A 72,089-nucleotide genomic window follows, 5' to 3' on the forward strand; every position below is an offset into this window, starting at 1 on the left:
GGTTAAGCATCTGCCTTTGGCTCGGGTCATGACCTCAGGGTCCTGGGATCAAGTCCCACATTGGGCTCCTTGCTCAGCAGGGAATCTGCTTCTCCCTCTCCCTCTGCCCCTTCCCCAGGTCGTTCTCTATAACTAACTAACTAACTAACTAACTAACTAACTAACTAACTAACTAACTAACTAAATAAAATCTAAAAAAACAAAGGAATGTATACATAGTTCTTCCATTTAATTCTTCATGGGCTTACCTCAGCACCAATAACTAGTTACATTATTACCCCTTTGGGAAAACACATTCCATTTTGTAAACATTTGACCTGTAAGTAAACTCTTGGGACGTGATTCATGTGCAGCCAATAGATAACTGACAGAATCAGGTGAACGGTAGAAATAAGTCTGATGGCAAGGGGCTAAAGAGGGCTCATTCAAGGAACTAGGCAATGAAAAAAAGAAAGAGCAGCAAACCAGCCTATTAGACTGGCAACTTTTAAGTGAGTGAACATATTTTCCGGGTTATGTTGTAAAATCTCTAATTCTTTAATTTCCATATAAAATGATTTGATTTTTGGCACCCTCTAGTGGCCATATCAGGAATCGTTTGGGTAAAACAAAAGGCTTTTAATTTTCAATTTCGCTTAAAATATAATTATGTATGTTACAAACACTTTTAGAAGTGCGCTTTTCTGACTCCTAATTTAAGACAGTAAAATAAGCACATGCATTTGGCTCTCTTCTGTCTCAGGATCTCAGAGAAATGCCAGGAAAGTAGTGGCGCAAGCAATATATCTATGTAACTCTGGAACGAAGGCAGTGGTGTAGAAACTGTAAAAACTCTAGAAAACAAAGTAGATGGAATCATACTCAGTGGCTCACCTATCATCTCCACAACATACCAAGAAAAAGGTGTAGTAAAGCTAGGAGCTGGTCAAGCCCCAGAGAGTTTCCATTAAGAAGCCCTCACCGTAAACAGGTGCCCACGACTGCCCCATCGTTTCTGTGCCTGACACCTAGCCTCACTGACTCTACAGTTGTCCGTGAGTTGTCCCTGTAGAGTGGTAACCCTGCTGGGCCTGTGGCTGAGCCCTCATGTGACAGAGGGGTTACAGACAGTGTCGGCAGGACAGTGTCCGCAGGACTTCGGCTGCAGGGGATTGTGTCTTTACGTAAACAGTGAAGGAGCCCAGATTAAAATGCTTACCTTACGATTTACTTTTGGAAAACTCAACATCTTACTCTTTTCACAGACTTTCTGATACGAAAATTCTTTTGGAATTTATGCATATTAACTTTTACTTGCCGAAGGGTATACATTCTGGAAGTATTTAGTTTAAAGAAGTAATATAACAGTTTATCTGAAGCAGGTTGGTGGCTCGTGAACTCCTTTTTGAACAATAAGGGCTTAAATGGTTCAATCCTCATCAAAATCAATCTGGTCCGTTGCCTTACTTGTTAAAAAAGAAAAAAAAAAGTTTAGGTGTTAAGATGCCAATTTGCAGTCACTCAGGAGATTCACTCAAGTAACTCGATCATACTTCCATTAAGTAAAGGCAGTGGTCTCAGAGTGATCGCAGTACCCAATATCAAAACAGAATGAATAAAAACCCAAACAGGTGAGGTTCGTGAAGGAAAAAAACAATAAAGGGAACATTTAAATTTTTAAAAAAGATTTTATTTGAGAGAGAGCGAGAGTGAGGCGGAGAGAGAGAGAGAGAGACAGAGAGCAGGGAGCCTGACACCAGGCTTAATCCCAGGACCCTGAGACCATTACCCGAGCTGTAAGCAGATGCTTAACCAACTGAGCCACCCAGGCACTCCAGGAACATTTAAATTTTAAAATATGATGTGACCCAGCAATTCCGCTTCTGGGCATTTATATAGTGGAGAATATAGGAAGCAAAATAACTATATACTGTATTCTGATTTTTTCCATGTTATTTTGTATTTTAGTAAAGTAGAAGTTAGGAAACTTTTTATTATATATATATATATATTTTTTAGCAAACTTTTCCTGTAAAGGGCCAGAGAAAAAATGTTCTAGATTTTGCAAGCCACATAGTCTCTTGCAACTACCCAACTGCAGTTGTAGCATGAAGCAGGTATGGCTGTATTCCAATAAAACTTTAAAGACACAGAAAGCTTAATTTCATAGAATTTTCATGTGTCACCAAATAATCTTTTGATTTCTCAAACATTTAAAAATGCCAAAACTAGGCCCCCCTGGGTGGCTTAGTCAATTAAGTGTCTGCTTCAGCTCAGGTCATGATCCCAGGGTCCTGGGATTGAGCCCTGCATCAGGGCCCTTCTTCGGCGGGGAGCCTGCTTCTCCCTCCACCTGCCACTCCCCCTACTTGTGCTCTTTCTCTCTCTGACAATTACATAAATAAAATCTTTTTTAAAAATGCAAAAGCTATGCTATGCTGCACAGGATTTAGCTCAAGGACTGTCGCTGCTCAGCCCTTGTGTACAGCATCATTTTTTTAAAGGCTGCATGGTATTCCATCCTATTATTAAAAATTTTCACTGTTATAAACATCACACATTTTTGCAGACATTTACTTCCCTCTCTTGCTACCTCAGATATCAGGAGATATATTCCCAAGAGTAAATGAATTCCACCCAATCTTTTTAACCCCGAGTCCTTATCTTAGAAATGAAAGATATATGGTAGTCATACATTGAACTGCAAGAAGACAATTTCTTATTCTGAAGTCTAGTCTCAGTTGATTATGATTTTTAAACACTACAAAACTATAACCCTTATATAAAAAAATTAAACATAACAATAAGGCTAATGTTCCTTTTGACCACCGTCCACCCTAGTCAATGTCATCCAGTTAGCATACACCCTCGCCAAACTTTTTCTGTTAAGTTTACATACTTAAATACTTAAATGTACCCAGAAACAATGGTGTTAGTTTGAAAATATTCAGCATTTTATTTTTTGGCAACATACATAGCATTTTTTGACACAAATGATCTCTTTATTTCTTTTCTAAGAAAAGAATTCCTTTTTTTCAAATGATAGAGTTGCATTTTGGTTTTTTCTCTTCCCTCACTGGGAAGCTTGCTTAACTCATGAAAGATAAAGAGAGACTTTGTGTCGACTAAAGCATCTCTCCTCAAGATGACGCCCTTCAGAGATGCTTATGGTAAATGCAAAACCATTTTTGAGATAATCGAGCAAGGGAGATTTTTAGGAAAATCCAGGATTTATAGATTTTCCTTTATAATGAATACAGCAATGTATTTAAAATTTCATCTTCAAGCAGACTTTCATCACCTTACCCTCTTTTTTCTATCACCTTACTGTTACTCCCAGAGGATATGTTTAAAATAAAAATCAAAATATGTAGTCAAAGAACACATCAGTGATTTTTATATTGACATGTGCTCAGAAATGAATTTTTTTTTGGTGAAGAGTTGAATGGATTAAATGATTACAGAAATACAGACAATTCTAAAAATAGGAGCCTAAGAATTTTGGTAGGAACAGTTAGCTTGGAACAATTTAAATGCATCTGACTAAAACAAAAGTCAATGATACTATCTTTGAGGTAAACATTTTAAAGATAATTAATGTTTACTGTAAACTCTGGTATAAATGAGTAATTAATTTTTTAAAAAATTGTTAGGCTACCAGGCTAAAAAACATAACACTATCTTAGAATGCATTATTTAATGTTTTTAAAAAAACAATTTAAAAAAAGATTTTATTTATTTATTTGAGAGAGAGAGAGTGAGTGAGAGAGCACAAGTCAGGGGGAGAGGCAGAGGGAGAAGCAGACTCCCCGCTGAGCAGGGAGCCTGATGCCGGGCTCAATCCCAGGACCCTGGGATCATGACCTGAGCTGAAGGCAGACGCCTAACCAACTGAGCCACCCAGGCGCCCCAGAAAAACAATTTTTAAGGTAATACATTGTAAAAGTAATCTATCTGCTTAAGTTTCTATTATCAGAAATGAATTAATGTTGAAAGCGATTATGTGTGCAAGTGCACACACACACCCTCCCACCCACCCACATGCACACACACTCTACACACAAAACTTTTAAAATATCACAATTTTTTTTTTTGACATTTTGTTTTTGTAATTTTTTAAATTTAAATTAATTAACATATAATGTATTATTAGCTTCAGAGGTAGAGGTCAGTGACTCATCATTCCTATATTATACCCAGTGCTCCTTACATCACATGTCCTCCTTAATGTCTATCACCCACTTACCCTATCCCCCCACCTACTTCCCCTCCAGCAACCCCCAGGATGTTTCCTATGATTAAGATTCTCTTATGGTTTGTCTTCCTCTCTGATTTTGCCTTGTTTTCTTTTTTTCTCTCTTCTCCTATGATTCTCTGTTTTGTTTCTTAAATTCCACATGAGATCATGTGATAATTGTCTTTCTCTGATTGACTTATTTTGCTTAACATAATACCCTATAGTTCCATCCACATAGTTACAAGTGGCAAGATTTCATTTTTTTTGACATCTCAGTAGTATTCCATTGTGTGTGTGTGTGTGTGTATATATATATATCATATCTTCTTTATCCATTCATCTGTAGGTGGACATCTGGGCTCTTTCCATAGTTTGGCTATTGTGGTTATGGATGCTACAAACAGTGGGGTGTAGGTTCCCCTTTGGATCACTACATTTGTATCTTTGGGGTAAATCCCGAGTAGTGCAATTGCTGGGTCGTAGGGCAGCTCTATTTTCAACTTTTTGAGGAACCTCCATACTGTTTTTTAGAGTGGATGCACCAGCTTGCATTCCTACCAACAGTGTAGGAGGGTTCCCTTCTCTCTGCATCCTCACCAACATCTGTCGTGTCCTGACTTGTTCATTTTAGCCGTTCTGACTGGTGCGAGGTGGTATCTCATTGTGGTTTTCATTTGCATTTCCCTGATGCTGAGTGATGTGGAGCATTTTTTCATGTGTCTGTTGGCCATTTGCATGTCTTCTTTGGAGAAATGTCTGTTCATGTCTTCTGCCCATTTCTTGATTGTATTATTTGTTCTTTGGGTGTTGGGTTTGATATGTTCTTTATAGATTTTGGATACTAACCCTTTATCTGCATATATCTTTTCCCATTCTGTTGATTATCTTCTGGTTTTGTCAACTGTTTCCTTTACTGTGCAAAAGCTTTTTATCTTGATGAAGTTCCAATAGTTCATTTTTGCTGTTGTTTCCCTTACCTTTGGAGACGTGTCTAGCAAGAAGTTGCTGCAGCCGAGGTCACAGAGGTTGCTGCCTGTATTCTCTAGGATTTAATGGATTCCTGTCTCACATTTAGGTCTTTCATTCGAGTTTATTTTTTGTGTACTGTGTAAGGAAATGGTCCAGTTTCATTCTTCTGCATGTGGCTGTCCAATTTTCCCAACAGCATTTGTTGAAGAGACTGTCTTTTTTCCATTGGATATTCTTTTCTGCTTTGTTGAAGATTAGTTGACCACAGGGTTGAGGGTCCATTTCTGGGCTCTCTATTCTGTCCCATTGATCTATGTGTCTGCTTTTGTGCCAGTACAATACTGTCTTGATGATTACAGCTTTGTAATAGGGTTTGAAGTCTCGGATTATGATGCCACCTGCTTTGGTTTTCTTTTTCAACATTCCTTTGGTTATTCAATGGGATCTTTTCGGATTCCATACACATTTTAGGATTATTTGTTCCAGCTCTGTGAAAAAAGTTGATAGTACTTTGATAGGGTCTGTACTGAATGTATTGATTTCTCTAGGTAGCATAGACGTTTTAACAATATTTATTCTTCCAATTCATGAGCATGGAATATTTTTCCATTTCTTTGAGTCTTCCTCAATTTCTTTCATGAGTGTTCTATAGTTTTCTGAGTACAGATCCTTTGCTTCTTTGGTTAGGTTTATTCCTAGGTATCTTACAGTTTTTTGTACTATTGTAAATGGGATCAGCTCCTTAATTTCTCTTTCTTCTGTTTCAGTGTATAGAAATGCAACTGATTTCTGTGCTTTGATTTTTTTTTTTTTAAAGATTTTTATTTATTTATTTGACAGAGATAGAGACAGCCAGCGAGAGAGGGAACACAAGCAAGGGGGAGTGGGAGAGGAAGAAGCAGGCTCATAGCAGAGGAGCCTGATGTGGGGCTCGAACCCATAACGCTGGGATCACGCCCTGAGCCAAAGGCAGACGCTTAACCGCTGTGCCACCCAGGCGCCCCTGTGCTTTGATTTTTATATCCTGACACTTTGCTGAATTCCTGTATGAGTTCTAGCAATTCTGGGGTAGAGTCTTTTGGGTTTTCCACATAGAGTACCACATCATCTATGAAGAGTGAGAGTTTGACTTCCTTGCCAATTTGGATACCTTTTATCTCTTTTTGTTGTCTGATTGCTGAGGCTAGGACTTCTAGTACCATGTTGAACAGCAGTGGTGATAGTGGACATTCCTGCCATGTTCCTGACCTTAGGGGAAAAGCTCTCAGTTCTTCCCCATTGAGAATGATATTTGCTGTGGGCTTTTCATAGATGGCTTTTATGATCTTGAGGTATGTTCCCTCTATCTCTACACTGTGAAGAGTTTTAATCAAGAGAGGATGTTGTACTTTGTCAAATGCTTTTTCTGCATCTATTGAGAGGATCATATGGTTCTTGTCCTTTATTAATGTAGTGTACCGCATTGATTGATTTATGGATGTTGAACCACCCTTGCAGCCCAGGAATAAATCCCACTTGGTCATGGTGAATAATCCTTTTAATGTACTGTTGGATCCTATTTGCTAGTATCTTGGTGAGAATTTTTGTATCCATGTTCACCAGGGATGTTGGTCTGTAATTCTCCTTTTTGGTCGGGTCTTTGTCTGGTTTGGGGATCAAGGTAATGCTGGCCTCATAGAAAGAGTTTGGAAATTTTCCTTCCAATTGTATTTTTTGAAACAGTTTCACAAGAATAGGTATTAACTCTTCTTCAAATGTTTAGTAGAATTCTTCTGGGAAGCCATCCAGATCCAGCCCTGGACTCTTGTTTTTTTCGGAGATTTCTGATTACTGCTTTGATTTCCTTGCGGTTATGGGTCTGTTCAGGTTTTCTATTTCTTCCTGGTTCAGTTTTGGTAGTTTATATGTCTCTAGGAATGCATCCATTTCTTCCGGATTGCCTAATTTGTTGGCATATAGTTGCTCAGAATATGTTCTTATATTTCTTTGGTGTTGGTTGTGATCTCTCCTCTTTCATTCATGATTTTATTTATTTGGTCCTTTTTCTTTTCTTTTTGATAAGTCTGGCAAGGGGTTCATCAGTCTTATTAATTCTTTCAAAGAACAAGCTCCTAGTTTCATTGATCTGTTCTACTGTTCTTTTGGTTTCTATTTCATTGATTTCTGTTCTAATCTTTATTCTCTTCTCCTGCTGGGTTTTGGCTTTATTTGCTGTTCTTTCTCCAGCTCCTTTAGGTGTAAGGTTGTGTATTTGAGATTTTCTTGTTTCTTGAGGAGTGCTCATATAATCCTATATACTTCTCATTTAGGGCCGCCTTTGCTGCATTCCAAAGGTTTTTAGTTGTTGCTTTCATTTTCATTTGTTCCATGAATTTAAAAAGTTTTTAATTTCCTGGTTGACCCATTCATTCTTTAGTTGTATGTTCTTTAACCTCCATGTATTTGTGGTCCTTCCAGATTTTTTCTTGTGGTTGACTTCAAGCTTCATAGGATTGTGGTCTGAAAATATGCAGGGTATGACCTCTATCTTTTTGTACCAGTTGAGACCTGATTTGTGACCCAGTATGTGATCTATTCTGGAGAATGTTCCATGTGCACTTGAGAATGTGTATTCTGTTGCTTTAGGTTAGAATGCACTGAATATATCTTGACGTCCACCTGGTCTAATGTGTCATTCAAAGCCTTTGTTTCCTTGTTGATCTGCATAGATGATCCGTCCATTGCAGTGAGTGGGGTGTTAAAGTCTCCTACTATTATTGTATTACATCAATGTTTCTTTAATTTTGTTATTAATTGGTTTCTATAATGGGCTGCTCCCATTATAGGGGCTTATTTACAATTGTTAGATCTTGTTGGATAGGCCCTTTAATTATGATATACTGTCCTTTCTTACCTTTTATTACAGTCTTTGGTTTAAAATCTAATTTGTCTAATATAAGGATGGTTACTCCAGCTTTCTTTTGATGTCCATTAGCATGATAAATCGTTTTCCACCACCTCACTTTCAATCTGGAAGAGTCTTTGGGTCTAAAATGTGTCTCCTGCAGACAGCATATCGATGGGTCTTGCTTTTTTATCCAATCTGATACCCTGTGTCTTTTGATTGGGGCATTTAGCCCATTTACATGCAGAGTAACTTGAAAGATGTGAATTAGTGCCATTGTATCACCTATAAAGTCACTATTTCTGTATATTGTCTCTGTTCCTTTCTGGTCTATGTTACTTTTGGGTTCTCTCTTTGCTTAAAGGATTCCTCTTAATATTTCTTGTAGGGCTGGTTTGGTGATCAAATTCCTTTAGTTTCTGTTTGTGCTAGAAGCTTTTTATCTCTCCTTCTATTTGAATGACATCCTAGCTGGATAAAGTATTCTTGGCTGCATATTTTTCTCATTCAGCACCCTGAATATATCATACAGTCCTTTCTGTCCTACCAGGTCTCTGGGGATAAGTCTGCTGTCAGTCTAATGTTTCTATCCTTGTAGGTTATGGGACTTCTGTCCTGAGCTGCTTTCAGGATTTTCTCTTTGTCTCTGAGATCTCTGAGTTTCACTATCATAAGTTGGGTTGTGACCTATTTTTATTGATTTTGAGAAGAGTTCTCTGGATGTGGATGCCTGTTTCCTTCCCCAGATTAGGGATGTTCTTCTCTATAATTTGCTCCAGTATACTTTCTGCCCATCCCTTTCCTTTTCTTCTGGCATCCCAATTATTCTAATATTGCTTCACTTTATGGATCACTTATCTCTCAAATTCTCTTATGATCCAGTAGCTATCTTTTTCTCAGCTTTATTCTTCATCATTTTGTCTTCTATATCACTAATTCTCTCTTCTGCCTCATTTATCCTAGCAGTTAGAGCCTCCATTTTGTATTGCATCTCATTAATAGTCTTTATTTTGACTTAATTAGATTTTAGTTCATTTCTCCATAAAGGGATTCTTGTGTCTTCTATGTTTTCAAGCCCAGCTAGTATCTTTAAAATCATTATTTTGAACTCTATTTCTGACATTTTACTTATATCCATACTGTTTAGGTCCCTGGCAGTCAGTACTGCCTCTTGTTCTCTTTTTTGAGGTGAGTTTTTCAATCTTGTCATTCTGTCCAGAGAAGAATAGATGAACAACAGAACAAAATACTAAGATGTCAACAATGACCCCAGAGAAATATATACTAAACATATCAGAAGGGACCCGAAACAGTGGTGGGGGATATAATCAGGTCAATGGAAACAAAGCAATACACTGGATCCTGTGTGTATTTTGGTCTGTTAGAAAACTAGATCCCAAAATTGTAAAGAAAGAAAACTTATATATGTACAAAAATAAAATTAAATATATGGAAAGGACAGAATGTAAGTGTAAAGATGAAAATTTTAAAAAAACTTCAAAGAAAGGAGAGAATGTTCTCAGGTGATGAAAACAGAGCAATACACTAGATTCTGGGTGTATTTTGGTCTGTTTGTTAGAGGAAACTGCCTCCCAAAATTCTAAAGAAAGAAAAACTTGTACACACACAAAAATAAACTTAAATACATGGAAAGGATAGAATGTAAGTACAAAAATGAAAATTGCAGTCAATCACTCCTGTCTCCCTGGTCTCCATCCACACTGTGTGCTCACCCAGCCTGTGACCAAGAGTTTCTATCTCAGGCACGTGACCCTGTTTCTAGTCTCCAAACCCTGTGGACTCCTATGGTGTGCACCCACACAGCTCCTCCCAAGGGAGGAAGGGGGGCGGTTTCGCTGCAGTTCTGCCACTTGCTGGGCCCCTGCTTGGAGAGTGGTTACCCAACCGTTCCACAGTTCCTGGTTTATGGCCACCCTGAGCTGAGAACGCACTCCTGGGCTTGCTGATTACAGCTGGCTTCCATGCTCCGATGCCTGGGAACTCTGCCACATGCAGGCACACCCGCCCCCCCTTCCTGTGACCCCAAGGATCCTGAGACCACACTGTCCCACCTAGGATTCCACCCTGCTCCCCCACCTCCGTGCCTTTCAGGCAGGGACGTTCCTCACTGGAGCAGACTTTTTATTTATTTGACAGAGAGAGAGCATGAGCTGGGGGGGGGGGTGGATGCTGACGTGGGGGGGCAGATGACGATGGGCAGAGGGAGAAGTAGGCTCCCTGCTGAGCAGAGAGCCCAACATGGGGCTTGATCCCAGGACCCCAGGATCATGACCTGAGCTGAAGGCAGACGCTTAACTGATTGAGCCACCCAGGCGCCCCCGGAGGAGACTTTTAAAAGTTCTGATTTTGTGCTCCGCTGCTATATCACTTTCCTGGGCTGCTGACAGAGGCTCCCTCCTCCCGCGGTTTACCTTCCCATTTATTGCCTCAGATTCACTTTTCTGCACCTTCTACCTTGCAGAAAGTTGTCCCTTCTCTATTTGTAGAGTTGCAGCTTTTTCTTAGATCTTTGGTCGTGTTCGCAGGTATTCAGAATGATTTGTTAGCTAGATATCTAGCTGAATTCCTGGGACCAGATGAAACTAAGGTCTCCTATTCCTCCACCATCTTGGACTATTGCTTCGTGTCAAAATACCACTCAACTGTAATAAATTACCAAATCTTAGTAGAAGCTCTGGGGTGTCAGTAAACTCAGTTATCTATTTTTGTCTCTCAAGCTGTTTCTGTATTTCTTTACCTACCAGTTTAGAGATTACCTCTGGAAAATGAAAACCTGTATTAATGCAAATGAAATAAAAGCAGTTTCAAATGTTGGGGTGCCCGGTTGGCTTAGTCAGGAGAGCGTGTGACTCTTGATCTCAGGGTCATGAGTTCAAGCCCCAAGATGGGTGTAGACAATACTTAATCAAACTTTTAAAAAAAGTGATTTCAAATGTGAACCTGATCAAAAAAAATTAATTGTAATAAACTCTAATACTATATATAAATTAGTTTTCATAGGTGAGTATCTTGCATTATCATTACATCTTTTTTTCATCATATGAATAAACAATCAAAATAATTGAATCGACTATAGCAAAATAATCATAGTTCATGTTTTGAAAATATTTACTTAATCCTTAAATGACTAGATTATTTGAAATATCAAAATAAAATGTTTTACTATCTTCTATTTTTAAAGTCTATATTTACTTCAGAACTTATCAGAAAAACTATTTCAAACACTACAAATAATATAATCAATTTAATATATTTAGTACAATTAGATTTTAAGGCTTTTCTTTAAAATTTGAACAATATAATAATTCTTTAGGATTAAAAAAAGCCATATTATATATTCAAAGGAAAAATTCCTAAACTTGCCTTATTAAATAATAAAGGACTTGTTAACTTAGGAACTTATAATAAAGCCAACGATGATTAAATTTAAATGTTTTTATTCACATGTATGGTAAATACTGTCCCCTAATAAAAAACCAATGACATTGTCTTTCAGTCTGTCAAACTTACTAAAAAATTCATGTGTTTCTTTTCTATATCATGTGTTGACATGGTATAGGATGCAGGATGTAAAAATCAATTTAATAGACATTATTAAATAATTTCATATATATGCAGAATCTTGGATAAATGGTTAAAATTATAGATGAACATTAAATGTAGGCACATGGATATTTCATGTCCTCCAATGGGTTTAACAGAAAATGTGTTTGCACTGATTTCTGGTAACAACTTGCTTTCTGTGAATCTTTAAATACCCAATTCCAAATCTTCCAGCTCCTGGAGAAGGGCTTTCTCTTTTTGAATTTTCTCCAACTAGAAAAGTTTAAAACAACAAAATTATTGAATAGGAAATGAAATGAAATAATTATCAGATCTACAGTCAAAGCAGCAAAGGAGAAACAATTTATAAAAAGAATATTTCTGACACTTTAACAGATCTACTGGAAAATACAGATTTAAAAATACAGAGAAACAAGTTCTAATTCGTTTCTTGGTATGAATCAAGGGGGCAAAGGACAGGTGCTGTCTTATTGCAACACTGAGGGTCCAAGAAATTTTCCATTCTACACTTGGGCTTCCCTCAGAAGGAAAGGAAAGGAGCAAACAGAGCATTGTAACCTGAGATAAACGAAGGAGGAGAATCTTATGTTTATTTATTTTAATAAATTGCCTTTCTTTTTAATAGCAATGGCCTCAGTATGCCTCTCAGGAATAATGATTCTCTCATTCATCATGACCTACGTCATATCTTCCCCTATGCTTTCCTGTTTCAGTGTAAAAATATTTTACCAAATATATGGCATATGTTTTCAAAATTACTTTTGAATTTATACGCTCTCCCACTTGATTAAACAACTGTTTATAATAAAAAGGGGAAGAGCGGTAGTGACTACATGCATACATGAAACATATAAAAATGACCTGATTTTTTTCTAGCTGTTTTCCAGCTGCTGCTTGTTCTTTCAGTTGTTCGATTGCTTTCAGTTTCTGCAAACATCAAATATATTATGAGTCAAGAGGAAGGAAGAATAAGTAATTTCAGAATGCAAATTTTCTCTATTATAACTCAGTCACATGAATGGGAAAAATAAGTAAGGAGAATCAATTATCTTACCTTTGGATCAGGACAGTCTGTTAAAATGCTAAGGTAGCACTTTTTGGTTTTTAACTTAGATGTAAAATTAAATGTTAAGAATACGGGATTTGGCAAAAAATTTTTCAAGCATTCAAGTAATGGAATTATATATGTACAAGTATGTAAATATATCACCAACTTTACCATTTATTCCAGCACTTCACTGTACCTGGACAATGTCTTTGGCTTTAAGAGATAATTTGTAATGCATCCTGGGAAGGCTCTAGAAACCTCGTTTTACCCCAGGGCCATCACCACAAACTGGCTGCAATATGACAAATTAATAAACTTCTTTTTGTCTCTGTTTCTTCATCTTTAAAACTGGGATAAATATCTGTTCCTACCTATCTCACAAATGTCTGATGAAATACTGAGTATAAAAGTGTTTAGCGTATTTCTGTACAAATGTACATTTCTTACTACTCCAAAAATCAATAATAAAGTCTAATAATAGTCTTTAGACATTTGTGAATAGAACTAAAATCAGTGCCATTCCCAAATTATAGTATTTCATAGTGAGAAAGTGATAATCAGAGCTGCTACAAACTTCTTAGATGCCTATCTTTATACATTTCTCACGGATTTCTTTCAATAAACACATCTGGTTTTTACTTAAGTGTCTCACCTTTTTTAGGTTCTTGATTTTTTTGTCTATTTCAGGGTCTCCAGAGGTTGACTGCGATACAGTATTTCGTGGTGTGCTCTGTGGGGCAGGAGTAGGTGCCAAATCTGGACTCTTCTCATTTCTTGCTTCCTGCAGGAAATATTTTCAAAAATGAAAACATTAAGGTGCTTCAACCAACATAGCCTTGGTATATAAAACGTGATTTTATCTTTTATACTACACTTTATATAAATGATCTGAATTGAAGGTCTCATGAAGTAGCCACATTGTCCCATAACAGAAAGATACAATACAGCTTAAAGAAAGAAAAGAAAAGAAAATCACAGTATAAGGAGAAGCCCAAAAGGTTTTTACTATGTAATCGTCATACGGAACACTTTGCTAGATCTAAAATTTAGAGTTAAAGTAGTAATACAATAAAAGGACAAATGAAAAGAAATGAAATGCTTTGGCGGAAAAAAACAGGAGGTTTCTATATCAGCCAATTAGCATTCCAAATTTTTGGATATGTTGGGATGTGCCACTATGAATGGTTTAGAAATATGAGGGGGCTTTTCTAATTTAAGGTGTTTGAAAATTCACTTTTGTGATGTCCTTCAAAAATCTAATGAGTATGTATGATCAAGTACATGTAATGGATAATGTTACCGGATAAGTCATACAGAGATTTATTTATAATCAGACCAGTTGAGCTCTGCAACAAAGTGCCAAGGAAAACTCAAACGGATATTGATCTCAGTGTGATCAGACCTCTGATTCTGAACCACTTCAATTGCCCCTCACGTGCTGTATACTTGCTTCGTGGCCTTTGTGTATGCTAGAACAACTTCAGGCTACCTGGCTGCCCTACTTATCCTTTAGGCCTTCTGGAAAATTCTCTCCCAATCCAAAAGACTGGATTAGTTGCACAACACATGGTATGTATCCCTACTTTAACAGTGTATTGTATTATCCCCCATTAGATTGCACCAGAGTGTGTTCACTGTTCTGTTTGTGCCCCCAGCATAAGACCTACTTTATTGCACATGCTAAATAAATGAAGTGGTCGAGGAACTACTCTCCTTTTGTAATTATGACAAGACATACATTTTGACAAGAGGGTTTGGAAAAAGAAGCTATTTAAGGCTTTACTGGCCCCGAGACAGGACTTCTACCTCTTCCGTATAGAGCTTCCAGTGGAATACATAAAGCCCCAAGGCTAAAACTCTTACTCAGAGTTCTGGGTAAAATGCTCCGAATGCCAAAGCATCCCAGGTGGACATGAAACAGGGTATCACTCCTGTATCTTCATATCTAGAAATGTCTGCCTGATAGTTTTTGAAGAGTATAGAACTGGAGTCACTTTTTCTTTTTAAAGTTATGTTAGTTGTACTTTTTGTACATTCCAATTCAACAAATATTAATTTCTAACCTTCTTTGTAAAAACGCAGTACGGAGCAAGCACCTAAAGTAGTCAGAAAGAAATTGTTTAGATTCTACTCTTAAGAAGCCTATAAGTTCTAATAATATTCAGTTTGGTTTTTTCATAATAGTAAACTAAAGGAGAAGAGTGGGTAAAAGGAGAAGAGAAATATTTTACCTGTCAAATTCACTTTTGATATCAAGAAACAATTTTTAAAATTTAGTTTGCAAAGAGCTGAGAAAAATTTTCTTCTAGGAAAGAAGTTTAATGTCAATACATGTGAAAAACTATTAAAGTTAAGTGAAATATGAAATTTAACTTTCCCCCATATTTTAAATAACCAACAGTAAGTTAAAATGTGTGATTATACTTAAATTCTGGTCATTCTCTGAAAATGATGCATATATGGTTAAGATTAAATTCTTAGTTTCAATTCCTTTTGGTAAAGTTCATAAGCTTATAAAGTCATTGCCAGTTTATAAAAGTACTTGGTTAGATTATACACATCTGACTCTTTTATCTTTGATTACTTAACTCAGAGTCAGGGTTGAGAAAGTGGATCTTGTCATGGACCATTTACCTTTGTTCTATCACACGACCATAACTAACTCCAACCAGTCATCTCAATAGACATTTTTCCCAAGACGACATAGAGATGATCAACAAACACATGAAGAGATGCTCAGCATCACTCATCACCAGGGAAAAACAAATCAAAACCACAATGAGATATCACCTCATACCTGGCAGAATGGCTAAAATCAACAAGAGAAACAATGGGTGTTGGCAAGGATGTGGAGAAAGGGGACCACTCCTGCACTGTTGGTGGGAATGCAAACTAGTGCAGCCACTCTGGAACAGTATGGAGGTTCCTCAAAAAGTTGAAAATAGAACTACCCTATGACCAGCAATCACACTACTGGGTATTTACACAAAGAATACAAAAATACTAATTCAAAGGGATACATACACTCTGATGCTTACAGCAGCATTTATCTACAAGAGCCAAATTATGAAAACAACTCGTGTCTATCGACAGATGAATGGATAAAGATGTTGTATATACATACAATGAAATTATTACCTAGCCATAAAAAATAATGAATTTTGCCATTTGCAAAGGCATGGATGGAGCTAGAGTGTATTATGCTAAGTGAGATTAGTCAGAGAGAGACAAATACCATATGATTTCGTTCATATGTGGAATATAAGAAACAAAACAAACAAAGGGGAAAAAGAGGCAAACCAAGAAACAGACCCTTAACTATAGAGAATAAACTGATGGTTACCAAAACAGGTGATGCGGGTTAAAGGGAGCACTTAAGTGTGATGAGCACTGAGTGTTGTACGGAAGTGCTGAATCACTGCATTCTACACCTGAAACTGACATTACACTGTATGTTAACTAACTAGAGTTTAAATAAAAACTTTAAAAAATCTTCTTAAATAAATAAATAAATTTCTGATAAAAGGAAGACACATCATTTATAAAAATAAGATTAAGTTGAGTGGGTTTCAGAAGGCCCTTAAATCTCAATGAGAAGGAATCTTATACTGCCACTATGGAAAACAGTATGGAGGTTCCTCAGAAAACTAAAAATAGAGCTACCACATGATCCAGTAATCCCACTTCTGGAGATAAAACAAAGGAAACGAAATCATTATCTCAAAGAGATACCCATATTCTCATGTTCATTGCAGTGTTATTCACAACAGCCACAGTGGAAATAACCTAAGTGTCCATCAATGGATGAATAGATAAAGAAAATGTGGAATATATATATAAAATGGACTATTATTCAGGGGAGCCTGGGTGACTCAGTTGGTTAGGTGTCTGCCTTTGGCTCAGGTCATGATCCTGGCGTCTGGGGATTGAGCCCCACATTGGGCTCCTTGCTCAGTGGGAAGCCTGCTTCTCCCTCTCCCTCTGCCACTCCCCCTGCTTGTGTTCTCTCGAGTGTGCATGCTCTCTCTCTCTCAAATAAATAAATAAATGAAATATTTGGGGAAAAAAAGAGAGGGGAAATCCTACCATTTGCAACAACATGAATGAACCTGGAGGGATTATGCTAAGTGAAATAAGCCAGACTGAAAGAAAATACTGCATAGGATCACTTATATGTGGAATCTATTAAAAATAAAGTCAAACTTTTAGAAACAAAGAGTAGAATGCTGGTTGCCAGGGGCTATGGAGTAGGGGGAATGGGGACAGATTGGTAAAAGGGTACAAACTTACAGTTATAAGATGAATAAAGTCTGAGGATCTAATATATAACATGGTGACCACAGCTTAAAATACTGTACTTACAACTGAAATTTGCTAAAGAGTAGAACTTCAGTGTCCTTACCTCTCCAAAAGTAAATATGTAAAGTGATGGATGTGTTAGTTAACTCAATTGTGGGCATCTTTTCACAATGTTTACCTATAACAACTTACCACTTTGTTCACTTAAAAATTTTTGTCAATTATGCCTGAAAATATTAGCTAGGAAAAAAATAAAAAAAGAAGAAATCTTATCTGCCAGTACTTAAAAGGATACTAACTTGTACTATTCAGGGCCAGTAAAAGATCTCTACTCACGCAGGTGAAAGGACAATTTCTGCTTTTTTTTTTTTTAATTTTATTTATTTATTCAACAGAGATAGAGACAGCCAGCGAGAGAGAGGGAACACAAGCAGGGGGAGTGGGAGAGGAAGAAGCAGGCTCACAGCAGAAGAGCCTGATGTGGGGGTCGATCCCGTAACGCCGGGATCACGCCCTGAGCCGAAGGCAGACGCTTAACCGCTGTGCCACCTAGGCGCCCCAATTTCTGCTTTTATACAAGTCAAATACATGGAATAGAACATTATGCTTAGAATGATCTAAACCTGACCTATTTAAAGATATTTCTGGAGATGAAATATATTAACTACAAAAGAGCACACTTTTTTTAAAGTTCAGATTTCAGCAGACTATGGTTGCATAATGCAATTCTATGCCTTAAAATAGTAATTGCCTACCAAAACACATAAGCAACCTAAAATTGTCAAAATTCAAGCATTACCAGCAAGACTGCGTTATCTGAATCTTAAAAATGTGATTATGGGGGCGCCTGGGTGGCACAGCGGTTAAGCGTCTGCCTTCAGCTCAGGGCGTGATCCCGGCGTTATGGGATCAAGCCCCACATCAGGCTCCTCTGCTATGAGCCTGCTTCTTCCTCTCCCACTCCCCCTGCTTGTGTTCCCTCTCTCGCTGGCTGTCTCTATCTCTGTCAAATAAATAAATAAAATCTTTAAAAAAAAAAATGTGATTATGATGACTTTACTAACCAGATACTCCTAGCCTAGCTGATTGCACTATCACCATAAGCCATACACAATCACAATTTATCAATTATTATACTGGTGTGGTTTTTCAACTATAAAATCACATAAAAATTATTTTAGAACAATTCCACTGTTTTGGGTACTCTGGTGTTAGACTCCCAGCTGAATAATTACCTATAGTAATGTAATACTGAGCAACAAAATGGCTTTATGGTCATGTAATTCCTGATCTCTCTTAACAAACATATGCTTTCAGAGAGCAAACTATACCACTTTACACAGGCTCCAACAAAAGGGTCTATAACAAGTAACATACTACACAATCCCATTAGGGTTTCAGGTTTTAAGGCCAGATCCAGTTTCCTCAATGCCTCATTATACAACCAGAACTACTCAGAAATTCATAGGCAAACACAAAAGAAAGGCATTCTGGCTATTTAAGTCTAACTCCAACTACATTTTATAACATAAGAGTCAAGTTTTGGGGCACCTGGGTGGCTCAGTTGGTTAAGTGGCTGACTCTTGATCTGGGCTCAGATCATGATCTCAGGGTCCTGGGATCAAGCTCTGCGTTGTCTGAGCTGTCAGGCTCTGTGCTTAGCGGGGGAGTCTGCTTGAGGATTCTCTCCCTCTCCTGCTCTTGCCCCTGCTCGTGTGCATGCACATGCACTCTCTTTCAAATAGATACATAAATCTTAAATTAAAAAAAAAACAAAACCAACGAATAATAGTCAAGTCTTTAGGACTACAATCTTTAAACTTTGAGGCTTAAATTAAGCTAATTTAATTGATTTTGTTTATTTTGTTTTGAAAAGATTAGTGTCCCAAATACCTGTTTTGCAGCTTTCTTAGCCTCATGCTTCCTTTGATTTTTCAGGGCTGTTTTTGATAATGGCTTATCATTTCCTGCTTGTGGTTTCATATTCTGAGGTGGTTCCTCCTCATGCTGTGGAAAATGTAAAATAAAGGATTGTGAAATGGAATCCATGTTTTTAAAAACATGCACAAATTATACAGCATTGTTATTGTGGGATAAACTTATTTCATTAAATTTATTTTAAGATGACTGGCAAAGAGTATTTCAAAACTCTTATCAGTAGTAGGCACACTCCAAGTGTCAGGATGGATTTAATGAGCATCTTCCTATTAGTTGATATATGATGTCTTTCAGTTACACAAGTGCTGGCAAATACAGTATAGTTTTGTTAAAACAATGGAACTTTTCTTAGGTACGACTACTGACATATGCTTCATGTCAAATTAGATGCTAACAACAGCTTCTTCCAGGGTCTTTTCGGATCTGACTACTGCCAACAGAAACCCTGTTGCCTCATTTGGTTTCTCTGCACAAGAATTACTTGCTAGGTCTTTACATGTAAAATCAGAGATTAGAAGATTAAAAATAAAAGCAAATTAAGAACGAAAACAGACCAGAAGAAAAAAAACCAAATAGGAAGTGGTAACTGCGTATTTGTAAATCCAGGATTAACATAATGAAGAGGCCCACAAAAAACTTCAGACCATAATATTAAAAACAGATAATCATTTCCATCATGAGATATTTATATAACCATCCATCAACTATATTCCACAACAGAAAGGGTGAATTAAGGATAGGATCAAGGAGGAGCTTGTATAAAACATGGTGACTACGGTTGGTAACACTGTATCGTATAATTAAAATTTGCTGAGAAATCAAATTTTCTCGCCAAAAAAAAAAAAAAAGTGAGGTGACAGATTCATTAATTAACTAGAGGGGAGGAATCCTCTCACAATGTATACATATATCAAAACACCATGATGTACACTTTAAATATCTTACAGTTTTACAAGTCAGTTATATTTCAATAAAAGAATACATATGCTGTTTTAAGTCATCTCCACAGTTGCTCGAGGCAAAGGGAGCACGTGTGATCAAACTACAGCCTCTTATCAGGCTCACGTTTACTTATTGATTTCCCTCCAAACTGCTGTTATCTCAGTGTTAACTGTCTCTTGGACTCTATCGTACTCAGCACATCGAAAGAACCAGATCTCCATGAAGTTTCTTAAATACCGGATCTCAGATCCATGTGGTACTTAGAAGGGCTATAAGGAAATGGGCAGAGCTCAAACTCTGAAGATAGGCAGGAAGAAATAAGAAACCACGCTGTGACTTTATCTTAGCTGTGTCAACTATTTCAGGTCATCAAAGTTGTGTGTACATGTTCTACCTGAAGCAACTGAATATTTGAGAACCCACATTTGTAGAACAGACAATTTGATGGCAAGTCTCTTTCACTTCTTTGTTATCCACACCGTATACAACGTTAGTTAGGACATAGCAGCTGAATATTTGTTCACACATCAAAATTCTTTCCATAGTGGGCTCTCCTACAGTACCTTGCTTTGGGTGAGAAGTTTCTAGTCATGACAACTCCAAAAAATGACAAAGTAATTAAAAATTATGTTAGAAAGGACGTGCTGTAAGGTCCTCTACACTATGAACATGATGTAGTCACTGACAGACCTTCGCTTCAGACACACACGCAAATCCACATGGCTACTGGGGATCATGAGCTTTTCTGGCTTTAGTACTGTGCCTACTGTATATAATTTCAACCCTAGCAACAAAATTTGTTTTTTCATTTATGTCAATTGTTATGGGACGGTTTTGATGAATACATTGTAAAAGTGAAGGGTTTTTTTGGAAAGCCAAGAAATAAGTATAATTCATACGTGAATTTTTATTTATAAAAAAAGTAAGTTTTTCTTGGGAGAGAATGCCATCTTTTTTTTCCCTTGTGCTATATAACCCTCCTTTGTGAAGTTATTTACTAGAATGTCTCTGCTCCTAGCAATTTCTTGACAGTATTTTTTTGCCATTTAGCTCATTTCTGGAATTTGATGCAAACACAAATTTCTCATTGGGTATGCGGTTCCTTCAACTAAAATGATTTGATAGGATCACATAATCACCATGTCACATAGAAAATCAAAAATTTAGTGGAAATCTTAAATGTTAAAACAATGGTTTTAAGACATTCTTACCAAGTTTTATCACTGTTTTTAAAGTATCCCTTTCTCTTCCTCTCCCTATCAAAACAAATTAGTTTTATGCATCAGAAAATAAAAATATATACGGAATCAGAGTTTATTCCTCTTGTGCTACCTTACAGATATTTAGAAAGCAGGATATGTTGAGGTTATTTCTGTTTTTATCTTAGGTAAGGAAAATTTTCATACAGAGATAAGACAAATGCAAAGACTACTACACCCTTTTTTAAATCTAAATGCCAAGTATCATACATGGGGCTTAATTTGTTCATAAACTTTTATATGTTTTTAGTAAATAATACAAAAAATGTTTAAACAGAACATTTCAATGAAGTCAAGAAGTTACAGACCACTGCTAGATTTTGTGGAGGAGGGAGGGTTATTCTTTTGTTTTTGGGAGGGTTAGGAGTGGCACGAGGGAGGCACAGGAATATTTATCCTCTGAAAAAGTATCTACTTCCCTGAGTGCCTAATATTTAAGTGACTATATATCCCTGTTTACTTGGTTCCAGTTTATACCTATTGTATGGTCAACTTTATAATACCAATAATACCGTTGTTCTTTATTCTTTAACATCATCCCAGAGACTCAGGTCATTAATAAATGCTTCCCCGGAGCTCTGAAATGCTATCAATTTAAAGCACATCAGAATCTGACCAATGCTCTGGTTCTAACTTTATGATACAGATGGGAACTGACAGCCTAAGGAAAACAAATATGTTTTGTTTGACCAACAGTGTTTTAAAAATTGAGAAATTTTACATAAGCATCCAGACTTGTTTTGTCTTGAAAAATCAAACATTTTGGCAAACTGGGCCTAAATCTGCTATGGAAACAATCGGCTGCTGCTGTGCAGTTGCTATGGCCTTTAGAGAGGGCATGGTCTCTCCCTTTCACCATTCTCTCCCAGGCACCAAAGCCTTACACTACCAGCCTAGCCTGACAGGCATCTGAATTTGAGCACATGATCTCTATAAAGCCAGCACGTCACACTCTGTTCCCTTTCCCACAGATGTAAAATGTAAACTGTTTTAAACTGACTACTCTGTCAACTTGACAATGGTTGCTGTTCACCGTCTTCAGCAGTAGGTCCTCCATGACTCTACTCTAGAGTTTAGATTCTAATCAGATGCTAAGTAATGCAAGAACATGCATGAGAAAAAGGTCTTAAGAACGCCACACACTGAAAAATCTTTTCCCACCAAAGTAGTATAACTTTACTTACCAGTTTGGAATTGGTGATTGGCTTATTTCTCAAAGCTGGGGGTCTGTAAGCTGTTGCAACTTTAGGCTCTTCACTGGGTACATCACTTCGAACTGCTTGGTACGTTATCGTTTTTACTGGAAATATTCCATCTAAAAATGGCTGCCACGAAACCTGCCATAATTCTCCATTTGACGGCACATCATACTTGTGCAAGACAGAGCCAGTATAATGCCAAATCTTGTACCCATTATTAACACGTAACCTGGGAGCACACGTGGCTGTTAAAATATGCTCACCATCAGGGCACCAAGCAAAATAGGTAGAATCAGAGGCCACTGGTTTAGAAATAAGTTTGTAGTTTTTAACATCCCACACTTCCATTTGTCCCCTCAGATTTCCAAATCCAGCTAGTACTAATATATGTCCATGTGGGCTATAGTAGGCTGCATTACGAGGACCAGTTCCAAAGTCAAACACAGGATCGCATTTCAAGTTGAAAATCGTTGCTTTGGCAGGCATAAAACCATAAACAGCACAAAACTCAGTAGAACTAGAATTCCAAACGACATCATAAATGGGGCCGTTTTTTGCTATAAAAAGAATATAAAACCCAAATTAGCAATAAATCATTACATGAATACAATACTTATTTGCCAAGTTATAACTGTACAATACTCATAAACATCTCCAACAGTAAAAAAAAAATCCAAAAATTTCAAGATATGTTACAATTAAAATATTTTTATATAATATACTATGGAGATTGATGCTTTATCTTTATTTCTTTTAAACATTTTGGCAATGTAGGCTCACAGAAACATACATTAGTCCTATTAATAAACTAGTTTTCATTAGAAGAGGTAAAATAGGCACATAGTAATAAAAACACAAATTACATGAAATGATATTCCACGAAATAAGTCCCTCTACAGAAAGGCAACCCTTTATTAAATTCCTTGTATATGCTTTCAGAATATTTTTATTGAAATCAAGCATCTCTCTTAAACACACATACACACTCACACTAAAGTTCTTTGCTGTTTCATTTGGTACTCTATCTTGGAGATTCTTCCATATAAGCACATTAAGATCTGCCTCACTCTTCCAGTGGTACTGTATTCCTGTATATTCTCAACTGTAGTACACACAAACACAGCTGTAGGAGTGAACCTGGTTGCTCAAAGGTGTGTACATTTACTTGATAATGCCAAAATGCCACTCAGAGAAGCTGTACCATTTTTATACTAACAAAAGGTTCTTATTTAAGATTATTTTTTTTAAGCAATCTCTGCCCCTAACGTGGGGTTTGAACTCACAACCCAAGATTAAGAGTCACACGCTCCTCTGACTGAGCCCCCGCCCCATCAGTTCTTGAGAGTACGTATTCTCCCCTCACTCTCCCTCACCCTGTGTAGTTTCATACTTTTATCTCTGCCAACGTAAGAGAAAAACCGTTCTCTTATCTTCCTTCTATTTTTTACTATAAACTAAGCACCTTTTAATATATTTATACATAATTTTGTTTCTGTTTCTGTGGACTATTTTTTACTGTCCCATGCTTCTTTTTCTGTTCACTTATTGCTCTTTTACTGATTTACTTGACAGATTAACAAAATTCACCTTTCTCATATTCATCCCTTGTCTGTCTAAAAAACTTTTCCATTTTTTTTTTGACTTGCTTAATTTATGGACTTTTCTTCCCCCCATGTAGAAATCTGTATTTTATATATTCACTTTTCCCTTATTATTCTACTTTGTTAGAAAATATTTTTTCACTTTTAAGATTAAGAAAAAAGGTTGGGGTGCCTGGGTGGCTCAGTCAGTTAAGCATCTGACTTTAGCTGAGATCGTGATCTCAGGGTACTGGGATTGAGCCCTGTATTGGGCTCCCTGCTCAGCGGGAAGTCTGCTTCTCCCTCTCCCTCTGCCCCTCCCCTGCTCATGCTTCTTCATTCTCTCTCTCTCTCTCAAATAAATTAAAAAGAAAAAAAGATTAGAAAAAAAGGCAAGAAACACCAACTTCAGAACCAGTTTATCTAGTTCAAAAAAACCCTACTGGCGTTTTAAATTTTTGGTTAATTTGGAGAGAAATGACATCTTTATAAAACTCTCTTTTTTTTCTTTTAAAGATTTTATTTATTTGATAGAGAGAGAGAGAGCACAAGCAAGGGGAGTGGCAGAGGGAGAGGGAGAAGCAGGCTCTCCCCTAAGCAGGGAGCCTGATGTGGGGCTCGATCCCAGGACCTGGGACCATGACCCAGGCCAAAGGCAGACACTTAGCTGACTGAGCCACCCAGGTGCCCCTATAAAACTCTTCTTAATAGAGGTCACATTTTACCCCTTAGAAGTTTTAAAGTTTTCTTCCCATTAGTCCTATATATTTCTTGCCTTTTGTTAGTCTGTATGGGATCTTTCCTTTCATTATGTTTTTTAAGTGACTGTTTATACTGTGATTTCATGTACATACACAGATATGATTCTGTTTTCTCCTTTCAAAATAGTGTATTTATTCTTTTGATCAGTTACACTGACTAGGTCTTTCAGAACGTTAAATTATAGTAAAAAGAGGAGTCATCCTTGTTCCCTTTCTGACTTCAGAGGGAATACATAGTTTTTTTATAAGGAAGTTTATCTTACTTTTGCATGTTCAATTCAAAATGAAAAGTCAGGGAGTTTAACATCCCACAGAATTTTAGAACTGTATTATTCTAAAGTAATTTAGCTCATCAAAATAAAAGATGAAATGGTAACATTCCTCAGTTCTGAATACAGTGCTAAACTCACTAGACCAACTTCCTGTCATAATAATTAAGTCCCCAAAGAACTACTACAATGAAATTACCTCACTCAGCAAGTTCCCCAGAACTAAATTAACTGGATTTTGTCAAAATAATCTATGCCCGGGGATGATTTTAAGTTTATTAATTAAGAGAAATTTTACCTTAATGGTTATTAAAATAGTTGAGTTTTATCACGTGATCAAGAATTTGGATTAGATCCTCCTTATGGCATAGTGTTCTTTCTACTGTTTTATCACAAGAAGACTATCGGAATACTCACGCAATTGCACGACAGCACTCTCTCCATTCGCTGCAATGTAGTGCAGTGTTTGTTCCCCATAGTAGGACGCTCCTGTCTTGTCAACATCTGTACTAGCTATTACTAACACAGCAGTAGCTACAACAGTAAAAACTTTGATTAGATTTTAAAACACAAATTAAACTAATGCTGATAAGAAAAAAATATTTTAAAATGTAACAGAGCACATTTTCATTATATAAGCACTAATATTCATTTTTTCTAAACATACAGGAATATGTCTCAATACTTGATAAATGAGATAAAATATAATTATCATACCTTTCTTATTCCATAGCATTGTAACCTTATCAGCTTTAAAGAAACTTTTATTAGCTAAAGCTGCATGAGGTCCATCAAAATTGGGGTACTGATACAATCTAACAAATGAAGGTGCACCCTTACTTCCTGGAACATAGACAGCCACCTGAAATACACACGTATAAATCATGACTTAGTTTTCTGAGGCATATAAACTAAGATGGACATGTTTTTACACTAAGAACCAGGAAAAGGTTTAATAACATTCCACATGAACAAAAACATAGAAATTACCTTGTATGGTTGGGGTCCAGGTGACAACACAAAATCATTAATTTTTTGCAAATGCAATTTATTTGCGATTGTGTCTGAAAAAAGCAAATAGTGTTAGATGGAAGAAAGAAGCTAATAGGAACATATTCAAATCTGAATGCATTATAGAAGATTAATGTAATTACTACTGATAGTATTCATTGAAGTCTCATGTAGGTAAGGCAGCACAGTAGAAAAAATGTGGAGTGGGAACACAGACCTACACTTGAATTCCTAACTAGTCACTTACTAGTGGGTGACCTTGGGTAAGTAACGGGACTGTACATCTAACTCCCACTGACTGATTTTAAGAGAACAGTGCTCTTTCTTATATAAATGGTACCACTAGGTAATCGAGTAGTAGTTGTGGGAATTTCTCTTTATAGAAGTAATACAGTTTATAAGTGATAGAGGAGGTGGGGAGACTTGGAAAATCATCCATTTGCAACCACTCATGAAATAATGGATCCAAGCACTGAACATTAATGTCAGCTAATCCTATGAAATTAAAGACCATAAGATGTTATGTGCTTCTTGATAAAAGAATTGAGCACCGCTTATAAGGTAGACTTGCCCTCATCTCCCCAAAAAAGAATCTGAAGCTAACCAGTTCTAGATCCAAGTAGCTATTTAGGGGACAGATGAACATGTTAAACTATAGGATTGGATACAATAGCAAAATTCAAGTACGAGAAAATATATGACAAGTACCCTTGTTTCTTTAACAATAAATCTCAAGGAGGGGGCAGAAGAGATGGAGAGGGAACCTATAGCTTAAAAGAAACTTAAAAGATATATATATCAATTTGCAATGAGAGGAACCTTATTTGGAGCCCAAGTTTAAAAAAAATTTGTAACATTTGTATTATTAGAATTTGAACACTGACCAGATATTTTATAATCTGTGATAATGGTATTGTGGCTAAGTTTTAAAAAATTAAAAAGCCCTAATCTTCAAAGACACATACTGAGATATTTATAGGGAAAATGATGCCATGTCTAGGATTTGCTTTAGCAGAGTAAGAAAGATGTTAGATAGAGAGATGTATGGATGAGGTAGGACTGGCAATGGGTTGAAGGTTACTGGGACTAGGTGTCTACTTTTATGTTTCAAATACTAAATAATAAAACATTTAAAAATTTTGTATCACAGAATTTCAACAACTAAACTCAGAAAGAGGTATACAAATGTCTTAATTTTATAGCAATTATTAGATAATAAAAGCTTATTATAAAAGAAAATCTTTGTTATAGAATTTCTTTAGTCAGCACTTAGGCTTAGAAAAGTTATTCAAATGAATTAATAGCAATCATTAAAATATTAACAGTATTTAGGAGAACCCTATGATGCCATATAAGGCAATAAAACTATATACATTTATAGTAAATAATAAACTTATTTCATCTATCTTTCCATACTAAAATTGTTGTTTTCAAAGAAGTGAACTTCGTTGTTAACATTTCGGGCACAGATAGTTTCATCTTCCGACCAAGATGGACACCTATGTTGAAAAGAAAGAATATAAACAAAATTTAGATAGGTGTAACCTCACATATTAACACACTGAAGTTGGTGATATTGCTTACTATTTAAGGAAAAACACTTATAAATATGATGTCAAGTCAGATCCTAACAGCATTTATAGTAGAAAGATATCATTCTTTTTCATTCAAATACTAAACAAAAGAAAGATCAAGTTTTTCCTCTATTACATTCCCACATACAAAATCCCTAAAGATCAAGATTTTGGTCTGACAAATAATTTTCTATATTAGTACCTGAGAAAAAAATATTATATAATGAAGATATTTAAAAGAGCTTGTAAATAATTAGTATTTTAAAGCATTTATTTACCAATTTTGCATTTTTTTCTGGATGAAAGACTTCAAACATGTACCAGTTTTCACATCATACAGTTGTAAGTTGGGTATCCCAGCTGTGCCATCTTTAGAAGCTAAAATAAAAACAAAATTTTTTTTTCGCAGTAATTGTCTCCTAACATTAGTAAAAAGAATTCATTCTTAGAACTTTGAGTAAGATTATAAAAATCAAGTAAAAGAGTTCCTGTAAATCAACTTTCCCTTTTAGCTTTAATTATGGATTTAATCATCCACTCCTAAAGCCATGACAACATGACAGCTGTTTAAGCAAAAGTTCAGTTTTGTGTGTGTGTGTGTTTTTTAAGATTTTATTTATTTATTTGATAGAGACAGACCACAAGCAGGAGGGAGAGGGAGAAGCAGGCTCCTTAGTGAGCAGGGAGCCCGACACGGGGCTCAATCCAGGGATCATGACCTGAGCCAAAGGCAGACGTGTAACCGACTGAGCCACCCAGACACCCCAAAAGTTCAGCATTTCTGAAATGCGTTAATTACTATAGATTTTAAGAATACTTAAGAGACTTGATTATTAAGTTTGACATGGTTTGCAGTTAAATGGATTAAATTCTCTTATTATGAAATCTTGTGTCTGTAAGTCACACACACAAACACACAAAGCTTCATAAACTACTCGAGATTCTCAATTTCCCTTTTATTTTCTTAGAAATGAAGATTCACTCAAGTCTATGTCTCTTGGAAGAATAAACCTAGAGGTTTATTAACCCAACAATGGACTATTATATATTTAACTCAACAATGCCCACATTACTAAAACATGTTTAAAAAGTCCCTATACCAGTTCTACATTATTATTCATCTATGAAGCACAGCCATATAAAATGCTCATGTAACATACTATCTTATCTTTTTTAGACGTGTTAAAAAATGGCACACAATTTCCTACTCTTTGTCACAGCATACACATTTCTTACATGTTGTGTCTATTGTACTTCCTCTTTCATTGACAATGATTATTGAAAAGGTTTTTCATTTAAGGGTCATTATTATCCTTAATTTTTGAGATCTTCTCCATCCAGTGGTTATTCACTTGAGCTTTTTCTTTTTCTCTATCTCATGATGGATCTTTTCACTAACCTGAAATTACTTAAAGTACATTATATTGGGGCAATACAAGATTCACTGTTCAGTAGAGATATTCACAAACACTATTTACTATCTAATGATTAATTACTCTCTTATAAGGTTACAAACCCTCTCTTTTTCCCCCCACTGAATCGAATTGGTCCTGTCAATATTTTTACAATTGGAAAATACTTACTAGTGTAAGGCTGCCACGTTGCCAGGATAGTGTTTTTTGGCGAGAACTCAAGGCAAACTGCCTTTGGGAGGTCGAAGGAGTGCAGCAGTCCCTTGTTAGTGACATTGATAACATTTATTCTGGTTTCAAAAGAAATTACTTCAGCAATGAAATACTGTTTTAAAATAGCCAGCACTATCCAAAACATTCATGCCTCTTTTCAAATACAGATCGCTATAAGGTGGTCATTTTCATAAAAATCAATTTTCAGTTAATGCTAGAAAATATCCCAAAAACACCTTAACAACAACAACAAAAACCAAGTGTACATTTTACCAAAATGTCCCTATGTAAGGCTGGTATTGGGAAATACAGACTTAGTAGAAGGATATAATAGATGATTCCATTTTTAGCTGAAAAGAAAACAACAGGCCTTTAAGTGGACACAGAGCTAACCTACAGATAACCTGAGGTGTAGCAAACCAAGGGAAAACAGAGGTGCTAAACCAAAAGTATTTTTTTTAATTTGACTAAATGGAAGTTTTAGCAGCTGTGAAATCATCAAGGAGACTTTTGATGTCTATTAAAATCTCAGAAGCAATCTCCAAAAGATAAGACTAAGAATTATGATAATGATAAAAATTATAATAATTGTATAATAAAAGCAGTTCCCTTTTTGGATACTTCCTATGAACCATGTTCTGGTCTAACCACTTTATGTACATTTTCTCATTTAATCTTCACAAGAGACTTAGAAGATATGTATTATCATCTCCATTTTACAAATGGTAAAAGTGAGGCTTAGAAAACTAAATGATTTGATGATTTGTCCAAGATCATACTACTGAAAAATGCCAGAGTCAAGTTTTAAAACCAGTTTGGCTTGACTTATCATATGTACTCTTTGGGGTAAGCAAAAAAAATGGCACTCCATCTTACTTGAGAAATTGCTTAAAGTTACTTTGTTCTACTCAAGTTTGTGCCACTGGTTTAAGATAAGCAGAAATTGGTAAGAATGAACAATTACTGCATACTGTTTAAACACACACACACACACAGGATTCTTCACAAATTATATAAATTACGTATTTTAGAATTACATGAAACTTTTTTTTGTTGCTGTTGATAAGCTTTAATACTTAGTTTAATAAAGAGTATTTATTCACACTAAAAAACTCCACATATTTAAGGAAAAATCAGTTATAGTTTCTGATTGATTAACTACGACCTCAGCAAAGACCACAATCAATACACTACATCTGTTTCTCTTGCCCCCAGGAACATTATCTGTTGCTGTGGCCACAGCACTTTAAGGAAATAAATGCTAGAAACAGGAATAGAAAATATCTATTTAAAAGATGGACACAGGGCTGCCTGGGTGGCACAGCGGTTGAGCTTCTGCCTTTGGCTCAGGGCATGATCCCGGCATTATGGGATCGAGCCCCACATCGGGCTCCTCCGCTATGAGCCTGCTTCTTTCTCTCCCACTCCCCCTGCTTGTGTTCCCTCTCTTGCTGGCTGTCTCTGTCTCTGTCAAATAAATAAAATCTTTAAGGAAAAAAAAAAAAGATGGACACAACAAATGGCACATATTAAAAGGGTTCAGAGTTGAATCCAATAGAAAGCCAAGTGGGGATATGAAATATATAAAACTAATAATTTTGAAGGTCAAAACAGATTTATTCAACCAACTCTAAGCTAGTAGAATAAGGAATACCTCAAAAAGATAATAGACAATGAAAGGAAGTATGGTATGCCCCTTTAGAGAGTAAATTTCTATTAACTCATTACTCATAGTATAAACTAAAATATAGATTTTAAAAGATAAAACTCAAAACTGACAATAGGTTACACCAAAAATAAGAAAATTTGAGAGTACATTCTTTGGGACTAAGACTGTCTGTTAATATTGTGGATAAGACCCAATATGATTATATATATATATATATATATATTTTTTTTTTTTAAAGACTGTATTCATTCGAGAGAGAGAATGTGAGCAGGAGGGGGGAGCAGAGGGAGAGGGACAAGCTGACTCTACACCACACGCAGACCCCAACACTGGGCTCGAGTCCAGACCCTGAGATCATGACTTGAGCCAAAATCGAGAGCTGAATGCTCAACTGACTGATCCATCCAGGCACCTCCAATATGATTATATTCTTAACAATTTATGAATAATAGTGTACTGGTTGGATTCAATAACTTAAAAAAATAATAAAGTGACTAACATTTTTAATTACAAAAACTAATTCTACCAGCTACCCAGAGTCATAAAAAGTCAATCATCTAAAAAAAAAAGTGAATCAATACTATCTTTTTAGCATTAATTTTTAAAAAATCATGTGTTTAATCCAACCTGACTTCAGAATCCATCACCACTGTGTAACGAACAACATTTAAAATGTACTTTTCATACTAATGCATACATTTTCTCCATTTTAAAAAACCTGGTTAAAAACAACAATAAAAATAACTTTAAATCAAGCAACAGGGATGCCTGGGTGGCTCAGTCAGTTGAGCGTCTGTCTTCAGCTCAGGTCATGATCCAGGGTCCTGGGATCGAGTCCCGCATTGGGTTCCCTGCTCAGCGGGGACCCTGCTTCTCCCTCTGCCTGCCGCTCCCCCCATGTGTACACCTTCTTTCTCTCTGAGGCAAATAAATAAATAAAATCTTAAAAAAGAGAGAGAGAACATAGAAAAAGATGTAAAAAAAAAAATTAAGCAACAAATATTTAGGCATTTTCCTGGTTCTTTGAACTGAAATGTTGTAGTGACTATGGAAAAATTAAAAGAGTGATTTTCTTAGTGAAATTATGAGTATTTAATCAGACTACTTTTTTTCTGCAAAACCGGTTTTGTAATCTGATTATATTATGTAATATAGACTATACTAATATACTTTAGAATGATTTATAAAATACTTACATGACATATTTTTATACATTAAAAAAACTCATAGAAATAACTGTAGACAGTTGTTACTAATTTAATAGCAAAGATATAAGTATCTAAGTCTAAGGTAAACAAACGAAGAGTTATTCTCTAAGTGTTAGTGCAGAACTTAAGAAACCCTAACCAATAATGTAGAGCACTATTTAAAACAACTTCTCAGCTTCTCCAGCATTAAATTAATTGCCCCTTTTCATATATTACTTTTTAACCCTAAGAAACTAGCTAAGTCAAGTCATGGCACATAAATAGAAGCTAGTAACTTCAGAGTTCTATGGGAGATGCATTGGAGATAATACCTAACTACATCATGACATTAAAAGATGGGCTTCATTAATGATACCCAACACATATTATTCAAATAATGCCACTTGTTTTATACTGATGATACACACATAAAATATGTTATATAAAGAAACACTAACTTTTCTCCGTTGCCCCAGGCAAACAAGGTGCCATCCTTACTAAAGGTATAGACTTTGCAATTTTTCCCAGATTCCCTGAAAATGACAAGAAAAAAAGTTTAATAAGCATTAATACTTTTCAAAAAAATATGGTTAAAAATTTACAATTTTACTACTAATTTAATGATTATAAACTTACATAAACTTAAGTAATTCCAAAATGCTTTAGTCTACCAAATGCCTTATCTCTTAAAATGCAGTGCCAACAACCACTGTAAAGTAAGGTGGAAATTGATGTTACATCAACAGATCAATCTTAAGAAGAAAACAGAGCCCTTTTGGGTGAATAACTAGTTTGCGTGAGAACTCAAAAATGTAAGTGAACGTGGAAGTCACTAGCTGTCAGCCCTAATCTTGAGAGGGTTGAAGGATTTCAATATGGAGACTGTGTGAAGAATGCCCCAGATCACCTGCATAACAACATAACTATGGACGGAATATCCTCAAGTAGCCATGAAGTGTCCCTGGATTTGAAGGACAAAGGTCTTCCATCAATTTCTGATGTATAGAGACAGGAAGTATAACAACAGTAAGTGTGGATACAATACTCTCTATAAAAATAGACCTAGGAAATCAGACTTCTTAGCAATATTCTATCCAATGATCAAAACTCTAAGTGCTGTATCTCTCAGCTGGAGATGGCTACTAGGAGTACAACTCCCAGTGATAAGGAACACAAACAGAAATGTGGATGTGGGCACACGTAGGCTGTCCATATGTGTAGTCACAGAAAACCAGAACTTCATAGCTAATAACCATTTAAATTATTAAATAACAAGCACTGAGAACTGACCAGTACAACCCCCTTAAACTGGATACTATCTTTACATTATTAATTCACCTAAAGATGACATTTGTGTTTCTGCAATCACATAATAACGGTAGCTTATACTCAGCATGTAGTTACTGAAACATTATTTTTGTCCTCTTCTCACATAAACAACTATGACCATCCTACACTTGTGCTGCACCTTATTTCGTTTAATACCCAATCCTTGGATATCCAGGTTTTTAAAAAATCCCCATGTCACTCTAGCGTGCAGCCAAATTTGAGAACCACTCATCTAAAAGCTTGACTAGAATCAGGTTGTTTTTTATTTCAACCTGCATAGAAGTTAAGTATCATGTAGTTCCCATTACTACCCACCAGGAGACACGTACTGTCTCCTTGTTCTACTCTTAGTGATGCTGAGACTGTGCTGGACTCATTACGTATGTGCCTGCTCAGACTCACCTTACCTTTCCTGCTTCCAGGCATCAGTTATTCAATGAAGAGACCTGGCCACCTCATCTCCTAACACCACTGGCTGTCTCAGACTCTCTAGGAGTGAGGGCCACATTTTAGCACGGCTTTTGCTATGCCTATTGCAGTAGCAGGAAGAGGAGTTCCAACACTCAAATTCGACCTGAATAGACCAAAAGAAGCTCCGGCTGCAGATACATTTCTTACGCTTCCTCTCCACAACTGAATGTTCTGAGGCACAGTGGTTCCTTATAGCCTCTCCAGAGACATTTTGCATGACCAAGCAGCCTGGCTATATTTTGTGAATCTGTGGTCACCTCAGTGCACCTCACAGTATATTTGCTTTCACATCTTCCTTGACTTATTCCCTTCTCTTCGTCCTCCCCCGCCAATTCCTGCTGCCTTGGGATTATACACCCCAGTGAAGGGCATGCAGCATAAAAGCTCTAACACAGACTTGTTTACTAGAGCAGTGCTTTTCAAATATCAACATGCATACAAATCACCTGAGGATCTGGTTAAAACACAGGTTCTGATTCACTAAGCTGAATCAGGGAGTGAGATGTTGTATTTCTGCACTGGCTCAAGGTGAAGCCAATACAGCTGTTCGTGGGCCCATACTTCCTGTATCATGGTTCTAGAGAACTGGGTCTAGTAAAAAATTGGGCAACAGATTCAGGTGATGTCAGCCTTATTATATAGTTCCCCATCGACAGTTCATCTAACAATTTCAGCATCTTTTGATGATCATTTGCCCAGATCAGTAGTTCTCAAAGCAGGGCCCCCAGACTTGCAGCTTTGGCATTACTGGAAAACTTGTTAAAAATTCCAATTCTTGGACCCACCCCAGATCCAAAGAATCAGAAAATCCGGGGAAGAAGCAGCAATCTGTGTTTTACCAAGCTCTTCAGATGATTCTGATGCATGTTAAAATCTGAGAACCACTGACACATGATTTCTTTAAGATTACAATGATTATCTAATCCCATCATTCCTTTTGTATTAACTGGAATTCTCCTATAAATAAGATTTCCTCATCAATAATTTGTTTACTCTGAAAAACTATTTGTACGGGAAAGGCAAAATAAATGCTTGACTCCTTCTCTTGATTTATCAGTTTTCAAAGTAATGAATGAGGACCCCGTCAACCTCCAATGCTGACCAATAAGATTTGGAGAGAGAGGAATTTTGGGGAGAGTGTTTATATACTTGAATGTCTTAATCCTTTCAGTCATGATTCTTCCCAATGCTCAAAATGTCCCATCTTAAGTTAGTGTGAACCCCCTAAAGTTGATTCCTATGACCCTTTAACAAAGTCCTGTTTGTCTTTTATAGCTTCCTTGCTTTTTGGCCCAAGATGTCTCTAGCTCAATCGGTATGTCTTCTGTTCTAGACCTAAAGTCAGTTGCTTCTGCAAGGAACTAGTTCCTGTTAGTAAAGAATGGTGTTTTAAGATCACAATCAAGCTAAAGGCTTGAACTCAAATATACTAATGTCTACATTTTTTCTTTTAAACATGCTGAAGCTATTATTTTCAAATCTAAAGATCGATCATTTTTCTTGATAAAGAATATGCATTCTTTCCATCTTCTGTTAATATTATATAACACACCCCAAGAAACCAGCCTATCTGTTCTTCCTTTTTTGTTCAGAATATGACAATAACAAAAATAATTTAGGATGTATCATATAGTTCCCTATAACATCAGTCAACAATATAAACCATACCTTGGAAACAAAGCACTTTCTGTAAAATGTGGTGGTCCATTTACCATGTACAGTCCTTCTGATCCTCGGACTAAAGAAACAAAATGGAAAGAACCACCATTAGTTTGTTAATAAATACTCAGTAATCACAAATATTTTAAGAAACAAAAAGCTTTTGGGGTGCCTCGGTGGCTCAGTCGGTTAAGCGTCTGCCTTCAGTTCAGGTCCTGATCCAGGGATCCTGGGATCAAGTCCCGCATTGGGCTCCCTGCTCACTGGGGAGGCAGCTTCTACCCCCAGCTCATGTACTCTCTCACTATCTCTCTCTCAAATAAAGAAATACAATCTTAAAAAAAAAATTTTCAAAGTATCATTGAAATTACTAAACATTTCATAGAACTATAGAATGTTAGCATTAAAAGGGTACATTTTTCAAAAAACTAATTTTTTTTAAAAAGGGTACATTTTTCTTAACCCTATTGCATGAAATCATGCAACTACTGAGAAATCAATAGGTAAAATGCAATGGAATGAATGTTTATCCCCCCACCAAGTTCTCATGTTGAAACCCTAATCCCAATGTGATGATGGTTTTTGGAACTGGGGCCTTTTGGAAGCAATTTGATCATAAGTAGAGACCTCATGAATGGGATTAGTGCCCTTCTAAGAGCCCCAGAGAGCTAGCTAGCTTTCTTTCTGCCATGTAAAGCTACAATAAAAAGTTGGCAGTCTGCAACCTGGAAGAGGAATTATTAGAAAACAGGGTGGCTGTGTGCTTTATACAAAAAACAAAAAAAACAAAAAACATAAAAATACAGAATATATTCAAAGTTCTTAAAAAAATGTAAGGCACTATTAATATATTTACAATTTCTCAAACTAAGAGGACAAGTGGGATGAGACACATTCATTTACTAAGTTCCCAGTAACAGTAATATCCTAAAAAGTAAAATGGAAACAGAGTTCAAGATTAAGCAAAAACATCAACAGAATTAATTATATATTTTTATTTTTAAAAAAAGATTATTTATTTATTTGACAGAGCAAGTGAGCACAAACAGGGGGAGCAGCAGGCAGAGGGAGAGGGAGAAGCAGGCTTCTCACTGAGCCTGATGCAGGGCTCGATCCCAGGACCCTGGGATCATGACCTGAGCTGAAGGCAGACATTTAACAACTGAGCCACTCAGGCACTCCACATTAATTACATATTTTTAAATGACTGAATCAGAAGCTTCTAAAGCTGAATCAAAGAAATTGATTCGTTCATCTGAAAAATGTTTACTGAGTAAAAAATAAAAACTACCTCCCAGACCCTCTGCTGAGTACCAGAGATACAACCGGGAAGAAAATCAGCCCTGTCCCTGACCTCATTAATCACATAATTAGTCAAATACACGGAATTCTGTTAAGTGTGCTTAGTGCTACAAAGTAATGATCTATGGGGCTAATCCAGCGAATAACAGGAGTTTTGATCTAAAAATGGAAGATCAGGGAAAGTGTCCTTGAATACAGGATTTGTGTGCAGAGATCGGGAGGATAGGTAGCAGTTAACAAGCAAAGAGAACAGGAACAAGTGCAAAAACTCCATGGCAAGAGAGACGACAGAGCATCAGAGGAATGTAAAGAAGGCCTTTATGGAAGTAACTGGAGCTGGAGAAGCAAACAGGGCTCAGACCAAGCATGATCCTGTGGCCTAAGTTAGGCAACACTGGTCTGTAGCCTAAGGTGGGAAACTTCAAAAGGGTTTTAAGTGAATTTCCAGAACCAGATTTGCATTTTGAAAAGGTCAATCTGGTCCAGTGCAGAGAATAAACTGGAAGAGAGTAAAAGTGGGTAAGACTTTTCAAGACAGTTCTGCAGAGGTCCCATAAGAGAGTATGGAAACTTGGACTGGTGGGGAGCAGTGGAAATGGTGAATGAGTGTTGAATATTTAGGAGATAAAACTGGCAGAACTTGGTGGTAAGTTACTATTTTATCAGCTACAATTCTTGCTAGCAGCAACAGTTTAAGCTCTGAATAGAAGAGAAACTTAGACTGAGGTTCATGGTTTAATTCTATCTGCTTCCGTTTCTGCCAGCTGTTCACAAATCTTCCATTCTTCTCTTTACTGAGAAAGAAGCAAAACTGGTAAATAGCGGTCACTCTTGGCTCCATTTCCCTTCTCATTAACAATGATTTTCTACCTGAGAATTAACTAGCTCAATTTTCAGATATTGAAAGTAATATAACTTACAGTCCCAAAGTAAGTAATTTAAAGTCAGAAAGTTATTAAGGAAAAGAAGCACTGATGAGTAAGACAAAAACCTATACCCTCACGGAGCTTCCATTCTAGTGGCGGGACATAAGATAAATAAACACGTAACTAAATAATGAGTTTCTTGTTAAATATCCACAAGTATGCAAGTCGATACCATGTTTCCTCACATGCAGAGCACTAGGCGGAATTGTCGAACTGTTGCAGGTCATTTGGCCTTGACTAGAATGAAGCCCGGCAAAGTGTTCTGCATATATCAAGATCTTAACTCCTAACAATACACGGCTTACAAGGCTCTATATGATCTGGTCCCTGCACAGCTCTATGTGCTAGGCATTAGGGATTTAAAAAAAATGAATCCATAACTGCACTCAAGACAATAATTTCAAAGGAGCTCAGGCTATCGCTGTGCCTTGACTGAAACACTGAAGTTACCTATTTTAAAAATCTCGAATGACATTCAAATACATTTTGTGCCAGAAAATGTCTCCTAAAAGATTTTAAAACTACGAACTATAATTCTCATCACTTAGAATCAAAATTCTCTTACTACACAGGCAAAATAGTGCTATTTCTCGTCACCAAATCATTTGCTGTAGTATCATGTATAACACATTAGCATTTAGAAGAAAATAGGCCATCCTTTTCTTAATACTATAATAATGGTTTTAACAAACATTTATTTGAGGGATCAATAAAAAGTGAATTTACCAAACTAGGGAGTTTAGTTACCAAATTAGACATTATTACTAGGTTACATAAAATTGTGTCAGCCTAATGAGGTGCCTCCCACAAGATGCTACTGCAAATTTAACACATTAAGGGCTCTCTTATTTACATACAGGCCTAGGAAAATAAAAGAGCATATTGTCAGTGAAGCCCCAAGGAAGCTGCTGTGTAATTAGAAAACGTGCCATATGATGATGCAACCACACCATGTTGTCGCCTTAACCGCTAGCCCTGAGAACATATGCCTGAAGTGACTGGCAAAAAAGAAAAAACAAGCTTTATCGACCTCATCTCAGCTTCTCGTGCTCTCATGAACTTGTAACTAGTGACCCTGGTCCTCCATATTTGTTCACTTTGCTGTTATCACCAACCACAACGTTTACTTGGGGTGAAATTCAAAGTTTTTGTACATTATACAGCTGACCCTTGAACAACACAGGGGTTAGGGGTGCTGAATCCTGTGTAACCGAAAATGCAAGAATAACCTGACTCCCCCAAATATTTAACTACTAATAGCCTACAGCTGACCAGAAGCCTTACTGATAACATAAATGGTCAATTAACACATATTTGTGTATGTATTATTTATTATATTCTTACAATTGAATAATCCACAGAAAAGAAAGTGTTAAGAAAATCGTAAGGGAAATAAATTTACAGTGTTGTACTGTATTTTAAAAAAATGTATAAATGGACCTGCACAGTTCAAACCCATTTGCTCAAAGGTCAACTGGACTAAAGTGGTAGCTATACTGGAGAACCCATGAAGGTAGCCTTCTGACCAGAGCAGTGGGAACTTTCAGACCATTCAGGGCAACCAGTACAGGTTTTCCTTTTCTAAAATTTCTATTTCGTATCTACTTACCAAACTAAGACCGGTGGAAAACTCCAAAGGATCTACTATAGACTGTTTACCACTCCCCTCATTCAAATGTTGAAACTTAATCCCTCATGTGGTGGTATTTGGAGATAGGCCTTTGAGAGGTAATTCGATGAGGGCAGCAGAGCCCTCAGGAATGGGATTAGCACCCGTATCAAAGAGACTCCAGGAAGCTCCCTTGCCCCTCCCCCTATGAGGACACAGCAGACCTGGGCTGTCTGTGAACCAGGGAGTAGACTCTCAGGGACACCGCATCTGCCAGTACCATGGAGCAGACTTTCCCAGACTGCAGAAGTATGGGAAATAAATGTTGTTTAAGCCACCTACTCTATGATATTTTTGTTACCGGAGCCAGAATGGACTAAGACAGAACAGGAGTGAGGAACAAAAACTACTTAACTCACACTCTTTCATACAGATTGTTAACTCAAAATCTTAAAAGGCAACACTTGACAGAAAAGTCAGTGTGAAAGTGTCACTCTTGAGTGTCACTCAAGTAGCAATCAGTCTCATGTGGTTTTCACTTCCTCGTTTCAGTGTGTTTCTGGAGAAGAAAAATCTTCAGTCAAATTGATCAACTGCTTTTCAACATGCACATGTTCACATTCTAAATAAAGAACAGTTTTAAAACAAAAATCCGAAAGTTGTACATTCTGATTCCATTTATATAACTCTTGAAATGACAAAATTACTGAGGACAGATCAGTGGATGCCCATGGTTAGAGGTGGAAAGAGGGTCTGACTATAAAAGGGGAGCATCTTTTTCTTCTTTTTCTAGAGAGAAAGAGCATGTGTCCAGTGAGGGAGGTGGTGGTGCAGAGAGAGAACCTTAAGTAGGTTCCACATCCAGGACAGAGCCTGACATGGGGCTTGACTTCACCACCCTGAGATCATGACCTGAGCTGAAATCAAGAGTCGGACGCTTAACTGGATGAGCCACCCAGGCGCCCCAGGGTAGCATCTTCTTTGTGATGATGGAGCAGTTCTATATTCTGACAGTGGTGGTTACATGAATCTACATACGTGATAAAATTTCTTAGTACCATATACACACACAAACTGGTGAAATCCAAATAGGGATTATAGTTTAGTACATACTACTGTACAAGCACCGATTTGCAGGTATTAATAATGTACTATGGTTATACATTATCACTGGAGAAACCTAGATGAAGGGTACATGAGAACTCCCTTTATTGTTTTTGTAACTTCTTCTAAGTCTTAAATTATATCAATATATAAGGCTTTTTAAAAGACCATCATTTTTAATAATGTTTGTTCACAATATGGCAAGAAATTAAACCAATCAAAAGTTTGGGGAAAAGTTTTTCTTTTTTTTCCTTCTTTTTTTTTTTTTTTTAAAACAGATTTTATTTATTTGAGAGAGACACACAGAGGGACAGTGAGAGGGAAAAGGAGACTGCCCACTGAGCAGGGAGCCCGATGTGGGGCTCGATCCCAGGACCCTGAGATCATGACCTAGCTGAAGGCAGACGCTTAACCAACTGAGCCACCCAGGTGCCTCTGGAAAAGTTTTTCAACATTTCTCAAGAATGGATTTACTTGGGAACACCGAACAAAAGTGTTTCATTAAAATAAAAAATTGAATAGATCAAGATTTTGTACTAAGGTAAAAACAAAGTCCATGAAACAAAAGTACAAACCACAGCTACTTTAAAACTGGTGAAACTGTTGGTTTTATTCTTTATACCAGATATGTCTATTTTAGGGGAACTAATTATCAATTGAATTCATCATAAAAATAATATTGAGTCACTACAGTCTTGTTTGTACATATAAATCACTATTTAAACCAAATATTTTATTTCATACGTTCTTACACAGAAGCATAACTATGAAAAAGTGCTGTAAGACATTTTGGAACACTAAGATACTTTACTAGATTTAATCAGTTTGAGTAACTTATACAAGAATAAATGGATATACAAAGTGTGTTAGAAGACACACAAAATCAGATTCATAACAGAACATAAACTATATCACAAGTTAATAAAAGCAAAAATAAATATGGATTCAAAAGTTCAATAACGAAAACAATTTTTCTACATATGACTTTCTAATGAGGAATTTATTTTAATTAGAAGTGACTGAATGTGCAGTACCTATCAATGTAGGACAATAACTCCATTTTGAAAAAATTACCTCAGTGGCCTCAACCAGATTAGAAATACAGGTTTCACGTAATAAGCTGATTAGAAATATGGGTTTCACATAAGGGCCACTGTTTTATATGCCTGGCATCCAGGACCCACCTTTTAGAAGACTCTAATTTTCCAGGGGAAACTATCCAAGGGTGAGAATATAATTTGGTCCTGGTGATTCGATTAAAAATTGACTGATTCAAAGATGAGCAAGATCCAGCCGAGCCAAGCCAAAGTCAACCAGCATTGAGACTGGCAAAAAAATGTGCTTTCCTTTGGGGCTGCTGAGCTGGTTGAATGTAAATATGGAGAATGTTAGCTTGAGAATGAATTTTGTTTTAAATATTTATTTATTTATTTGAGAGAAAGAGCGCACACATGCAACCTGGAGGGGCAGAGGGAGAGAAAGATGGAAAGAATCCCAAGCAGACCCCCCCAGCCCAGAGCACAGAGCCCACAGTGCGAGGCTTAATCTCAGGACCCCAAGACCATGACCTGAGCTGAAATCGAGTCAGATGCTCAATGGATTGAGCTACCCAGGCGTGCTTTGGCTTTGTGTCATTTCCAATTAAAAGTTGTAACTAACAAAATTTACTGTCCAAATTAATTTAAACTCCAAAATCCCATGAGTTTAAGTTTAAAAAAAGATGTTGGAAGTAAAAGAATCTATTACTGGCTGAAATATCTACACTAACAATGCTTAAAAAATTAACCAGTGTGTTCAAGTAAAAGAAAAATGGACCATGGATTTAAATGACTAAATACAATCCTGATTCTGCTAATTTGCAATGTGAATCTCTTTGGGCCTCTATGAATATGAGAATATGAGGAAAAGAATGACTATCTCACCTTTAAGCTCTTACGAAGTCCTTGATTTTAAGCATTGTAAGAAAACTGTCATTCTTAGTTAATCTCACTATAAATGAAGTGATTATCCTTCATTATTTTATTCCTCCATCAAACATCTAGAGTGTCTATTGTTCACCATGCACTGTACCTGGTACTGAGAAGATAGGGATGAGTAAAACTTTGCCCCCGCCACCAAGGAGTTCACAGTCTAGCAAGGCAGAAAAGCATCTAAACAATCAGATAATTAACCTATGTGGAAAAAAAAAATTCAAATATATATGAGGTAAAAAAAATAGCCTGGGATTGACTGATCATCTGGGAAGAGTGAAGAAAAACTTCAAAAAGCAATGATGTTTGAAATGAATTTTAAAAGATGAAAAGATGTAAGCCAAATTAAGAGGAACAGGATAGTCCTAGACTGAAGAGGTAGACTTTTTGAGGGTTTTATAAGCAGTTCAATATTGATGAAGCACAAAATACGGTGGGGGACAAGGAGATGCAAAGAGCTCTTCAAGGATTATGAAGGGTTCCATATGCTATGCTAAACAGGATGGAATTTACCCTGTTAGCACTGAGAAGACCCTGTAAGGATTTTTAAAGGAGAAAATTTATCAGATAAGTTTAATGTACTCGTTTTTACTAGAGTTCAAATAAGCATTCCAAAACTGTGAATAACATACTAGTTATCTTCATGAAGCTAAAGAAAAAAATTCATTTAATTACGTAATTATGCCTTTTAAACAGCATCTGCCTGCCATAATCATCTAACAAATTATGTCAGTATTTGATAAATATCTGATGGACTGCAGTAGCCAGATTGATATGAGTGGATGTGGTGCTTAATAATAAAGATGTTAAAATGTAGAATGGGAAAAAGTGCAAAAGTCTTTTAAGGTTCCTTTCAAGTCTCAGGGGACATAACCCCCTTCCTCAAAAGTAGGCAATCTTTCTGTTAATGACTTTTTCCTTCCGTGCAAGCTATCCATGACTTTAAAAAAGCCTCTATTCTTTTCTCTCCCAACTTTCCTCTCTTTATTTGATACTCATATGAGAATCCCAACCACTACCGTGGTCCAGTCTTCCCGGACACAGTCCAAGACTAAGTTAATTATCTTTTCCAAAATTATAAACTCTGCCTCCTCTTCAAAATCTCAGGAATCCTCTCATGTTCAAATTCGAAAAAGCTCACAATCATTTCAACATCAAACGTTGCTAGATCACTTCTATAATGCTCACTGGTACAACCCCAGAGCACACTTTTATCACTTTAAATTTACACTACCACAGCTCTACCCTCTCTATCCGGTCCTACAAATCTCATTAAAGCAAGCAGCGCAGAATTGGGTATTACTTAAGTCCAGGTGTATTTAATGTGTGTGCTCATCCTAGGGACTTATTAAAGAGATAAACGATTTCTCACTGTCAACAAGGTCTGTCACCAGTTAAGGGTTCGTATAAAACCAGTGTTGTACACCCGGGGAAACAAATTAAACAAGCACTTTCCGATCTTATTTTCCTTCCTCAATTCCAGTGGAACTTGAAGCGACGGGGAGGAATGATGGATGGGCCAAAAGGGAGGGGAATGCTGGAGCCCAGACGCGGGGGCCTCACTTCCGATTGCCACGCTACACCAAGCAACCCAAAAGGCCCTCTAGCTCTTCTACAACCCACAAGGAAAGGTGGATCAGACACCAATGTTTCTCGAGTTATCCCCAAGAGCAAAGACATAAAAACAAACTGCTCTGAAAAACAGTCCCTTGCTCGTTCAGGACTTACCTGTCAGGAGCGGCGTGGACGGCGCCATCTTGTCCCGGAAAGAGAAACCCACGCGCTTGGGTCAGAGTTCACGAGGGCCAAACCCGGCCCCTACACGTCTCCTCAGGCGTGGAAACCGCGCATAGCTGTTTCCGGTATCACAAGCCTCGGGGCCAATTCACTTCCGGTTGGAGAGAGCCCCAGAAAAGGAGCCCGAAGGCGCACGCGCAGCTCCGGACAACGCTTTAAAGAGCGTCGGGGGGTTGGGTTAGGGCCCGTGCGCCCGCCTTCGTCCTCTTTCTGCTTCTGTTTTAGCAGGCGGAGCTCACACTTCCGCGGGGTGGAGCCCGTCCAGTGCTGACGTTGGCAGCCGAACCTGAAGTAGTTCGACGCTGCGGACAGCGCTGCCCGGTTGTTGCGTTGCATTTCCTTCCTCTTTCCCTCCACGCTCCCGGCGGCGGCCAGAGCGGCGGCGCAAGAATATCCCGGCGGCCTGCTGTCGTCCCGCGCGCCCGCCTCTCGGCCGGCCAGTCCGGCGTCGTCAGTCACTCGGAGGCCCGCGCCCCGTTAGCGCTCGGCACTCGCGCTCGCCTAGCCCAGGCCCAGCGGCCGGAGCTAGCGCCCCGCCTGAGAGCCTCCTAGCTCCGGCGACGCAGGCACCAGGAGCAGAGCGTCGAGGCGGCCCAAGGGGAGGCGAGCGAGCGAGTCCAGGGGGTGGCTGGGCAGGTGGTGGCGCCGGGAAGATGGTCGCCAAGCAGCGAATCCGTATGGCCAACGAGAAGCACAGCAAGAACATCACCCAGCGCGGCAACGTCGCCAAGACCTCGGTAAGGAAAGAGCAGGCGCCCCTCGGTCCAGCAACCTGGGCTCAGGCCCGGGTCGCAGGGCCGCGTCGAGTTCTCCCCCAGACCCGAGGCTAGGGGACCGAGGCCACAAGCTGGACGCTAAGTTGGCGGGGGCAGGCTGGGGGGAGGGGGTTTGGGAAGGTGGGTGCTGGAGCTTGGCGGTTCGGGAACGGAGAGGAAACCTGTGAGTTGAGAGGACCTGGTCACCTGGCCCGAGGTGTAGGCTGCAGGAGCCCGGGGTCGGAGCGGGGTTTTGCATTTGAAAAGGGAATTTTCATTTTTGCAGAGAAATGCTCCCGAAGAGAAGGCGTCTGTAGGACCCTGGTTATTGGCTCTCTTCATTTTTGTTGTTTGTGGTTCTGGTAAGTGTTTTGGGGCTACGATTGGGTAGGGCGTTGGATGTAGGGTTTGGATGACGTGGTGACCCATCAGTGGTGAATCGTACCAGCGTAGTTTTCAACTCACCTGCCGGGAGCCCCACATAAGTCTCTTTCATCCGAACGAATTCCTTGTCCCACATATGTACAGAGGGGGTGCTCCAGAAACTTCTCACAGCTTGATTTGTGCTCACAGGAGATCAGAAAACGAGGTCAGATCCTGTTAGTAAAGATCAAGTTGGAAGAAATTTAGACCAAAACAAAAAACCCTCATGGAATGAGAATTCAGAATGTTTTGCAGTCTCATTATCCATACATTTGCAAAAAGCTTAGGAACGTGTATGCATGGACGTTGAACTTAATTTAACGTGTCCCAGAATCTAATGTCTTTTTATCAAAATTGGGTATATTTTATAAAGTAAAGCTCTTGCAAAGAATTGATTCCGCATAAAGGAAACGGACCTGACTTAATGTATGAGATAAATGTTTTTAGATTAAAGAAACGTTTGACATATGGTAGGAAAAATAAGTTATCAGGTTAGCCTGCTGTTAATAGATTCTTGCCTCTGCAAATTACAGAATATCTTTCCTCTCTCCATTTATTATTTTAATGTGCAAGTTGTTGATACTGAAGTACATGTTTCTGTTTTTTACATTCTGACGTTATAAAGTCACTGAGGTTTCTCTTAAACATTTCACTTTGCCTGCCTCCTAAACTTACTAGTAGAAGCTTTCTTGATAAATGGCCAAGAGCCAAGCAATTTATATAACCTAAAGATTATCAAATTTCAGCTTTGTGAGAATGAGGAAACATGGTTATATTACAGGCCAGGCCTTAAAAAGACACTTAATATTTTGGGAATAAATCAAAATAGTTCTATGCTAGAAAAACCTGTTTGCTTTGGTGCTTTAAGTTCTTTCTAAAACGATTGTGTCTTGCAAAATTTCTTGGGCATTTAGACATAAAATTCAGAGAACCTGAAATTTAAAAATATAATTTAGACATTCAGTTGTTAGAGTAGGCTTGTCTTCATTTTTTATTTCAATGAAGTTACATAGCATTTGCAAGTAATTTTAAGGGTGCTCTTGGATTCTTGTGAACTACCGTAATAAGTATTTGTCAGTTGCCAGACCTATTTTATTCAAAGCGTGCTTACTAAATCATTTGCTCTTTCTCTTTACAGCAATTTTCCAGATTATTCAAAGTATCAGGATGGGCATGTGAAGTGACTGACCTTAAGATGTTTCCATTCTCCTGTGAATTTTAACTTGAACTCATTCCTAATGTTTGATACCCTGGTTAAAAACAATTCAGTAAAGCATCCTGCCTCAGAATGACTTTTCATATCATTCTTCATTTGTCATTCCAAGGTTTCTTCACGAGTCATTCCAAGTTTTCTAGTCCATACCACAGTGCCTTGCAAAAGCACCACATGAATAAAGCAATAAAATTTGATTGTTAAGCTACAGTAGTGGACCCTACTTATTCAATCAGTAGAGTAAATTTTTTTTAATGTGGTTATTAAAACGGTATCCAGTATAGGTAATTAGATTAAATCTATGTAGACAGGGTCTAGATTTTGTTAACCCTAACGTGTAAATGCAATTAGCTTAATTTAAAATTTGGAGTTATGGTTTTTATATAGCTAGGCACTTTATTACTGTATCTTAAATTGAAAGCACACTACCATATAGGGTCATGTAACTGTCCTGTAATAAAGTGCTTATAATGGAACAATTACACAGTTAGCCTAGTTTTCCCATAATCTTTAGCACCTAAATTTTTTAAAAGCTAAATGCTTAATATAAAGGGAGATGCTTATAGCTACAACATCTATTTTAACAATATTATTTCTGTTACACTGCCTTGGGTTTTGCATGAGTAATTATACTAACCTGAAATGCCGTAAGAAAACAACTTGATTGAGCATTTTGTAACTTAATGAGTCACTTCGTTTTCACTAAAAGCTACCATGGTGGAGTAAAGTCAGGGAAAGTTTATGTCACCATTGATTTCACTAGAATTACTTTAATATATCAAAGGGGTCTACTATGCTAGACAACATTTTAGGGAAAAATACTACTACAACTGGGTGTCTCATCAGGACATACTGATGAGTCCAATATGCCATAAGACATCTTAGCACATTAATAGCACTTTTAATACCAAAAAAGGCACATCAACTAAAAAGTTAGTTTGGAAATAATTTTTTAGATTTATGATGAAAATTTTGTTAGGGTACTAGATACGTCAGACTAAAGTACCATCTGGACTTAAATGGATTTACTGATAAGGATCAGTCTTTAGTCTTCCCTTTGTTGTATAATTTTAAAGGTTATGATTGATCAAAGTTTCTTTTTACTAATGGTAAGGGTGAGAAGGCAGGTTTTGGGTTTCCTGGTACTGTTGAAAATTGTTAAGTTTTGGCTATTTAAATACATAGTGTAACTTGATTTACAAAAAAAAAAAAAAGCCTGAGAGGTGTCTTTATGTATCAATGAATTGGAAAGAAAGCTGCTCATTTGCTTTGTTAATTGCCTCAGGATATCTCTTTTAAAATAAGCTGTTTTAAGAGGAACAGAAGGGAAATCTGCTGCCTAGTCATACACAGTGTGAACCTCAGAGAGAGCTTCTGATACCCCTAAATATAAGGGTAGAATGCGGGAGAGGAGCAGTTAAGGATGTTTAGGAACTTAACTACTCAAGAAATAGGGAAGGAATCAGCTGACCTTGGACCAGCAGGTTTTTATCTGCCTTGTTACCTGCCTTTCTTACCCAGGAAATCAACCCTGTACTTGTTTCCCTCTTGGAAGCAAGTGTCTTGGTTGACTAATTCTATTTTACTGTAACTTTAAAAATGAAAGTTATTGTTCTAAATTTATAGCAGGTGCCTTATTCTTTGCTTTGAGTCAAACCATTCCATATTAGAATTTCCCCTGGTTTACTATAGATAATTGGCTTTAAGATGTTAGGGTTTTTGTTTCTGTTTTTTAATTGTACAATGTTTATTAATTTGTTAAATTGCTATAGCTAGCAATCATTTTACATATGTAAAGTTGCATTCCCTTTGTATTTCATGTGTAATTTCCTAATTGAGTACATTTTATATTAAGGATGGAATATGCATGTTTGGGTCAATGAAAGCTGTGTCTTATTTGATTTATCCTTTAAAAATAAAGTTCCCTGAATATTTCATGCCTTCTAAAAGGAAATGATTTTACAGATTTCTTATCGGAGTGTACTTTTTATGGTCAATAGAAAATTATTTTAAAGAATGCCTAGTATTATGTTGTACTTGAGTTAAAATAAATAGTACCCAGAGACACAGATTAAAAGTTTATAACTGGGAATAAGTAGCAAGAAATACATTAAAAGCACAATAAATTAAATAGTTCCTTTCCTAGGATTTACCCTCATTTCATTATCCAAGTCTCATTCAAGGAAAATCACAGTTCTTTCGGTCTCCCTTTCCCAGTTGAATTTTATGTCATCCAGTGTTGAACACAGCATGATAATATTGGGAGGTTGTCTACATTATCCAATTACTCTTTGTCATTTACCTTTAACATTTCAAGGAGTTGTCAATGATTTCATTGTATCTGTTGGGATGTATATAATGTTACTCAAAATAATTGAGTGGGCTTCCAAAATAAGGAAAGCTTTTCATTGTAACAGGATGTATTGTAATGGGCTTTGACTTACATCAAAGAAGTGTGTATCTTCAACTGTGGGGGGCCCGGGGGGCCACAGCTCTTCTCACTGAGGTTACTGGGGTCTTGCTGGCACAAAGGACTATCCTGGAGAGCTGGATTGTGTTCTTGGGAGGGTCATCATCAACAAAATTGTATTACTCTTACAGCATCTGTAAAATTTGGAGCATCAAATTTTCCACTTAGAAATTGTTGTGAAGTTTGATTTGTCTTTACCTACCTTTTTAGTTTTTTAACTTACTGTTTTAGATGCAGACCAGAACTTCGACAAGCAGGGGTTGGGTTCAACAGCAAATTCTGTGTCACTCCCTTAGAGAATCATTTCCTGTCAAAACTTCATCCCGCTCTAGCTACTTGTAGTGCTTTACCTTCAGGTTGAATTAGGACAGAAACGTCCTAATTTGAAAAGAATACTAATGAGCAATAAAAGGCTAGAAGCCAAGCTGAGGGGGAAAATTCAACTATCTGGACTTAGTTAATTCAAAGTAAATTTGTGTATTGTACAGAATCCTAAAGATAGAAAGGACATGGACAGTTTAGTCCAACTGCCCCAGTTTACAGAGAAAAAATTCATTTATTCAGTGAATATTGATTTATGTGCCAGATACAGAGTTACAGCTGTGAATACAGAGTCCCAGCATTGAAGTTATCTTCCAGTCCAGTAGTGGGGGGAAAAGACAATAAAATGAAGACCATAATTGTGGTCAGTATTTCAAAAGTAAAACCAGATAAATGGTGTCCACTCTCGCAGAGTTAGTTGAGGTAAAGCAGAAACTAGAACCAAGATTTCCGGACTCAACTGTACCCTAGAGAAACCATAGGAGTGATTGCAGAACGTCCACACAGAACACTTCTGTTTTCACAAGCTCTTTACTTCTGCTTTTAGAAAAACTCTTAATTTAAAAATTTTTTTTGCATGTTGTCAATTCAAAAAAAAAAAAAAAAAACTTGTCCTTATATAGATGTAATTTCTTTTGAAAATGAATTTAGGTGACAAATTTACTATTCATATTTCCTGTACAGCACAAAAAATAGATCAAATCAGTGATGTTATCCACTGTAACATATTCAAGAGTACATTTTTAAAAAGTATTTTGTTATATAATCTTACTGTGTTTTAAAAATTTTCACCTGTGATGTTGAAAAATCTTATAATCTGGTAGCAAAAAAAAAAAAATGCAATCATGTGCCCTGCCTAGACTCTTATTATTACAAAATTTCAGTGAATAAATCAAGTGTGACTTTTTTTCACAGTGCGAACTTCTATGGGATGCAGATAGAACAAATCTGCAAATTTAAATAAAACTATGATTTCAATATCATTAAAAGCGTTAGTAACAGGTTTTTCTTCTTTTTCTCATTGTTATGAAGAAGTCTGAATCGGGAATGAAAAGAATTGATTTTTGAGCCAGAAGGAACTTTAGAAATTACCTTGATTAGCCCCTTGAGGAAATTATGGCCTGGAGAAGTGGTCTTTCCCATCATGAGCGAACCAGTAGCAGAACAAGGATTAGAAAACTAGTTTTGTGGTGACCAAATTGGCTCTTTAACATATTAGTGCCAAGGAATTCTGATTCTTTAGGAACGTCTCGCTCTTCTTTTTTAGATTATATATGAATCTTACGAAGCCCCTAACAGTTCCGTGAAGGTAAAACCTGAGTATTTACCAAACTTCAGTGGCTTCCTGCTGCTGGGGATGAAATACCTCTTCAGCTTTGATTTTTCAGGAGACTTCACAGCATGGCCCAACCTACCTTTTCAGCTTTGTCCCCCACCGCTCTCTCCACAGCCAAATGAGCCCAAAAAGTTTACTTTCACTTTTCAAATATCTTGTGCCTTAAGTGTTTTTGTTCATTTTCCCTACTTTACAATACTATTTATCCTTTAAAGTCTAGCTTAAATTCCACCTCTGTGAAGTTTTCCCATGCCATGGGAATTAGAAACACTCTCTTTGGGATTGATGATTCTGGACCAGTCAGCATTTATTATGTTGCCATGTTTATTAGTTTTGTTTCTCAGTTTCTCAGCTAGAATATGAAATCCTTAAGAACAAATGTCATATTTTTCATTCTTTTTTTCATCTACTTTCACCACCTTTGAGGCTAGTATGAAACTTTTATTTTAAAGATTATTTATTAGCACAAGCAGTGGGGAGCAAGAGAGGGAGAAGCAGGCTTCCCATGAGCAGGGAGCCTGATAATGGAGCTGACGGCAGACGCTTAACCAACTGAGCCATCCAGGGGCCCTGAGGCTAGCACACAACTTCATACACATAAGGGGAGCTCAACATTTTAGATGAATGATAGAGCACCAAATGCCCTATCACATCAGAATAATCTTTAAAGTAAGAACATGTCTCGTAAAATAATCCATCTCTGATACAACAGCCATCCCAACTACTTCCAATCTTGGCAACCTCTGCTTGATGGCTGGGCTCAGCACCATAATCCAAGTCTACCCTTGAAATGAACTCTTTCGGTATAGGCTTGATATTTGGAAATATATCAACAGTGGTATTTGTCCTTCAGGCTTATTTGAGAACCGTTCATTATAAGTGTCATTGAGAAAACTATAAAAAGTGCTTTGTAAAGAAAGCTGACACCTCACCACACCAGTCTGTCCAGTTATAAGGAAGGAGTCCGACAACCACACTGTTCAGAGCAGGTGCCTGTGGGCTGTTAGCTGTCCTCTGTCCCAGACCCGATCCTAGAGCATAGGAAGGGACAAGGATGTCACAGGGGTGCACCTTTCTCCAAACCAGACTGCAAACCCAGATGGTTCTGTTCCTCCCAAACCAGATCCAGTCCCTGAAAGGGACAGCTTGTTTCCTTCACAAAGAAATTCCCTACAGCAAGGCCACGGCACACTGACTAGCATTTATCATGTCATGCAGTTACCAAACCAGATCTCATACATTGGGCAAAGGAAACTCTCAGTGCCCACCTGGGAAAATGCCATCCATGCAGCCATGTGGAGCTCTGGAGAACCACTTAACTCCTGACACCCAGGAGTGCCATGGGACTAGGATGAGCCACCAAAGCTTACAAGTTTGTGTTCTGATACTTGAGGCATCAATTAATGAACAACTGTAGATGCCAAGGTCCAAATGCCTCTGGGATTGAGACAGATCTGACAAAGCCCAAATCATAAAGATAAATAAACACTGGCAATATCCAAGCATATTTCCACCTAGCTCCACCCTTGGTTACTTGTGCACAGCTTCCTGTTAATTCCAGATGGATTACATGAAGAAGGAAGGTCTAGCAGTCATTTCTGCTTGATTGAGAACAGCATCAGAATTCTTTTCAAGGGGTGCCTGGCTGGCTCAGTAAAGCATGCAACTTGATCACGGGGTCATGGGTTCAAGCCCCACATTGGGTGTAGAGATTACTTAAAAATAAAACCTTTAGGGACGCCTGGGTGGTTAAGCATCTGCCTTTGGCTCAGGTCATGATCCCGGGGTCCTGGGATCAAGTTCCTGGGATCAAGTTCTGCATCAGGCTCCTTGCTCAGTAGGGAGCCTGTTTCTCCCTCTCTCTCTGCCTGCTGCTCCCCCTGCTTGGGTGAGCTCTCTCTCTCTGTCAAATGAATGAATGAATGAATGAATGAATGAATGAATGAATGAATGAATGAAATAAAACCTTTTGAAAAAAGAATGCTTTCCAAGGCCAGATCCCTTTCTTTGCTAAACATTATGTTAGAGTCCATCTGCACTGACAAGTAATCGTAGGGAAAAGTAGACCAACAGAGTTTAATACCCAGCCTATGTCAATGGTCTAATCTGTCACTCAGAGTGTGGCCAGGGGACCCACAGTAACCTGGGAGCCTGCTAGGAATAGAATCTTAGGCCTCACTCAAGGCCCACTGAATCAGTATTTTCAGTTTCACAGGATCCTTAGGTAATTCATATACAAATTAAACTTTGAGAAGTGTTAAAGAGGTCTCAGAGTTCTGATTCCTAAACAAATACCTACCCTCCTTAGGCCTTGTTCTCTTTGCCTACAGAAAAGAAAGCACTTGCCCTCCTGTTTCATGCAACTGTTATGAAACCTTGGTAGTGAAGGCACTTTGAAAAGCTAGAATGCTCTATCTACATAAATAAGATCCACTAGCTTCATGAACTGCAAAAACAAGACATCTCTGATAGGGTGAGGGGCCTTCCTCATTGAGAACAGAAAGTAACAGAAGCCTCTGTATATGACTTGGCAGGAAATCACGTATTTCTTAGGGTCACTTGATGTTCATATACCTTGAGCTGTAATTGTACTTTCCCAAAGTCCTGCCTTCTGAATGGCTTTTCAAAACTTACTGGGCTGTGACTCCTATCCAGCTAATTAGGATTGCAGTAAGAAGATCTATTGCATTTGCAAAGCTGAAGAGAAACCAGGGGATACATTGTCTCACAGACTGCTTGTCCCCACGGTTATCTCCGCTTTAGAGGCTCTTGTGACATCCCTTTTATTACCTCGCATCAAAGTTGCCATTGCTGGGAAAGGGTAGTGCTCACAGCGACAGAATGCTACCTCAGACATGGAAAGGGCACTTGGTAAATATATAAACTCATGAAATTTGTCCGTAGGGAATGCTTGAATCCCTGTTAAAAGAAAACAGAGGGGCGCCTGGGTGGCTCAATCGTTAAGTGTCTGCCTTCGGCTCAGGGCGTGATCCCGGCGTTCTGGGATCGAGCCCCACATCAGGTTCCTCTGCTGGGAGCTTGTGTCTTCCTCTCCCACATCCCCCTGCTTGTGTTCCCTCTCTGGCTGGCTGTCTCTCTCTCTGTCAAATAAATAAATAAAATCTTAAAAAAAGAAAAAAAGAAAACAGAAAAACATTTAGAGAAAATATATGGAATTTGATTTGACACTTTCATGCATTTTAAAACTAAACTTACGTGATGGGCATTAAGGAGGGCACGTGATGTGACGAGCACTGGGTGTTATACACAACTGATGAATTATTGAACTACTACACCAAAAACTAATGATGTATTGTATGTTGGCTAATTAAATTTAAACTAAAAAAAATAAACTTAGATTTACAGAGAAGTTGCAAAGATTGTACAGAAAGTTCCTTTGTACCCTTCACTCAGCTTCCCCTAATGTAAACATCTTACATAACCACGGTACACTTGTCAGAATTAAGACTAACACTGGAGCGGTACTATTAACTAGATTAGGACTCTATTTGGATTTCGCCAGTTTTTCCACTCATGTCCTTTCTTTGTTTTAGAATCCAGTGCAAGCTACCACATTGCAATTTAGCCTTCACTCCTTTTTTTTTTTTTAAATGAGCAAACTGTGCTTAATATAGAATATTGTGCTTTGGATTTTTAAATATTGCAACTGTAAAAAATTTCCAGTATACACAAAATAACATGAGAAGTTTACATGCCATCATCAATATGCCACAGTTGTTAAAATTTTGGCATATTTGCTTTAAGTCTCTTTTTTAAGTATAAACAAAATGTTAAAGATATGACAAAAACACCCTTTCTTTGCCTTATGAAGTTAGCGTAGGCCATTCACATGCATTTTTGTAACTTTACTATACTTACATAAATTCATAAACAATACATGCTCTTGAGAACTTCTGAGATTTACATAGGTAGCATCAAACTGTACATTTTATATGCAATTTTACCTTTCACTCAACATAATTTTGAGGTTTCTCCAGTGGATCTGATTCACTCATTTTAATTGCCACACAGAGTATACCTATTATGACTAAGCCACACTTAATGCATCCAGAATTCTGAGAGATGGTGAGGCTGTTTCTACTTGTTCACTGTTGTGCTCTGGGCTGCAATGAATAGGGATGTTTATATATTGTTTCCTTGTATAAATATATAGAGAATTTCTCTGTCTAGAAGTGGAATTTTTTTAAAAAAGGATTTTATTTATTTATTTATTTATTTAGGGGGGAGGGGTAGAGGGAGAAAGAGAGAATCCCAAGTAGACTCCCCGTTGTGTGGAGCCTGATGCAGGGCTGGATCCCACAACACTGAGATCATGACCTGAGTCAAAATCAAGAGTCAAATGCTCGACTGACTAAGCCACCCAGGCGCCCCTAGAAGGGGAATTTCTGAGCACGAGGTATATGCATCTTCAAATGTAATTAGGTATGGTAAATTAACTACCCAAAAAAGATTCTGAAAAATTAAGTTTCCACCAGCAATATGTAAGAGTTTTTATTTTCTTGAGAGCTAAGATTTTATTTCAATAGACATTAACTTTTGCCCTTCTAATAAGAGGGTAAAATTGACTCAGAGTTGTGGTTTTTGTTTTTTTTTTAAGATTTTATTTATATATTTAAAAGAGAGAGACAGCCAGTGAGAGAGGGAACACAAGCAGGGGGAGTGGGAGAGAAAGAAGCAGGCTCCCAGCGGGAGAGCCTGACGTGGGGCTCGATCCGAGAACTCCAGGATCACGCCCTGAGCCGAAGGCAGATGCTTAAGGACTGAGCCACTCAGGCGCCCCCAGAGTTGTTTTAATATGCATTTCTCTAATTACTAGCAAGGTTGAGCAACTTTTCAAGTGCTGGCTCTGAAGCCTGATTTGTATCTGTTTGTTTGTTTTTTCACTTTGTTCCCTCGTGACGTTGGGCAATATTTTTAATTCTGCTTTTTCAATTACAAATGAATTGAGTGAGCAAATACAGGTAAAGCACATAGAAAAAGACTGGCATAGCAAGATGCCCCAAATTCATCTGAGATATTTCCTTCCCTAGACTTGGAACTGTCAGCCATGGTTCTTTTTACCACGATATGGTATTTTACAGTTTACAGAGATTACAATCTAAACTCTAGGGCAGCTAATTGCAGCTGTGTTCTCAACTGTTTCTAAGACTTTTAGTGAGTGAAACTAAAAAATAGGTATTTTTCGGGGAAAGTACATCATGATTTTATAGTGGTATTTCAAATTCAAATTTAAGATGACTGGTTTTTACTTGTTTCTTGAATTTTATATTTGTATTCTTTATTTTTTCTTAATTTGAAAATCTTGGTTCCTAACAACAATAATGTGATTACTTAGTTGCTTTATTCCACTAACTATACAACAGTTTCAAAATAAAATAATAATTTTATTAACAATATGACTATTGAAAGCAGTTTTCTAAAAAAAAGAGAAAATGTCTTTGAAATTCTTTTTGTCCTTAGGCAATATTTCATGAGGGATATAGAGCCAAATTACTAGCTTTTAAATCATCTGAAATTTCTCTGTGTGATTATGCCACTAACTTGATGTCCAGTTAGGTTCATTTGTTCCATTTGACTTTGCTTTTCAAGATTTGGGTTTTTTAAAAACAGCTTTATTGAGATATAATTCACATACCATACAATTCACCCTTTTAAAGTGTGCACTTCAATGGTTTTCAGCATATTCAGAGTTGTGCAATGACCACCATGGTCAGATTTTCATAACCTCAAAAGGAAATCTAGTACCTCTTGGCTATGACCACTCAACATTCCCCCCACTCCATAGCCTAATGCAACCGCTAATTTATTTTGTCTCTGTATTTGCCTATTATGGACATCTCATATAAATGGAATCATTTAATATGTGGTATTTTATAACTAGCCTCATGCATGTTGTAGCATGTATCAGCACTTCATTCGTTTTTAAGGCTGAACGGTATTCCATTATATGGATATGCCATATTTTGTGGATCCACTCATCATTTAATGGAGATTTAGGTTTTTTCCACCTTTGACTATCATGGATAATGTTGCTATAGACATTTATGTACAAGTTCTTGTGTGGACATGTGTTTACATTTCTCTTGGATATATACCTAGGAGTAGAATTGTTTGGTCAAGTGTTGACTCTATGCTTTAACTTTTTTGAGGACCACTAGAGTGTTTTCCAAAGTGGATACACCACTTTACATTCCAGCAGTGGATAAAGGTTCTAATTTCTCTACATCCTTGTCAACCCTTGTCAAAGGATGTCAACATCCTTTGTTATTACTGTCTTTTTTATTCTAGCCATCCTGGTGAGTATGAAGAGGTGTCTCATTGTGGCTTTGATTTTCATTTCCCAGATGGCTAATGATTTTCATATGCTTATTGGCCATGTGCATACCTCCTTTAGTGAAATATTTTTGGAGATCCTTTGCTTAGTTTTGTTTAGTAAGAATATTCAGTACAGGACACCTGGGTGGCTCAGTGGGTTAAGCGTCTACCTTTGGTTCAGGTCATGATCCCAGGGTCCTGGGATTGAGTCCTGCACTGGGCTCCCTGCTCAGCAGGGAGTCTGCTTTGCCCTCTTCCTCTGCCCCTCCCCCCTGCTCGTGTGCTCTGTCTCTCAAATAAATAAATAAAATCTTTTAAAAAAATACTCAGGGGCGCCTGGGTGGCACAGCGGTTGAGCGTCTGCCTTCGGCTCAGGGCGTGATCCTGGCATTATGGGATCGAGCCCCACATCAGGCTCTTCTGCTATGATCCTGCTTCTTCCTCTCCCACTCCCCCTGCTTGTGTTCCCTCTCTCGCTGGCTATCTCTCTCTCTGTTGAATAAATAAATAAAATCTTTAAAAAAAAAATAAATAAAAATAAAAAAATACTCAATGTAAGATCTCTTTTGTCCATTTAAAAAATTTTGTCCATTTAAAAAAACAAGAAATAAGTTACTTATTTCTTCTTATTGAGTTGTAAGAGGTCTTCATATAATTCTAGATACAAGTCCTTTATCAGATATATGATTTGCAAATATATTCTCTCAGTCAGTGTGTTGTCCTTTTAACTTTTTTGACAGTGTCTTTTGAAACACAAAAGTTTTAAATCTAGATGAAGTCCAGTTTATCTACACCTTTTGTCACTTGTGCTTTTGTGTCATAACCAAGAAATCACTGTTGAATCCAAGGCCATGAAGATTTACCCCTATGTTTTCTTCTTAGAGTTTCATAATTTCGGATTTTACATTTAGGTCTTGGATCAATTTTGAGTTAATTTTTGTAGATAGTATGAGGTAAGGGTCCAATTTTATTATTTTGGTTATCCAGTTGTCTTCGCACCATTTGTTGAAAAGGCTACTGTTTCCCCATTGATTCTCTTGGCATCCTTGTTGAAAACTCAAGTGACTACAAATGGATTTTTTTCTGGACTTTCAATTCTATTCCATTGATCCATATGGCTAGCTTTATGCCAGTAACACAATATCTTGATCACTCTTGCTTTGTAGTAAGTTTTGAGTCATCCAACTTAGTTCTTTTTTAAGATTATTTTGGCTATTTTGGTCCCCTTGTGTTTCCATATGAATTTTATGATCTGCTTTTCAATTTCTATAAAGAAGCCAACTTGCATTCAGTCAGGGATGATGTTGGAGATCAATTTGGGGGAACATTGCCATTTTAACAATATCAATTCTTCCAATCCATAAACATGTATCTTTTCATTTATTTACATTTCTGTCAACAATGGTTTGTAGTGTTCAGGGTGTATATTTTAAACTTTTGTTAAATTTATTCCTAAGTGTTATTCTTTTTGATTTCATTATAAACAGAACTGTTTTCTTAATTTCATTTTTTATTTGTTCAGTGCTACTGTATAAAAATACAATTTCTGTCTTTATATTGACCTTGTGTCCTACTTTCTTACCGAACTAATTCATTAGTCCTGATAGTTTTTTAGTGGATTCTTTGGGATTTTCTACAAAGAAGATTATGTTATCTGCAAATAGAGATTATTTTTCTTCTTTGGTTTCCAATCTGAATGCCTTTTATTTCTTTTTCTTGTCTAATTACTCTGGCTGGAAACTCTAGTACAATATTGCCACTAGACATGGCAACAGCAGCTATCTTTGTCTTATTCCTAACCTTATAGGAGGAAGGCATTCAGCCTTTCACCATTAAGTGGGATGTTAGCTGTGGTTTTTTCAGTTAGATATTTTAATTTACTACACTTTTGTTAAAAACTTCTGCACTAATAGTCATAAAAGATCACGGTATAGTTTTTGTTTCTTGAGATGTATTTGTCTGGTCTTGGTATCAGGGTAATAGTGGTCTCAGAAAACAAAATGGGAACATTTTTTTCCTCTTCTATTTCCTGGAAGAGTTTATGAAAAATTGATGTTAATTGTTCTTTAAATATTTGGTAGAATTTTTCAGTAAATTGTTATCATTTTGCAATATATACATACCTCAAATCACGATGACATAATCTTCTATGTCAATTATATCTCAGTAAAACTGGGGGAGAAAAAGGGAATTCACCAATGAAGTCATCTGGGTCTGGACTTTCTTTGTGGATGGCTTTAAAACAACAAATTCAATCTGTTTTCTATTTAGATTTTCTATTTCTTCTTGACTCAGTTTTTGTCTTTTTAGGAATTTGTTCATTTTATCTAAGTCATCTAATTTGTTTGCATACAAGTGTTCATAATATTCCTTTATAATCCTTTTTATTTCTGAAAGGTAAATAGTAATGTTCCCTCTTTTATCTGAACCTTCTCTCTCTTTTTCTTGATCAATCTAGTTAAAGTTTTGTCAATTTTGTTGCACTTTTCAAAGAACCAACTTTTTGGTTTATTAATTTTCTCTATTATTTTTCTGTTCTGTACTTTTTTCATTTCTGCTCTGTAACCCCTGGTATTCTTGGCTTGCTTGCCTGTGCATGGAAACTCTGCTTTATGGATGACCTGGGACAAAGGGAATCAGACGCTAGTATTTCAGTGTGCCTAACCCAACACAGAGTCTCTGTCTCATGGGTGGGAGCTGGGTGGAAGAAGGGAACCCTGTGATTTTGACTGTATCCATCTAGAGAGGAGTTTCCATCATTCTGAGTTGCAAAGGAGAGGTAGAGGGTCATGGTTCAGATGCCACGGATTCTTACTGTTCTTACTAAGCTTTAGTAGGTTTTCTTGAATAAAAGTTTCTTCATTTGCTAAATGGCCCAAAGACCATTTCTAGAGAATGAATTTTCAAAAGTGATTTTCACCAATTTCACTGTGGAGAGGGACCACAGAGGTCTTAATATTGTCATACCAGGAGTACATCCTTCAGGGTTGCCTTTTAATTTTAAATTTAATATGATTGTACAACTATGTAACATATTTACAAAATTCTAAACTTAAATCTAGTAAACAAGATATATTCAGAGAAATCCATTCCTATTCCTGCACTTTCCACTCTGTTGCCTGTGCCTATTGATAAAGTAAAAATTTTTATTGAGATACAATTAATATATTTTAACATTCACCCTTTCAAAGAGTACAAATTCAGTGGGTTTTAGTATATTTTAAAAGTTGTGCAGCAGTCACTGTCTAATTTCAGAATACTTCATTTCCCCCAAAAGAAATCCCTTTTAGCAGTCACCTCAAATCATCTCCCCCCAGACACTGGCAACTATTAATCTACTTTGTTTCTTTGTGAGTTTGTCTATTCTGGACCTTTCCTATCAATGGAATAATACAATACGTGGCCTTTTGTGACTGACTTATTTCACTTAGCATAATGTATTCAGAGTTCCCTTTTCATGGCTGAATAATATTCCATTGTACAGATATACACAATTTGTTTATTCATTCATCAGTCGATGGACATTTGGGTTGTTTCCTTTTTTGGCTACTATGAATAATTCTGCTATGAACATTCATATTCAGGTTTCTGTGTGGACACATGTGTGTTCTTTTCTCTTGGGTATAAGTCTAGAAGTGGGAATTGCTGGTTGTAAACAACTTTTTAAAAAGAGGTTTTGTTTTATTCCCTAATTCTACCTACCTATCTTTCTGTCTATCTATCTATCTATCTATCTATCTATCTATCTATCTATCTATCTATCATCTATCCATCTATATCTATCTATCATCTATCTATCCATCATCTACTTAAGTAGATATGTATCACATCCACTTTCTTAGATAAATGGTAGCATTGTACATTTACACTTTTCTTCACTTTCCTTTTTTCATTTAAAATATATCCAGGGGTGGGGCACCTGGGTGGCTCAGTCGGTTAAGCATCTGCCTTTGGCTCAGGTCATGATCCCAAGGTCCTGGGATTGAGTCTCATATCAGGCTCCCTGCTCATCAGGGGAGTCTGTTTCTCCCTCTTCCTCTGCTCCTGCTTATGTGTTCTCTCTCACTCACTCTCTCTTAAATAAATAAATAAAATCTTAAAAAAATAAATAAAATATATCCAGGAAAACAAAATTTAGAGTATATATGCTGGGCATTAGGGCATATTAGTATATAGAGATATTCCTCAGGATGTGCCATGATTTATTCAACTTCAACCAATAACCTATTCATAAGATATCTGTTTTATAGTCTCTTGCTATTAAAAACTGAACTGGAATAAACTGCCTTTTAGTATATGCTTTTTGCAAATATATATTTTTATTCAGTTTTTAAATTTTAATTCCAGTATAGTTAACATACAGTGTTATATTAGTTTCAGGTGTATAAAAATTTTATACATTACTCAGTGCTCATCACGATAAGTGTACTGTTTTTTTTTTTAAAGATTTTATTTATTTATTCGACAGAGATAGAGACAGCCAGCGAGAGAGGGAACACAGGCAGGGGGAGTGGGAGAGGAAGAAGCAGGCTCATAGCGGAGGAGCCTGATGTGGGGCTCGATCCCACAACGCTGGGATCACGCCCTGAACCAAAGGCAGACGCCCAACCGCTGTGCCACCCAGGTGCCCCACGATAAGTGTACTGTTTAACCCCATCACCTATTTCACCCACCCCTTCTCCCACACCTGCTCTGGTGACCATCAGTTCTCTATCATTAAGAGTCTCTTTCTTGGTTTGTGTTTTTTTTTTTTTTAAAGATTTTATTTATTTATTCGACAGAGATAGAGACAGCCAGCGAGAGAGGGAACACAGGCAGGGGGAGTGGGAGAGGAAGAAGCAGGCTCATAGCGGAGGAGCCTGATGTGGGGCTCGATCCCACAACGCTGGGATCACGCCCTGAACCAAAGGCAGACGCCCAACCGCTGTGCCACCCAGGTGCCCCACGATAAGTGTACTGTTTAACCCCATCACCTATTTCACCCACCCCTTCTCCCACACCTGCTCTGGTGACCATCAGTTCTCTATCATTAAGAGTCTCTTTCTTGGTTTGTGTTTTTTTTTTTTTTAAAGATTTTATTTATTTATTCGACAGAGATAGAGACAGCCAGCGAGAGAGGGAACACAGGCAGGGGGAGTGGGAGAGGAAGAAGCAGGCTCATAGCGGAGGAGCCTGATGTGGGGCTCGATCCCACAACGCTGGGATCACGCCCTGAACCAAAGGCAGACGCCCAACCGCTGTGCCACCCAGGTGCCCCACGATAAGTGTACTGTTTAACCCCATCACCTATTTCACCCACCCCTTCTCCCACACCTGCTCTGGTGACCATCAGTTCTCTATCATTAAGAGTCTCTTTCTTGGTTTGTGTTTTTTTTTTTTTTAAAGATTTTATTCATTTATTCGACAGAGATAGAGACAGCCAGCGAGAGAGGGAACACAGGCAGGGGGAGTGGGAGAGGAAGAAGCAGGCTCACAGCGGAGGAGCCTGACGTGGGGCTCGATCCCATAACGCCGGGATCACGCCCTGAGCCGAAGGCAGACGCTTAACCGCTGTGCCACCCAGGCGCCCCTGGTTTGTGTTATTATAAACTTCCCTCCTAGAACCACTTTTGCTGCATCCCTACCTGTTTGGACCTATGTGTTTTCATTTTTATTTGTTTCCGTGGTTTTGTTTTTTTTTTTATTTTTATGTCTTTGATTTCTTGGTTTACCTACTGATTGTTTAGTAGCTTGTTACTTAACCTCTATGTATTTTTCCTCTTTCCAGACTTCTTCTTATGCTTGGTTTCTAGTTTCATAGTGGTGTGGTCAGAAGGTGCACGGTATGACTTTGATCTTTTTAAATTTGTTGGGGTTTGTTTTGTGGCCTAATATGTGATCTGTTCTGGAGAATTTTCCACGCGAAGTTGAAAAGAATGTGTATTCTGCTGTTTTAGGGTGGAATGTTCTGAATATATCTGTTAAATCTGTCTGATCCAGTGTGTCATTCAAAGCCACTCTTATTGATTTTCTGTTTGGATGATCTGTCTGTTGATGTAAGTAGGGTGTCGAAGTCCCCTATTATTATTTTATTACTATCAATTAGTTCCTTTATGTTTGTTATTAACTGTTTTATATATTTGGGTTCTCCCATGTTGGGTGCATAAATATTCATAATTGTTATATATTCTTTTGGATTGTCCTCTTTAATGTTACATAGTGTCCTTCCTTGTCTCTTGTTATAGTCTTTTTTTTTTTAAGATTTTATTTATTTATTTGACAGAGTGAGACAGCCAGTGAGAGGGAACACAGGCAGGGGGAGTGGGAGAGGAAGAAGCAGGCTCCCAGCAGAGGAACCTGACGTGGGGCTCAATCCGAGGACTCTGGGATCACGCCCTGAGCTGAAGGCAGATGCTTAACGACTGAGCCACCCAGGTGCCCCTATAGTCTTTGTTTTAAAGTTTATTTTGTACCATGTAAGTATTGCTTTCTTTTGACATCCATTTGCATGATAAATATTTCTCTATCCCTTGACTTTCAATCTGTAGATGTCTTTAGGTCTGAAGCAAGTCTCTTGGGACAGCATACAGGTGGGTCTTATTTTTTTATCCACTCTGTCATCCTATGTCTTTTGATTGGAGCACTTATTCCATTTACATTCAAAGTAACTATTAATAGATGTATATTTATTGCCATTTTGTTACTTGTTTTGTAGTCGTTTTGTAGTTTTTCTCTGATACTTCTCTTGCTGTCTTTTGTGGTTTGTTGGCTTTCTTTAGTGATACACTTGGATCCCTTTCTCTTTATTGTTTGCATATCTGTTACTGGTTTTTTGAATAGTGGTTACCATTAGGTTTGTATATGACATCCTCTGCATATAGCAGTCTATAGTAAGGTGATGGTCATTTAACTTTGAACCCATTCTTTACTACCCTCCCCTCCCATGTTTTAGGTATCTGATGTCATATTTTACATCCTTTTATTTTATGAATTCCCTGACTGACTTTTATAGAAATACTTATTTTTACTGTTTTTGTGATTTTTCTTTCCATACTCTCACTTATGGTTTCTCCTTTCTACTCAAAGTGTCCCATTTAATATTTCTCGTAGGGCTGGTTCAGTAGTCACTAACTCTTTTAGTTTTTATTTGTCTGAAAACTCTTTACCTCTCCTTATATTCAGAATGATAGCTTTGTTGGATAGCTTTTTCCCTTTCAGCACTTTGAATGTATCATGCCACTTTCTTCTAGCTTGCAAAGTTTCTGCTGTAAAATTTTCTGATAACCTTATGGGGTTTCCCCCTTGTATGTAACTATCTTCTTTTCTCTAATGGATTTAAAATTTTTTCTTTATTGCTATTTTTTGCCATTTTATTTACTATGTGTTGATGTAGACCTCCTTGGGTTGATTTTTACAGGGGGAATCTTTGTGCCTCCTGGATCTGGATATCTGTTTCCTTCCCCAGGTTAGAGAAGTTTTTAGCTATTATTTTTTTTTTTTTAAAGATTTTATTTATTTATTCAACAGAGATAGAGACAGCCAGCGAGAGAGGAAACACAAGCAGGGGGAGTGGGAGAGGAAGAAGCAGGCTCATAGCAGAAGAGCCTGATGTGGGGCTCGATCCCACAACGCCGGGATCACGCCCTGAGCCGAAGGCAGACGCTTAACCGCTGTGCCACCCAGGCGCCCCTAGCTATTATTTCTTTAAATAAATTTTCTTCCCTCTTTTCTCTGCCTTCTGTTGGGATCCCCATAATGGGAGTGTTATTGTGTTTGATAGAATCACTGAGTTCCCTAAGACTCTTCTTGATTTGCATAATTCATATTTTCTCTCATTTGCTCAGCTTGGTTACTTTCCATTACTCTGTCTTCCAGGTCATTCATTCATTCTTCTGCTTCCTCTAGCCTCCTATTTATTCTGTCAAATGTATTTTTAATTTCATTTATTGTGTTCTTTATCACTGATGGTTCATCTCTTTGTTAAGGGTCTCACTGATGTCCTCCACTGTTCTCTTTTTTTTTTTTTTAAGATTTTATTTATTTATTAGACAGAGACAGAGACAGCCAGTGAGAGAGGGAACACAAGCAGGGGGAGTGAGAGGAAGAAGCAGGCTCATAGCAGAGGAGCCTGATGTGGGGCTCGATCCCACAGCGCCGGGATCACGCCCTGAGCCGAAGGCAGACGCTTAATCGCTGTGCCACCCAGGAGCCCCCCTCCACTGTTCTCTTAAGTCCTATGAGTATCTTTATGATCATTATTTTAAATTCTCTAGGGGATGTTACTTATACCCGTTTCATTTCTGTTTCTTGCTATGATTTGGCCCTGTTCTTTTATTTGGGACATATTCCTTTGTCTCCTCATCTTCCCTACCTCTCTGTGCCTCTTTCTCAGGGTTAGGAACATTAGCTATGTCTCTTGCTCTTTAAGGTAATGGCCTTACAAAGAAGAGGTCCTATAGTGTCCTGTAGTGCAGTGTCTCTGTTCCCCAGGACCTGGCATTTCTGGGAGTGTCTCCTATGTGTGTCATGTGTGCTCTGCTGTTGGGTCCTGGCCTTTTTTTCCTTTAGTCCAGTCATCTGCAGAGGCTGTCTTTGCCTGTTGTGGGCAGTGTTTGGTCCCTGCTGGGTGGGGCACATTTTAACCAGGTGTGCTTGCAAAATGAGACCAGCCACCACTGCTGTGAGAACTGAGGCCCTGCAAAAGGCAGGTCAGAAGACACAGTGCTGGTGACGTTTGTGTCGGTCTTCCAGGGGTGGAGGTGGGGGTGGGGAGGATGCTGCAGTGCCAGGACTGAGGCAAGCACGACTGGTAAGGGTGGATCTGCCAAAGTGCAGGGGGGCAGGGCTTGGTGTAAGCAAGTTAGGCAGCAAATGTCCACACTGCACTGGTTCCCACAGGTGGCCCCCTGCTCATGTTGAGGGGCACAGGAAAGAAATGGCACCTGCCAGTTTCTTTGTTCCCAGAGGGGTCTCCCTTTGATCTCTGCTTCTCAGCGTCATGCTCTGACATGAGTAAATCACTCTTCATCTCATATGCCACGGGTGTTCTTCAAATTTCTGCTCCTATGATGTATTTCTGCTGGCTGTGGAGCTGTCTCTCAAAGGGGGGAGACTCAACTCCCTAATGCCGTGGAGGCTCTCCCACAGCCCGCTAATTTTTAAAATTCCAGGCTTTAAGTTCTGCTGGTTGTAAGAACTCATGAATTTCAGCCCTTCTTGACTTCAAAGGCAAACGTTATAAGGATTTGTGTTCCCTGGTGTGATAATCTGTTTCTCACCCTTCTCCAAGACCTGGCTCTCTCTCAACCATGAGTGCTCATAGTCTCTTTCACTCCCAAACCACATCTTCACCCTTTCTACCTTCTTCAGTGTGGCCTGTTCTCTACCTTTAGCTGCAGTCTGTTCTTCTGTTCTGCTAGTCTTCAGCCTGTTTTCTGGATTATTTACACTGATGTGAGTGCTGTCTAGTTGTATCCATGGGACGAGGTGAGCTTAGCGTCCTCCTACTTTGCCATCTTCCCAGCCTTCAGATATGCAAATACATTTTTGAGATAAATTCTTAGAAGTGAGAATTTTGGGTCAAAGAATATATGCAGTCAGACATTAGCAAATTCCTTTCCGTTTTTTTGTTTTGTTTTGTTTTGTTTTGTTTTTACATTCCTAGCCAGTATCCCCATGTAGTTTACCTTCTATAATGTGCCATATAAGCTTAAAAATAACAATGCATATTCTCTAGTTTTTGGTGCCAGTCCTGTGTTTGTTCCTTTGGTCAAATTGTTAATTATGTTGTTTAAATATAGATTTTTATTAGTGTTTCAACTTCTTGGTAAAAATTTATGGGTTTCTAAATTTCTAATGTTTCTGTATATTTTTACTCTAAATATTTTGAGGATATGCTAGATATATTTTATTTTATTTTATTTTTTAAAGCTTTTATCCATTTATTTGACAGGGAGAGAGAAAGAGAGCACAAACAGGGGAAGGGGCAGGCAGAGGGAGAGGGAGAAACTCCCCACCGAGCAGCAAAGAGCTGGACACAGTGCCTAATTCCAGGATCCTGGGATCATGACCCTGGGATCACGAAGGCAGATGCTTAGCCGACGGAGCCACCCAGGCGCCCCATTAGGTGTATTTTAGTTTGGGAATGTCTTTTTTGATAGTTTTTTTCATTATGTAGTATCCATCCTAATAATGCTTTTTGACTTTGTCTATTATATTTTATTTTGTGTGTAAATATATATTCACCTTTCTTTTGGATGTTGTTTCTGTAGTATCTTTTTCTATCCCTTTATGTTCAACCTTTCTATGTTACTATGTTTTGTGTCTAGTTTAAACAGCATATACTTGGATTTTGATTGTGTTTTAACTTTTGTTATCATCATTATCATTGTTTTATTTTGCTTAATTTTAACTTCCATTCCTACCTTCTGTTGGATCGATTGGGACTTCAGATTTCTGGGCATTTTAAGGGTAAAATATACCTTAGCAGCATGACATTTTCTTTATTATAATTTTTATCTGTGGCTCTTTTATTTCAGAAATTGGAGATCATCTTTTTGTTAAGTTGTAGTTCTTTCCTCCTCTTGCAGCTTAGGGAAAATTTGAGGAAAACTTATTTTATAGAAGTTAATTTGAAATTATTTTCCTCTCTAAGTCATAATTTAGGTGTACAGAAAGCACACAAAACTATATCTTACAGTGTATGAGACTTTTGGAAAAAATAACCTTTTTATCTTAATATTTTATACTCTATTCTATAAATACCACCAAAAGAATATCTTGAATATTCTTTTGAGTATTCCTGTTATTAGGAAATACACACTAAAATACTTATGGGTAAGACTCATGATGTATATAACTTATTGAAAATGGTTCAGGAAAGTAACTACACATACACAGATAGATTTATTAGAAAGAAAAGGAGAGAGAGAATGATAAAAGTGAACGGTATACAAGAAAACAAGAAGCGTTGGGGAGGATGTGGAGAGAAAGGAACCTTTTTGCACTGCTGGTGGGAATGCAAACTGGTGCAGCGACTGTGGAAAATAGTATGCAAAGTTCCTCAACTAACTGCCTTATAAACCAGCATTTACACTACTAAGTATTTCCCTAAAGAATACAAAAATACTAAATTCAAAGGGATACGTGCACCCCGATGTTGTTAGCAGCATTGTCAGCAATAGGCAAATTGTGGAAGCAGCTCAGGTGTCCATTGATAGATGAATGGATAAAGAAGATGTGGTGTGCAGATACAATGGAATATTATTCAGTCATAAAAAAGAATGAAATATCCCCATTTGCAACAACACAGGGAGAACTAGGAAGTGAAAAATAAGTCAGTCAGAGAAAGACAAATAACACATGATGTCACTCATATGTAGAATTTAAGAAACAAAACAAACAAAGGGAAAAAAAGAAAGAGAGAAACCAAGAAACAGATTCTTAACTACATAAAACAAACTGATGGGNGATGGTGGCCGGAGGGGAGGGGGGGGGGGCTGGGGAAATAGGGGATGGGGATTAGAGAGTACGCTTAGCACCATGAGCAAGGGGCAATGTGCAGAAGTGTTGAATCGCTGTATTGCACACCTGAAACTAATACAACACTGTATGTTAACTATACTGGAATTAAAATAATAATAAATTTTTTTTTAAATTTTACTTTAAAAAGAAACAAAAGTGAATGGTATAAAATGCTAGCAATAGGTAAATCGGGGTGAAGGATATATGTATGTTTTGGGTGCTGTTTTTATTTTTGCAATATTTTATAACTTTGACATCATTTCCAAAGGAGGAGTTTTAAAACTTCATATTTAATAAAAGGTTAAAAAAGTAGTTCCTTTGCGAAATTTTTCATTCATAGCAAGTAAAAAACAACAAAAAAAACTCCCTAATACATTAACATTTTTGATGATTGGGTGCCACCAAGTGTTCAATTTCTGCAACTACAAAAGTAACAAATTCAAACCCAATTTCTCCAAACTGTCTTCGGAAATAGCTTTTGTTGATTTCCTTATGATGGCAACATAAGATTATGCAAAGGATGTGTGTGATATCAAAACTAGTAGAAAAAAGAAAAAGCTCAAGCTACTAAAACATGAAGGAAAGAGCCACGAATCGTGATCTCAAATGCAGATTTCTGTCTCCTTTAAATTTTAACAGTCTCAAGAAGACATCAAAGTAAATAGAATATTCAGAAGGACTCTGATCAGTGAACAGACTAGTCAAAACTAGCGGTTTACATTTAGTCCATGATAATTATATGGCATAGAATTTCTTCAAAACATCCATAAACTCGAGGAGAAGCGGCCACAGCAGGGAAACTAGTAATAAGTTTTTTCTTTTTTTTTCTAAACGACAGATGTTGTGGGGTTTTGACCCAAGTAAATTCTATCACAATAAAAGAACAAAGTGGGTTTAACATTGATTGAAGGTAATTTAGTATCATCAACTTTTAAAGAAACAGAATACTTTAAAACAAACATCGAAAATCAGTCCGCTGAGCAAACTTCACTCATGCTAGCAATGTTTCAGGCTCCCTCGTGGATCGTGGCAATGATGCAAATTCTGACCCTCAGAAAGATCAGAATGTAAAATGTTGAGTTCAATCTGGATATGCTCAGTGTCTTCGCCATCATCCCCGACATCAAACAGGATTTTGACGTCATCTCTGGGAGCAAATGTAACCTGCCTTTGACTGTAGCTTGTCCTGGAAGTTCATCTCTCCAGCTTTATTAGCAATACAACGTAAAATGTGCAACTTCGCTGTCTAGGAGGCTTGTAAACTCAACCCTTACATGTCTGAAGTTCTTATCCTAACCTTTCTTTCTCAGTTTCTTCTGACCATCAAAACATATTGCTTCCAGTTGCCCATTTCCCAACATTTAGGTCACGTGGGTTTACTGCTCCATTGTCCTTGAACACTAGTTCACTTATCTCAGGTTCATTCTCATTCTTACCTCTGCACCTCTTTCCACCTTTATTCATTCTTGGGCATGGCTGCAATGACGGTCTGGGTCTCTGCCTCTCTCTTCGGTGCTTGAGGCACAGTGTCCTCCGGAGGCTGGGTGCCGCATGTGGGAGAGCAGCCAACTAGGGGTTCCTTATTTCCCTTTTGGGCCACTCCACGTTTCTCAGAATTAAACATTCCTTTTCTATTGACTCAGTGAACCCTTTAAAAACTTAACTTGGTATATTTGATGAAGTCTCAAATTAATCTTCAATTAATCTTCCTTCTTGAAGGAAGACCTTAAAGTGCTTTGATTTCAATCATCTTCCTCTCCCATATTTTATGCTAATGTTGCATAGTGGGGCTTTTTTTGCCCAAATTAGTCATTACTGGCTTTTTTATGAACATGTTTTTACATTGCTCCATGTTTATCTAATTTCTTTGCTCACTGTTCTTTCTTACATCTCATTCCTTCTGAGTTCCATTTCCTTCTTCCTGAAGTACATCCCTCAGTAATTCTTTCAGCAACTAACAGTGAGTGTTTATATGAAAATGTTTTAATTTTTTCTTCTCTCTGGAATGAGTTGGTTATTGATGTCCACGGCGACACTTCTTTCCCTTCCGCAATCAGAGGACAGTATTCTGTCATTTCCTGGCCATTCTAGTATTGCTGTTGTAAAATCATCTATCAGTTTATTGCTCTTTCTTTGTGAGTTACAGGTATTTTCTGTCAGGGATCTTAAGTCTCAAAAGACTTTCTTTGTGTGTTTGATGTTTTTCGGTTTCACTCAGGTGTTTGCAACAGTGGGTTTATTTTTATTTTTCCTGATTTCCACATCACAGTGATCCTTGAATCTGGGGATTCATGTCTTTTACCAAGGCTAGACATTTTTTCTGCCATCTGTCTCTTCAAGTTTCTCTCTCTTCATTCTTCCCTCCTAGAATTCCTATTCCAACTATGTTTAGCCTTCTCACACGGTGTTCTGTGTCTCCTCATTTTTTGGTCATAATCTCTTCTCTTTATCTCTCTGTATTTATCTTTATCTCTCTTTATCTCTCTGTGGTATTTTGGATCGTTTTTTTCACACTGTCTTTTAGCCTGATAATTATCGTTTAGTTTTGTTTAATTGGTTTTTTCACTTATCAGTGAATTTTTAAAAATTCCAATAACTCTTTTCACTTCTAAAATTTCTTCAATTCTTTCTCAAATTTTGTTCACAATCTGCCTGTTTTTTGGGGTGCCTGGGTGGCTCAGTCATTAAGCGTCTGCCTTCGGCTCAGGGTGTGATCCCGGGGTCCTGGGATCAAGCCCCACATCGGGCTCCATGCTCCACTGGGAGCCTGCTTCTTCCTCTCCCACTCCCCCTGCTTGTGTTCCCTCTCTCACTGGCTCTCTCTCTCTGTCAAATAAATAAATAAAATCTTTAAAAAAACCCCACAATCTGCCTGTTTTTTAAAAATAGGGTCTTGTTTTATTTAGTTTTGATTATTTAAAAATATTTTAAATCATTTCAAAGATAATTATGTTCCTCTGTTTCAGTTTGTCTTTTTAGTTATCGCAACTTCTGGTACTTGTGTTCACTGACTGTCACTCAGGGTGGAATGATTTCTCATGCTTTAACAATTTTTTACAGTAAACTCATCTTTAGCTGGGACTGTGTTTTCTGAGTCCAGACAGAGACAAACTTCCTTGACATCTTCCCGACTATGGTGGACACATTTCATTCTGATTTACTCTTTCACTGAGGGTGTAGACCTTTAAAGGGCTCAATTTATTTACCTCCACCTGCTTAACCCATGCGGAACCAGGTCCCTTATAGCCTGTAAATTCATTCTCCTGAGGGGATTATTTTTATATTTTATTCAGCAATTCTTTGAATGGAAGGGTAGATTTTTCCATTCTCTCATTGGAATTGGGAGACTTGACCTTGTTACAGGATTTTTTAATAAGGCTAAAATCAGAACATTCATGCAGATATAATATGAACACTAAAGTTTAATTAAAGATTTATTCAACTCATTGTTAAGGAATCGGTAGGATGTTATCTAGTTCAAAGGAGATGTGAAAGGAGCACAAATTTATACGGAATAAAAAATGTTGAAACAAATTTACAAGCGAACAGGA

The 72,089-nt window shown here is 37.5% G+C and overlaps 2 protein-coding genes across 3 annotated transcripts; one reads left to right on the forward strand and one right to left on the reverse strand.

Moving 5' to 3' along the window:
* Window positions 1–11,510: 11,510 nt before the first annotated feature.
* EIF2A (eukaryotic translation initiation factor 2A) lies at window positions 11,511–44,265 on the reverse strand. Of its 2 annotated transcripts, XM_002923452.4 has the most exons (14): window positions 44,114–44,265; window positions 35,484–35,553; window positions 32,474–32,548; window positions 29,118–29,236; window positions 27,813–27,912; window positions 27,377–27,459; window positions 25,940–26,013; window positions 25,667–25,811; window positions 25,367–25,483; window positions 22,325–22,896; window positions 18,895–19,008; window positions 13,355–13,483; window positions 12,516–12,581; window positions 11,511–11,906 (listed from the first exon to the last, which is right to left on the reverse strand). In XM_002923452.4, exons 1-14 carry the CDS (start codon window positions 44,139–44,141, stop codon window positions 11,841–11,843), a joined length of 1,758 nt encoding a protein of 585 aa, XP_002923498.1. In that variant the 5' UTR covers window positions 44,142–44,265; the 3' UTR covers window positions 11,511–11,840. The 2 variants fall into 2 exon arrangements, with proteins under 2 accessions (XP_002923498.1, XP_019659580.1); XM_019804021.2 differs by lacking the exon at window positions 29,118–29,236 and having other exon boundaries at window positions 44,114–44,264.
* A 212-nt stretch (window positions 44,266–44,477) lies between these two features.
* Window positions 44,478–48,522, forward strand: SERP1 (stress associated endoplasmic reticulum protein 1). The gene is made up of 3 exons (XM_002923455.4): window positions 44,478–44,919; window positions 45,224–45,299; window positions 46,499–48,522. The coding sequence occupies exons 1-3, from the start codon at window positions 44,836–44,838 to the stop codon at window positions 46,537–46,539; spliced, it is 201 nt and encodes a 66-aa protein (XP_002923501.2). The 5' UTR covers window positions 44,478–44,835; the 3' UTR covers window positions 46,540–48,522.
* The last annotated feature ends 23,567 nt before the right edge of the window (window positions 48,523–72,089 follow it).

This window comes from Ailuropoda melanoleuca, chromosome 1, assembly GCF_002007445.2.
Source record: "Ailuropoda melanoleuca isolate Jingjing chromosome 1, ASM200744v2, whole genome shotgun sequence".
NCBI lineage: Eukaryota > Metazoa > Chordata > Mammalia > Carnivora > Ursidae > Ailuropoda > Ailuropoda melanoleuca.

What these genes read in the sequence shown, in the direction of transcription:
- EIF2A (XM_002923452.4), bottom strand. Translation starts at nt 44,141, where the DNA reads ATGGCGCCGTCCACGCCGCTCCTGACAG. An exon ending in AATGCTATGGAATAAGAAAG is followed by an intron (nt 25,484 to 25,666) that starts GTATGATAATTA and finishes TTACTGTTGTAG; the next exon opens with CTACTGCTGTGTTAGTAATA. An exon ending in CTAAGAAAGCTGCAAAACAG is followed by an intron (nt 13,484 to 18,894) that starts GTATTTGGGACA and finishes TATTTCCTGCAG; the next exon opens with GAAGCAAGAAATGAGAAGAG.
- SERP1 (XM_002923455.4), top strand. Translation starts at nt 44,836, where the DNA reads ATGGTCGCCAAGCAGCGAATCCGTATGGCCAACGAGAAGCACAGCAAG. An exon ending in GCAACGTCGCCAAGACCTCG is followed by an intron (nt 44,920 to 45,223) that starts GTAAGGAAAGAG and finishes TCATTTTTGCAG; the next exon opens with AGAAATGCTCCCGAAGAGAA. An exon ending in TTTTGTTGTTTGTGGTTCTG is followed by an intron (nt 45,300 to 46,498) that starts GTAAGTGTTTTG and finishes TTCTCTTTACAG; the next exon opens with CAATTTTCCAGATTATTCAA.